The following is a 72,089-nucleotide window of genomic DNA, read 5'->3' as shown; positions in this document are numbered from 1 at the left end:
AAGAAGTAAGACAGCTCGACAAGTGCAGTACAAACGTCTTGACACAAAAATGGACGTATTCCTACGGGTAACAATTGTTGTAGCAGGACATGACAATCATGACTCTTTAACCCATGAACCTTGCCGTCTTTCACATTGACACATCGGGAGATATTACTTACATACCCGTCTGGAAACTTCACTGATTTCAGGAATTGGCAAAATTGTCTTCTCTCATCTAATGTAAGAGTATAACATGCTTGTGGTTTCAAATATCTACCACCATGAGGTTGCAAATGTAACTCTTTGCGTATGTTCATATCAGTCAAATCGAGTTGAGCTTTATCAGTATCTTTTGATTTCCCTTCGATGTTCAATAATGTGACAATGATGTTGTCACATATGTTTTTTTCAATGTGCATCACATCAAGGTTATGTTTGATTTTAAGTTTACACCAGTATTCCGACTCAAAGAATATACTTTTCTTTGTCCAATTTGATGCACCAGGACTATGTTTCCTTTTTCAACCTTTATCAACTGATAATATATTTTTCTCGAAACGCACATCGTTCACATGAGATTGTTGTTCATAAATTTCATCCCCTGAATATAGTTTCGGCGGAGATCTAATTTCTCTATTCCCATCTAATTGCTTGCTTCGCCTCCACCGATGATTTGGAGACAAGAATCGCCGATGTCCCATGTAGCATATTTTACTTCTCAACAATTGGGATGAAGTATTCTCATTACATACAGGACAAGCCTTATAGCGTTTGGTTCTCCATCCAGACAAATTGCCTAAGGCAGGAAAATCATTAATTGACCACATGACAGCAGCATGTAAACGAAAGTGTTCTCCTCGAGCTATATCATAAGTCTGTACACCATCAACCCATAACTCTTTTAATTCTTCAATCAATGGACGCAAATACACATCAATATCTCTTCCAGGTGCTTTAGGTCCTGGAATGAGCAATGACATCATAAAGTAAGGGTCTTTCATACACTTCCATGGAGGCAAATTGTAAGGGACAAGTACCACTGGCCACATGCTATAAGATAGACTCATATTCTGAAAAGGATTAAAACCATTAATTGCAATACCCATTCGGACATTTCGGGCATCTTGTGCAAATGAAGGGTATATCTTGTCAAATTCCTTCCAAGATTCAGAATCAGTAGGATGCCTCAACATATCTGCTGTATTTAATTGTTTTTCCTTATGCCACATCATATCTTCAGCTGTGTGCCTTGACATGAATAGTCGTTGGAGTCTAGGTTTCAATGGGAAGTAACCCAGAACCAATTTTTTTGCCCTTTCCATCATTAATCTTATATCTAGGTTCATCACATACAGGACATTTATCAGCATTCGCATGCTCCTTCCAAAATAATGCACAATCAAACCTACATGCATGTATTGATTCATAACCTAAGCCTAATTGTTGCATAATTTTTCTAGCTTCATAGTAGGATTCGGGGAGATTGGATCCTTTAGGCAACACACTTTTTATCAACTGTATTATCAAGTCACATGATTTATCAGTCATGTGACTGATGGCTTTTATATGCAACAATTTAACTATGAACTCTAGGACTGAGATGTTGGTGCACCCTGGATACAATTCTTGTTGAGCATATGTAAACATGTCATCAAATTTCTCATAGTCTACACTCTTAAGATTATGGGCTGTACTACCACTTACATTTGATGAATTCCCATCCATATGCATGTTTACTGGACCACGAGCATCATTAAGCATTTCCATGATGTCATCATCATCTTCATATTCATTGTCCACTTCATCGCCAGACATGACATCAAATATGGTTCCAACATTCATGTGTTCCCCGTGAAAAGTCCATACATCATAACTTCTTGAAAACCCATGTCTATACAAATGTAGTTGAATGGTGTATATATCATGTGATCTTGTATTCAAACAAGTTCTACATGGGCAGTGGGTCTTACCCTCACTATCCAAATGTTGTTTTGCAATGTCTATGAAAGAGTCAATTCCTTGAATATATTCATCGCAAAACCTATTAGACAACCAAATCCATCTTCTATCCATTGTGACCTTCTAGGTTCGCAAACAAAACATAAATTCGGTATCATAAATATGTTCTATCACAAAGACAATAATCAACCCAATTAAACCACATTCATGCATACAAACAATATAGGACTAGTGATAATGTAAATGAGTATAAACGATCAATAAATTAATTAAATATCAATTTACGTAACTTATACCTTCTTTTTTATTGTTGTAGTAGCAGTGGTGCCCGCACTCTTCTTAGCCTCGGTCTTTAAGTCAACTTTAAGATTCTCAAATACCTTTGTTAAAACAAAAAAAATTAGGTTATAATTTTATAATTTATCAAGAATATGTCATTTTCCTTATATGAAAAGAAATACCACACTCTAAATTTTAAGTCAATTAAGTACATTATGGTTTTGATAGAAACTCAAGGTTTCCCTAAAAGTTCAATCACAGACCATCACGCAATTCACTCTAAACTCCAATGCTTAACAACTCAGAATTACCAATCACACCAGAACAGGCTAAATACTTCACACAATTGAATACAGAAGCAATACTAAATAGCCTTAATTTCGATATTGAATAACACTCAATAACGTCACTGTTCAAAAAAATGCATCATCCACTAAAGTTAAGCATAATGAGACAGTAATATTAAGCCTGAATAATCAAACAGTAATGCCAAAATGTTCACTAAAGTTGGAATGGAAGAAAATGTTGGCAGCTCATCTTGCAGTTAAAACATGAAAAAGAACAACTTTTTGTGCCTAAAATATGGTGCTTTTCTCTTTTCTATCTTAACGTATTTTCTTTTACAAATTTATATTCTTTAAATATTTTAATTTAAGCTGCTTGATGTGTTCTTCAGATTAGTTTCCAAGAGTTTAAAAACAAGCTACTTGAACCTGGTCTGGTGGATAAAATTGTTGTTTCAAACAGATCAATTGCCAAAGTGTATGTGAAAAACACAGAAAAGCAATGCAAATGAAACCGATGATGAGTTTAAACAGGTGCCAGTGAAGTGAACTGGTTTCAAGAATTGATGAGGTTTGCACCAACAACCAAACAAGCTAATGAAACAGCTAGTGATCCCAAGTTCCAACCTTCAATAAAAAGATTAGTCCATAGAAAGGCATGCACAGAAACACACACACACACACACACACATAGAGGGAGAAGAGAATGTAAACTATAACTGAAAAAAAAAGGTATCTTGCCATTGAATATATAGCTCCATTAAGTTTGGCCTATGGTTGAATAATAAAATTTTCAGATTTTTTTTTCACATATTGATTCTGACTTAGCAGGTCTCAAAGTTATTGGTTCTACAAAGCCAGCATATCATTATCATACTTTTCCACAGCCAAGCTACCAAAAATCTATATCACAAGTATTGTATGGTTTGAAAGGCATAAAACAATCTTTAGACAATCAATGGTCTAGAAACTAACCAGAAAACACCTGCAAAAGTTTAACACAAACCCAACAGAACACCAAAGTAATCTAGGGTTCAGACAGGTCAATGGCATTACTGATATCAAATGGTCAATCCAACATAAATAGTCCAACCAAACAATAGATGTGATTGATTTGAGTTGTGGAGCAAAGAGAAGCAACCCATGATTCCTTAAACGCCACCTCAAAATCGGCACTCCTTAAACGCCATCTCACACGCCACCTCAAAATTGGCAATCCTTAAACGCATTCTAACACTTCTACCTTGACACCATAGCAACCCATGATTTTTTTTTTTTTCAACTACCCCCTTAATATAAATAATTGAATAGCAGGGTATTTCATAAATAGATGAACATATAATATTAACATTAAACAATCAAAAATCTGTTTTATGTTTCTGTGAAAATTTAATCGAATATGATTTTTCCTTTTAAGCAATTTTAAAGGCCATAATAAACAAAAGGGAAAATTTTATAAAGGCCAACTTTCTCCAGAACAGACATGAACCCATCATCTCAAAATTACACAATAAACACAAGGGAAGAGAGGTTGAGAACTCAAAGAAGAATGTTTTGCGAATAAACAAAACCTGCCATGAAACCCTTCCCTTCAACAAGAGCTTCAGTTTAAGTAGCCGCTGGTGTCGAAGCTGAAACTGCAAGATCTGTTGCAGATACAGGAGCTTGTCTCGTCCGCTACTCTCTCTCTGATGATTGATGTTGGTTACAATGTGCTTTTTTACATTATATAGGCTCACTCTAGTTCGATATTCTTGTGATTTCGAATGATAGCTGGTGGGGGATTTGCGTGGAGAAGACAAGATCTAGGGAAGGTTATGAGATTGGGAATTTGGGGAAATAGCTAGGGATTTGCGTGGAGAAGAGATTGGGAATTTGGGGAAAGGCTTGCTTTATATAGGTTAGGTTTTTTTGTAAATAATTTTAAAAAGTAAGGCTTTTAATTAGTTGTTTAATTTTTAAATATAATTATACTTTGCAAACAAATCAATTTGTAACTAAATATTTAGTCAGGAAAGCATTAGTCATAGTTGCTTATAATTGAAGTCTGACGAGAACATGCCATTTTTTAAGGGGGGGGGGGGGGGGTGTTGGTGGAACATGAATTTTTCAATTAAAATTGGCAACTAAACCGAATTGTTGTGGATATAAGTTTTTGCAACTATTGTAATATGAACACAAACATTGGTTGCTAAAAATACTTGGGGTCCTTGTAATTATTGTCCAATATGGGATATTTGGTAATTCATTTTTCTGTAACTAATCATAATAGTTATTATAAATTCCTAATTATTCGCAACTAATTTAGCTACTAAAGGATAGTTGCAAAAAAATGTTTTCGTAACCAATAAGTAGATGAAAATATAATATTTAGAGCAAGGGTTTTAGATGCAAATTGTCAAATTATGGAGGGAAAAATCGCCTGCTAAAAATGGCAACTAAATTTATTAGTCACTAAAACAACATGTTCTGCGACTAACAAAATAGTAGCAGAACATTAACTTTAGAAGCCAAAAGTTGGAACATGTGGACCCTGAAATTTTAGTCCTCTTTGCCCGACCAATCTCAATTTAGTTGGTAAATGTAGCCTTTCTGCAACTAATTCTGGTTAGTTGCTAAAAAATTGGTTGTAGAATGTAGTTTTTCTTGTAGTGAAAAGATTCCAGTTCTGGAATAGAAGTAAAAGTACAATATTCTCATTTAACAAAAGTTACGTTTTTTCTTTTTCTTTCTTGTTTCTTGAGTATAGAAAAGGAAAAATAAGATTTCATTTCCAAAATCCAAATATTTAAAATCCAAATATTTGGTTAATATGTAGACTAATTTTGTTTTGTTGGAATTTGGTTGTTAGTTAAAGAAAATTAAAGGAAGTTTCGAGTGTATTCTTTTATATATTTGTTTTGTGTTGAGTGAAATTATTAAAAAATGAGGAAATATTCAGAAAGATAGTGTTTTGAAAAAGTGAAAATAAAAGCACTTTTGATATATTTATCTGAAAACATAAATATATAAATGAAAAGAATAAAACCCACAACCCACAGAATGGTAGACTCATTCAAATGATCAAATCACCACTTTGATTTATTCCTCTCAAAAAGTTATATAAGAGTATTTTGAATGATTTGTCTTTTTTTTAAACATATATACTTATCTAGTAAAGATTTGTATTAGAATCGTAATTAAAGAGAGTGTAAAAAGCTAATATGATTATCTCTTCCCTTGTGGCTAGAAAACATACCCTTTAGCCATTGGGGTCCCCTATACTCAAGAGGTCTTGTGTTCGAGTCGCAGAAGAGGTACTTACCACATTTATGAAATTACCTTGGTCCATTGGGCTTATATGGTGTTCCGTGGCTTTAAGGATTAAATAGACTTCAATGTGGGTTTGGATATCTCAGTTACCTAAAAAAAGAAAAAAAGAAAAAAAAAAGCTAATATGATTTGGTTTGTTAAAGTGGCTAGTCTACTGTATTAGTTTATATATAATGTAAATATGTAACTTTAGTTGAAAGAGTTAGTTTAATGTTTGTTATAACTTGAGTTAGCTGATGAAGTTAGTTGTAATACAAAAACAGTGAATAGTGTTACTCAATGCAATACGAATTTCCCCCCCAAATTTCTCTCTTTACAATGGTTTTCACTCTCTTCAACATGGTATCAGAGCAACAATTCTTCCACAATTTGATCTAAAATTCAATCAATTAAACTCCCAATTTCATTCCAATTAAGCTCGAAACAACTCAAAATTCTCCAGCTTCTTCAATTTTAGCTCAAATTCTCCAAAGTTTTCAGCTTTGTCGATAATGGCAAGTTCAATTGAAGAGTCTGTTGTTCCTTCAATTGATTCCAATTCATCCCTCGGATACACCAAGTTCTGTTTTTGTTTCTGAGCATCTGGTAGGTACTGAAAATTATAGAATATGGAGTAGGGTGACGACTGTTTCTTTGTGTGCAAAGAACAAATTAGGTTTTGTTAATGGAACATGCACAAAGTTGTTTGTTCACTCTAGGTTAGCACCATAGTGGGAAAGATGCAATGCCTTAGTACTTGCTTGGATTTTCAATTCGGTGTTGCAGGAAATCTTCAATGACATTGTCTACTCGATTGATGCTTCACAAGTTTGACAAGACTTGAAAGAGCAATATCATAATGTCAATGGAACTAGAATTTTGGTCTCCATCGAGAAATTGTCAATCTCACGCTAGGAACAAACACAGTGGTTGTCTATTATAACAAGCTTGAGTCTCTTTGGGATGAGTTAAATTCATTGGTAAGCTTACCTACTCTAGACAGCATCTATGCCTAGGCATTTCTCGAGCACCTTAATCAATAGAAGCTGTTACAATTTTTGATAGGCTTAAATGACTCATATTCTATAGTTAAAGTCAAATTTTGTTGATGAATCATTTACCAAGTGTTAAACAAGCATACTCAGTAGTAAATCAGGACGATAGTCAGAAAATTCTAATTGGTATGAATGTTAATTTGGAGGTCTCAACTGCGCTCTATGCTCAGAATAATAGCAAGAGTCAGAATCAAAGCTAGAGGTATAAGGGTAAGAAGCCTTATGTTGAATGTGAGTATTGCCATTTGCCTGGTCATAAACGGGAAAGTTGCTATAAATTGAATGGCTATGCTGCGGACTACTAGTTCACAAAAGGCAAGACATCTAAAGCAAAGGTTTCTACTAATCAAGTGCAAACACAGAATTTAGCTTCAGAGTTATCGAATGTTGGAAATGTTATTGCCTCAATTGGTCCTGTTCTGACATTTGACCAATACAATCAAATTCTTCAGCTTTTGGGAAAGGAAAACACACCTCCAGCTGCTAACTCCTGAGTGTTGTTAATGTTTATTTTTCTTGTTTGAATAATGATGTTTGGATCATAGATACTGGAGCTACAGACCATATGACCTGCGATTATTCTATCTTGCAATCCCCTATTACCATAGAGCCTTCTTCACAATCTCTCGTAATGGAACCTACCTCTTTTTCTTTAGCTTCTTAGGATCCCAATTGGGTAGCTGCAATGCAGAAAGAGATCTAGGCCTTAGAACATAATCAAACCTGGTCTCTAGTCCTTTTACCCCATGGTAAGAGTCCCATAGGTTGTTAATGGGTATATAAGTTGAAGTATAAGGCTGATGGCTCTTTAGAGAGGTACAAGGCTTGATTAGTGGCTAAGGGAATACTCAACAAGTTGGGGTGGATTATGTAGAAACCTTTTCTCCTATCGTCAAAATGGTGACTGTTAGAACCATTTTTCCTTAGCCTCTGTGCATGGTTGGCCTCTTTATCAAATGAATGTAGTTAATGCGTTTCTACAAGGGGATTTACAAGAGGAGATATACATGACTTTGCCTTAGGGTTTTGTTAAGCAAGGGGGCGGGGGTGCGCGCGAAGGGGAAGAATATAGTTGTAGGCTTCACAAATCCCTTTATGGATATAAGCAAACTTCTACAGCTTGGAATTACAAGCTTTACTTGCTGGTGGTTTTTGCCAATCAAAATCAGATTACTCCTTGTTCATTAAGAAGGTTAATTCTCATATTGTGGTGCTATTAGTGTATGTGGATGATATAGTTATCATAGGGAACAATGTAGAGATGATTTGTCAAACTAAACAACTCCTACATTCTAACTTCAAGTTGAAGGACTTGGGTTTGCTAAGGTATTTTTTGGGTTTTGAGGTTGCTAGATCTTCTAAAGGGATAAGCTTGTGTCAAAGGAAATATGCATTAGAGTTAATATCAAAATCTGGTATGTTTGGTTCAAAACCATCTGCAATTCCAATGGACTCTACTTTAAAGCTTACTTCTATTGCCTATGATGACTCTTCCCTATTGAAAATGATCCATTGCTTCCTAATCCAAGTACCTATCAAAGGTTGGTGGGAAAGCTACTTTATTTATGCACGACTCAGCCAAACTTGAGTTTTCCTGTCAATTTGTTAAGCCAATTCATGTATGAACCCAAGTAGTCCCATATGAGTGTAGCTCTTAAAGTGGTTAAATACATAAAGTGAGCTCCAGGTTTGGGTCTATTTTTTCTTGCAGATAATAATATGGACTTATTGACCTTTTGTGATTTTGATTGGGCATCTTATCTCATGGCAAGAAAATCAGTGATTGGATATTGTATTTTCCTTGGAAAGTCCTTAATATCCTAGAAATCTAAGAGGCAGGCAACCATTTATAAATCACCTTCAGAGGCAAAGTATAGGGCAATGGCTTCTACTGTGTGTGAACTTCTTTGGCTGGTGCAACTCCTTATAGAACTTGGTTTTTCAAAGTCAAAGATGCTACCCATTCATCTTCATTGTGACAGCCAAGCTACAAACCATATTGCATCCAATCCCATGTTTCATGAGAGGACAAAACACATTGATATAGATTGTCACATTGTCAGAGAACAACTCAAGCTTGGCCTTATCAAAACTGCTTACATTCCTTCTGCAGAACATCTAGCTGATTTGCTGGCTAAAGCACTTGGAAACAATCTTCACTCCAAGTTATTACACAAGTTGGGGGTTTTAGACCTTTATCACCCTCCAACTGAGAAAGAAGGGGAGGGGGGGGGGGGGGGGGGGGGGGGGGGGTTATTGACGGTGGGCACTTGAGCAGTCTTATCCAACATTTAATGCCCAACCAGGCAAATCAGCATGATGATGTGATTGGCGGGCTTGTGTGGGGTCGTGGTGGTGCGTGGTGGCTTGGGTGGGCTTGTGTGGGGTAGATCGGGTGCGTGGTGGCTCGGGGGGGGGGGGGGGGGGGGGGGGGGGGGGGGGGTGGGGTGGGGGTGGGGTTATATGGGGTGGTGTTAAAGTAGTTAGTCTACTGTATTAGTTTAGTTTAGTTTACTGTATTAGTTTATATTTAATGTAAATATGTAACTTTAGTTAAATTGGTTATGTGGGGTGGTGTTAAAGTAGTTAGTCTACTGTATTAGTTTATATTTAATGTAAATATGTAACTTTAGTTAAAAGAGTTAGTTTAATGTCTGTTATAACTTGAGTTAGCTGATGAAGTTAGTTGTAATATAAAAACAGTGAATAGTGTTACTCAATGCAATACGAATTTTTCCCCCAAATTTCTCTCTTTACACTGGTTTTCACTCTCTTCAACATGGTTCAATTAATTACTAACATGTGGCTTTTAGAAAGAATAACTAAAATACCTAAGTTTTTGCTTTTAAAAATTAATAAATCTCGTAAAAAAATTAAAGAGATTAAAAAAAAAAAATTGTCTTGAAGATGTCATCACGGTGATAGCTAGGCAATCTCAACCAATGAATGGAGACATTGGTGGAGTTATGGACGAGGCATTTTATGATCCCTCGAAAGGAAAAAAAAAAAATTTAATGAATTTATAGATAGTTTATTGAATGAATTTATGAGAAAAGAATTCTAAGATGAAATTCTCATTTGGTAGATTAGTTTCTTCGACTGTTAGTGTTGTCCATTTGATTTGGAAGGCTAGGAATAGGCTCAAGTTTGAAAGCATTGAAGTTATCTTGTGGTGGAGTTCGCCTAGTGAGGGAGTCCAATTTTTTTTTTTGCTTTTATAATAGATGGGGATGGCATAGTGTGACACCATTAAGTACATCTTGGCTTTATATTTACAGTTAACAACTTAAGTTGCATTAAGTGGTATGCAATATAAGTGTGCATACATTGCTAAACCCATGAGTTAAGTATCGCTCTCAGAGGGATTGGAGGATACTTTAACTGATGTGATTAGATATATCTGAGGCATTTCGAGACACTATATTACTTCTTTGAGGGTTGATGTCTCTATGCTGACTCTATTTTAAAGCTCCCACATGCAAGTGTTCTCGGCAGTCGTATGATTGATTGGCTTGTATGAATGGTCTCATTTACGTGAACAGATTTTAGGAAAGAAATTTGATAGTATAGTGCACTGTGTGACTGGGAGATGTTGGATTTTGCTTGCACCCATAAGTGCACAACCCAATTAGCTCATAAAAGGAAGTTATATCAAAAAACTTACAGACAATTATTTAGTAACTGTTTAACAGTTAATTAACTTCGACATTGTTAAATATAATCTTGTGTACTGCCGTGATTTGTGTAAAATATAGTCAATCTTGTTTTAGATTTTCACAGTGAGATTATCAGACTCAAAAGGAAAAAGACATTATGAAGGATTCCAGAAGGTTTATGACTATCTTCCCATCAACTCTCCAACAAAATATAATAGTGAAAATTACAATAATAAAAAATACGCTTTTAGGTATCGTTTTTAGTTAAAGGAAAATGGGTTCATGATCGAAGGGGATGAGATCTTTTAAATTAAAATTTTGACTTAAATGGAGACACAAATCCTTGACCATGCATATTTTGCAATCCAATGGACGTGAGAAAAGACTTGGAGGTATTTATTTTCTTTGGTAACTTAGCAACTTTTACACTATTGGACTGCGTTGAATTCACGGTGAAGTAAAAATTTTAACTATTAAAAGTTCTCACCCCTTTCGTAATATTAGCTTATTTAAAGATTATATTATTCATTTTCCATTTAACAAGGATTTCAATAAAGGAAAGAGAAGTAAAAGGAAAGAATATTACAGTTTAATAATACTACACCAATAATTTTTTTATACAAACTTTATCTCACAAACTTATGTAGCAAAAGATGATTTAGTGAAAATTTATTTTAAATTTAAAATCACTCAATCATCTTTTACCACATAAGTTTGTGAAAGAAAGTTTATATAAAAAGATTGTGCGAGTAGTATTACTCTTATCAGTTATTAGTTATTTTCAAACTTTTATTTTATCTTTGCTAAAGTAATTAAACCTTGAACTTGGTAGTTAATATTTTAGTGCATGATAATTGTCCATTACAAGTCATTTGCTCTCTAGTGAAGTATCAAGTAAACCCATATAAACACATAATGTTGATGAACAAAGAAACTAGGGGTCATGAAATTTGGTTGATATAATTGAAATTGAAGTGTGTCAGAATTTTTACTATCGTCCCTGTTGAGTTAATCTGTAATCCTAACACTTCAAAATCATCCACCAATCTCACACACAACACACACAAACAAAGAATGTAAAGAAATCAAGAACAAAGACACACAAATTTTTACCGTGGTTCGCTTATCCTATATAGGATAAACTACATCCACGTTGAGCTCAAGAAACTCAGGAGCTCGCTGCACTAAAGATTAATACAAACTGATACAAACAGATTCTACACTCAAACCCACTCTCAAATAGCGTATCTCACTCTCACAACAACCTGAAATCTTTCCTATGAGAACTCTAAATCAAATCCTCAAGACTCAAGGGAAACGCAACCCTTACAAGTGATTCAACCAACCACACAAAGATTCCAGCCAAGAAAAGAAATGAAACAGAGCAGATGTTCTTTACACAGAATACACAAAACTGAAAAATAAAACCCAGCCAGCGAAACTGAAAAACGCAGCAGCAAGATAAAGTCATTTTTGCATTCTTTTTTTGGGTAGAATGGATCCTGGCCGTCAGATTTTAATGTCCTTCAATGGTCTGGATTTGTTTGTGATGACAAGAGTAAAACGACAATGTTCCACTAAATGCACAACGGCAGCGTTTTGTGTGCTTCACTCTAACAGTCCCCCACGTGGAGATCTTTTTCCCCATTCATTTACTGCTCTGTGATCTTGAAATTGGTCTACACAAAAGATATATATGAACCAAATATGGCAAGTGTTGTGCAACAAGAAACAGGCCATCGAAATCTTTCTTTCTCTATATTGTATATATAAAATTAATTTAATTGTCGCATTCTATTAACCTTATCTACACATTCACTAAAACTGATCGAGCTTCGAGGTGTTTTCATTAAGAGTAATACTACACTCACAATCTCTTCTCACAAAACTCTCTCACAACCCCGACGTGCCAGCTCATAATTGGTTAACTGTAATTTATCAGGTGTGATCTATTACGAACTGACCAATTACGAGCTGCCACGCCGGGGTTATGAGAGAAATTTTATGAGAAGAGATTGTAGGTGTAGCATTTTCCTTTCATTAAGTGCAAGTGTGTGCGTAAGTACACAACTGGGTGGGTCGATGCAAAAGACAAACTCTCTTCGCTTCTTTAGTCTTGAGCTTTTATATATAGTCTTCCAAGGCTTCTCCTCTTCTCAGCTTTGAATTCGTCACAAGTTACTACAAATATGACAGGCTCCGTTTGTTTCACTTTTCTCACCCCATCGTATTCCACTATCCTATCCTATCCTAAAAAATGAAAAACATGTTTGTTTTAATATTCTTCAAAATCTAATCCTATTCTATTCAACTTAAAATATTTAACAATTACCTTTCTCAATTAAAGTTTATAGATTAACAAAAACACCCCCACTCACCCAACTATTGCCTGTAGTCGGCCGCCACTATCTGACGGTGGCCGAAAATCGCCAAACTGGTGCACGACTGGCTGGATTTGGCTAGTCGTGCACTGATCTAGCCATTTCTGGCAAGATCTACGGTCAAAATATGGCCGTTGATGATGGTCATATCTTAGCCGTCGTTGAAAGCTAAACGATGACCAAGATATGGCCATCGTCAATGGCCAGATCATTGGCTGTAGATTTGGCAGTTTTCGGCCAGATCCATGGTGGATCTAGTCAGAAAAGGCCATATCGACGCACAACCGGCTAAATCTAGTTGGTCGTGTGTCATTCTGGCAATGCCGACCATCATCCGATGGTGGTGGCCGGCTGTTGACAATAGTTGGGTGGGTGGGGGTGTTTTTGTTAATTTATTAACTTTTATTGTGCGGGGTGATTAGTTAAATTAACAAATATAGGGTGTTAAAATAATCTAAATATTTTTAGAAAATATTTTCCAAAAATTACCAAACACATTCTGTAATACCCAAGATGTCAAAAGTATGCTCCTAACTCAAAATAGTCCTTTAGATGTTAATTTTATGTTAAAAAACACAAAATCTAATTAAGGGCAAATAGTCAATTCGTTTGGAACGGTATGAATCAATTATCCATAGAAATGTATTAGGGGAAAAATAGTCATGTTGCCTATGGATAAGTATTGAAAAAAGCAAGGATGAGTAGACTTAATTGCATTTAATGACATTAATTAAGTAATAATTATGTTTAGTGCGAAATGACCAAAATGCCCATATATGAAGAATTAAGGACTTATGAGTTATACAATTAAAATAATTGGGCCAATAGCATAATTTTGGAAAATTAATGAAACATTTTCCTATAAATGAGAGGAAATTCGTTCAAGCCAAGGGTGAGAGCATTTCTTCAACCTTTCTTCCATTTTCTCTCAAATCTTTCATGAAACAAGCTTTCTCTCTCTAAGTTTTAAAGGAGTTTTGCATAATTTTTCAAGGAGAACAAGATAGGATCCTTGGATCTTCAAGTTGAAGGGTTTAAGGTAAGGATTAAAAACCCTAGTTTTGATGTGATTTGAAGATTTGAAGTAGATGTTGAGGTATAATGTTATATATGTAGATTTTAATGAAACCTTAAATTAAGGCTTTAAGGTATAGAATTAGTTGATGGCAAGTGTAGTTGAACTCATTTATTCTATTTATTGCCTTGAATTCATTATACATGAAGTTATTGCTATTTATGTTTTATGAGTTGTTATGTTATTGCTATTTATTGCCTTGAATTCATTATACATGAAGTTATTGCTATTTATGTTTTATGAGTTGTTATGTTTGATTGAAGAAAATGAAGTGTCGATGTTGATTGTGGCAACACTTGTAGTATTGGAGACCACATGATATTGAATGGTTGCTATTAGAAGTGTTGATGTGTTGTTTGCATTAACTTACAATTTTATAACAATAATGGATGATTATGAGAATGAGATTTTACACTTTCTTTAAGATGTTAAAGACTATTAAGGGGAGGTTTATTTGATTCATAAGTTGACCTATTGGTTAATTGTCAATAGGAATTGATGTGGCATAGTTTAATATGAAAATTCGGATTTGGTAAGCTTAGGGGTTATGTTAAACATGCTTCAGTATTTCGACCATAACTTGAGTTATAAAAATCGAAATAAGATGATTCTTGAAGCATTAGAAAGCTAAGACACAGACCTATAACTTTTATGTTTATGCCAAGAGCCAATTCGTTTGAGAAAAGGATGGAAAATGGCCTGAAGCATAAACTGGTTATTAAAGTTTAAGATTTAACATAATCAATTCTTATGATTATGAATTGATTATTAATGTATTATTGTAAGTATAACATGTACTAATGTTTACCCATTAGTTATGCTGATCTTTGAAAAATATACATGGTCATGATGTCAATGCATGATTAATTGTATGAAATGGCATGAAGATGCAAGTAATAAATGTTTTAAGATGATGAATGTGGCAAGAGGTAATGTAAATGGATTGATAATCATAGATGAATTAAAAGTATTAAGCTCACTAAAATATGTATTACATGCCATAAGATGTTAGAGATGCATATAGACACGATGGAAAACGCGTAAACATATCCTGTATACTGATTGAGGAAAGATGAATATATGCTTTAGATGCTAAATAACAAGTAAGCATGCTTCCCGATGATATGAGCTTTGATGAATTGAGGCTAGATGATATGAAGTGCTTAAGATGCTAAGAAAAGTCCAATCAGCTACACGTTAATGCTTCTATGCATTTAGTTGCATTACAAGAGTTATGATGTTATTTTCATCAAGAGAAGATTTATACTCATGTTAGATGATATTTAGATGTATATCATACATGTAATGTGTGTGTACTATATTTACATACTTATTGTATGTGTATGCATTAATGTTTATATAGCCATGGGATAAAATGATGAAAAGCAAATGAATTAGAAAAAAAAAAAAAAAAAAAAAAAAAAAAAAGGGAAAGTATACCAAGATGTAAAAGATAAGGTATTTATTAACAAATATATTTAAATGAAGGTCAAATAACATATTAGAATGAATAGGATCATTCCTTACTGAGCGATTAGCGCTTACCCTTTCATTGTTGATTGCTTTGAGAGAGACCAGAAGCGAAGGATGCTAGAGACAGCGGGGCTACACGTGAGGGGAGATGTTTATGTTAACTTGATGTTTTATTTGATGTTTAAATAATGTAAATGATAAATGTTTGTGAAACATCTTTGGAAGCTTTCACCCTATAAATATGTTTTGATTGTGTAATTTCTGGATAAATTCTTAAAGTTTTTGAAATTATAAGTTTGAATCCTGCGTGATATCTTATATGCATATTTTGGATATTATTATTATTATCCTTACACATATTTTTTTCTAAATAAAACTCGTTCTCTAGACATGTATCCTCGGGATTCTCATTGAGGGATATTTAGAGATACCTGATTGGAGGGAGGTTTTACACATTCTCAAAATCTTATTCTATTTGATTAAATGTTATTTAGAATAGAATACTATTCTAAAAACTTAAACAAACGGAGCCGCAATTACCTGGTCCATATTATTAAATTTTAGGAGCCGCCCACCACTTATGAACCATAGCTGTATGTCATTCATGTAACAAAGGACTCCAGTTGTGAAATAGAAGTAAAATATTCTCATTTAACAAAAAGTTACTTTTTTTCTTTTTCTTTCTTGTTTCTTGAGTATAGAAAAGGAAAAACAAATTGTGATATCATTTCTAAAATCCAAATATTTGGTTAATTTGTACACTAATTTTGTTTTGCCGGAATTTGGTTGCTAGTTAAAGAATATTAAAGGAAATTTTGGGTGTACTCTTTTATAAATTTGTTTTTTGTTGAGTGAAATTATTAAAAGATGACGAAATATTTAGAAACGAAAACACGCTTCACATGTTTGTCAAAAAATAGTGTTTTGAAAAAGTGAAGATAAAACCACTTTCGATATATTTATTTGAAAACATAAATGTATAAATGAAAAGAATAAAACCCACAACCCACATAATGGTAAACTCATTCAAATCACCACTTGATTTATTCCTCTCGAAAGTTATATAAGAGTTTTTTTGAATGATTTGTCTTTTTTTTTTTAAACATATATAGTAAAGATTTGTATTAGAATTGTAATTAAAGAGAGTGTAAAAAGCTAAAATACCTAAGTTAATTTTTGTTTTTAAAAATTAATAAATCTCTTCAAATAATTAAAGAGATTAAAAAAAATGTATCTTGAAGATGTCATCACGGTGATTGCTAGGCAATCTCAACCTAGGAATGGAGACATTGGTGGAGTTATGGACGAGGCATTTAATGATCCCTCGAAAGGAAAAAAAAAATTAATGAATTTATATATAGTTTATTGAATGAATTTATGAGAAAAGAATTCTAAAATGAAATTCTCATTTTGGTAGATTAGTTTCTTCGACTGTTATTTTTGTCCATTTGATTTGGAAGGCTAGGAATTGTTAGGATTAAAGTTCAACGGTGACGTTTTGAGGATATATAACAGTCCAAAGCACTGTCGTTTTGAGCAAGTAAGAAGCTGAGTAATCAGCTTCAAAGTGGTGTCATTTCATGTCTGTAAAATCAGTTATAAAACTGATTCTTGTACTGATTTCAGTTAGTTAGTTCAATACATAAATCAGATAGCCAAATTCGTTTTTGCTTCTTCTTCTTTACTCTCAACCGATTCTCACAAACCTTAGCTCTCACATGGTATCAGAGCAACCTTGATTAACGTCAATGGCAGACAACAATGAAAGCTCGCAATCAGCAAGCAACATAGACAAAATGCTGAACAATTCAATCAATAGTTCAGTCAATCTTGCTCCTTCAACAATTTCCTCCAGCCTCCAAGTTATCAATTCGAAACTCATTAGAGATAACTACAGATTCTGGCAATCTCAAGTGTTGTTTGTAGTAGAAGCTCATGAGTTGGAGGATCACTTAACAGGTTTAGTACCCTGTCCCACTCCTTTGATACTGGAAAAATGTGATAATGCTAAAAATGTTGCTGATAATCAAGCTGATGAATTGGTTACAAGAGAAAAATTTAATCCAGCCTATACCTTGTGGAAACGAACTGATAAATTTCTTGTAAGTTGGCTGTTAGTTTATATCTCCGAAAATATGTTTAGAGTTGTTTCTACGTGTCAATATGCTGTTGATATCTGGTTTGCACTGGAAAAAGAATTCATAACTGATTCTAAAGCTCGTGCACTTCACCTAAAAAAATTGCTTCAAAACACAAGTAAAGATAATCTCAGTATCAGTTATTATATTAGGAAAATGAAAGGGATAGCTGACAGTTTATCAGCCAGTGGCCGAATTGTCTCTGAAGAGGATTTACTTCAATTCGTTTTAGATGGGCTAGGACCTGAGTACGACGCGGTGGTAGTCAATCTTACATCGCGGTTATAATCTAGAACTGATTCAGTGTCGTTGCAAGAAGCACAATATCTTTTACAGAAGTATGAAATAAGGCTGGAAAAATTTAATTCTGTTGGGTTTCACAGCAACTCTACTCATACTGCAGCTATAGTCAATGTTAACTTTACTTCTACCCTTAATAATAATCAGTACATATCTGCTAATCATATCAATACACCTCACAACTTTAGTCCATCATAAAACACATTGGGAAATTATAATTTGCAAGATGTCTATCCTGTTGATGCTGAACAAATAGGACATTCTAGTTTTGGTGCTGAAATGGGTTAGCAAGGTTTCTTAGAGTTTAACAATTTCTTTGGACCCAATTATGGTAATTTTGGTTCTTACAAACTTGCCCAGTTCAATAGTTTTGGCAAAGGTCACGGAAGAAATAATGGCAAAGGTAAATATGTCTGCCAAGTGTGCAATAAAACTGGACATATTGTTGTCCAGTGTTATCATAGGTACAACTTAGCCTATTGTGGTAATATGCCAAGTTCTGGACCACAAGGCTTTTACAATAATGGTAATCTGCAATCCTATAGCAGCATTGTACAAAGTCTTGGATCTCAAGGTTCTTATAATAATGTCATTATGTAACCACTTGGAATCATCAGTTCCTCAAATATGTATAATGGGTCTGGTCAACCTGGTAGAGTATATCCTAGCAACTCGTATAACAGTCCTGGTGGGTTTAATGTTCCCAGTCAACAAGGTCAAAACTACATGCATGCTGTCAGTTCTTCAAATGTTCCACCTCTAGTACAGCAAGGTTTTGGAAATATTCTGATGCCACAATCATATCATAATTCTGGTGCTTCCAACAACTTGAGCATGGCACCTCAGTCATCGGTCCAGGCTTCTTATGCTGGTCAAAATATGAATTCAGTTCACAATTTTGGTCAGCCTTCTAGCTCAACTTCATTTGCATCAAATTTGGCCTTTTTTGATGCTCAAACTAATACGACAAACCAGAATAATGGCTTGTCAGTTTACACAGCTTCAACATCCACTCCACAAGACCCTATATGGTACATAGACTCTGACGCAATAGACCATGTTACCTCTGTTTTGTCTTAGTTAAGCATCAACAAAGATTATGATGGATCCGATCAACTCCAAGTAGGAAGTGGTGAGTTTCTACACATACACATACTGGCTTTACTTCCTTACCTAGTACCTTACAAACTAAATGCTTGCATTTAAAACATGTTCTTTGTGTGCCTTAAATAACCAAAATTTACTCAGTATATCTAAATTTACCAAGGATAACAATGTTGTTGTTGAGTTTAATGCAGACTGCTGTGTTGTTAAGAACAAAGTCACCAGAGCACCCCTGCTGCAAGGAGAGCTTAAAGCAGGCCTCTACCAACTGATTCTTCCATCCAACTCTCCTTCTCACTCACACTTAAAAACATTATCTTTGAATTGCTCATATAATGTTTCTCTTGCTGATGACATTTTTGTTGGTTCTTCGAGTTGTAATATCAATAATCATAGATTGCAAAACACTACTGTATGTGAATTTGATGCGTCTTATACCACTGGTTGTTTGCATGATAATAAAAGACACACTGTATGTAAGTTTGATGTGTCTTGTACCACTGCTTGTGTGCATGATAATAAAAGACACTTTTATTTCTGCTACTAATACTATTGATGGTCATGTCTTACAATCAATTCTGTTAACAAGAATGCATCTGTCAATGTTTTAAATACACATAGAATTGATGCTATAACCTGGCATATGCGTTTAGGCCACCCTCACTTAGCAACATTAGATAAAATTTTAAACAATATGATCAAACATGAATCACTTGTCACTAAACCATCCTTACCTATACCTTTTTGTGATGCCTGTCACTTAGGCAAAATGCATCACAATTCATTTCCCATGTCCAACTCAAGAGCTACTGTTCCTCTTGAGCTTGTGCATAGTGACATATGGGGCCTTGCCCTTCTAGTCTCTACTGAAGGCTTTCGATATTATGTGCATTTCTTGGATGATTTCAATAGGCTCACCTGGTTATTTCCACTCCAAACAAAAGCTAAGGTCAAGTTTGTCTTTTTTACATTTCATCATTTGGCTGAAAGACAGTATAATTGTAAATTGAAATGCCTCCAATCAGATCAAGGAGGTGAATACAAGGGTCTTGTGTCATATATAATTGCTGAAGGTATTCAGTATCGATATTCATGCTCCCATGTGCATCAACAAAATGGTCGTAGTGAACGAAAACATAGGCACATAGTTGAAACCGGTCTAACTTTGTTAGCTCATGCATCCATGCCATTACACTTTTGGTGGCTTGCCTTTGAAACTATTGCATTTCTTATTAATCGTATGCCATCTTCTGTTACAAGTAACATGTCTCCTTATCAATTGTTGTTCAACAAAGTTCATGTCTATTCCATACTCAAAATATTTGGTTGTGCATGTTTCCCTTTTGTTTGAATGTTCAACAAACACAAATTCAGTTTCCATTCCTCTAAATGTGTCTTTGTAGGGTATAGTTTAGTTCACAAAGGTTATAAATGTCTTACCTCTGATGGGAAAATCATTGTTACTCCTAGTGTTAAGTTCAATGAACTTGATTTCCCATTTTCCACTGGTTTTGTTCCCTCTCCACTATTATCATCCTTAACTTTAGCATAGACACATAATTGTCCCACAGATCAGTCCACTACTATCCCCTCTGCTCACCTTCTTTTTGTATCTGTAAGGCCTCCTATCTGTCTTGCAGTAAAGGGCTTTGATACTGACTCCATTTCACCAGCGGCCAAGCAACTTTCTTCAACATAGTTTTTCCCTTCTACAAATGTTCAACCTGTGATAAGAGCTTGAGAATACACATTTACTTAATGGTTTATGGGGATTATTTGTGAGAAATTAGGCTTTAGTTGGTAAAGTTGTTTAGTATTTTCATAATTGTCTTTTATGGGATCACGGGTGTGTTTGAGCGTTTTTCAGCTTATTAGTGCTAAATGTTATGCTCAGATGAAAAATCACATTGGCAAAGGAATGAGTGATGAGTAGAAACAAACAGATCGAGAATCGGAGTTGAATTGAAGAAGCTATGGAGCTTTGAAGTAAAGAGGAGAGAGCATGCCTCAGTGTTTCAACAATAACTTGAGCTGTAGACCTTGAATTAAGACAATTCTTTGACTATTAAAAATCTGATTCAAAGGGCTACATTTAATATGTTTACCATTTCTCCGATTCCATCGTTATCATGCTCAAAAATCACCATCTCTAGAGTGTTGAGGAATGAGGCAAGATTTGAACTAGAGAAGAAGAAGTTATCACTGTGCTACAACACACTTTGTCCAAAATTGACCACACCATATCATAGTGCCAGGGCACAGTCATGACAGTTTGGAAATTTTCTTCTATTTTTGATTAGGAAGATAGGATTAAGAATCCTAAACTAAATAGAATTAAAGAAAATAAAACCCTAGCCCTTGTGGGATATAAATAGAAGTCTTTTAGCATTATTTTAGGGATTCTTTGGGGAGAATAAGAGAAAGAAAGCCTATAGAGAAGAAAAGTGTTAGAATTTCTAGAGCTTTGATTCACAACATAGGGAAGTTCTTCTTGTTTCTTTCTTATAAACTCATGTTGATTATTTTAATAAAGATGATTATTTCTTTCATGTTTATTATGAGCTAACTTTATTTTCTAGGGCTAAGATGTAGCCCAATCTCTTGATTATGTGTTGATTTATTTATGTTGATTTTTATTAAGATTTCTTCCTAAGTTTTATTATTATGCCTAATGCTTTTGATTCTTAAGGGCCCAAGAATTGATGAATTAATGGACTAAGTTGAGATTGAGAGATGATACTTAGTTGGTCTAGGGTAGTAAAACCATAGGTTGAGTGAACGCTAGAGATATGTTACTGCGACTTGTGAGGTTCTGGTAAACTCCATAGAGCGTAATGATCTCCAATTATTTAAATCTGATTAGAGATAATTCAAGTTAGTACTTAGGAGTTAATTCGATAATTGTTTAAGAGAAATTTATTAGAAATTTAGGGAGTTTGACCTTTAGGAAGAGCTTAATAAAATTAGCATAAGTGATCAATATATATGAATAAGATTTGGTATGAAATCTATGCCCTAGGTCTAGTCATTTTGCTTTAAACCCAAAGATTTATTTTAATTGTTTTCTTTTCAGTTTTCTTTTAATTTCAATTGTTTTTTTTTTTTTTTTTATTTAGGTTTTCCTTGATAAAAATTGGGTTATCAAATAGTAATAGGGTAGTTTAAATTGGTAATTGATAATAGTAATTCCCCTAGGTTCGACATTCGTATTCTTACACTTTATTACTTACACGATTTCGTACACTCAACTTGCATCTCCTACCTTACCTACCTTGCCTACATCACATTTACCTACTCCTGTATCACCTTTTACTCAAAACATTACTACACTGCCTCCATCTATCCACTCTACACTTACAACAACATCACCTGCTACCTCAACTTCTATTCATTCACCCCAAACTATTCCCTCCAATCAATCCATCTCAACATGTCCACTTGTAGTTGATCTTTTCCCATCAAAGTCTCCTACTAATGTAGAAAACTTAGCAACAGTACACCTTAATGTACATCCTATGTTGACCAGAGCAAACGCAAGAAACAAAGCCATATGTCCTACTGCCTTTACTACTATTCCAGAACCAGCAACGGTTACTGAAGAACTTAGCAGTCCAAAATGGCAAAAAGCTATGGAAAACCGAGTACAATGCTTTGATAGATAATAATACATAGACTTTTGTCCCTCAGACTTCAAATATGCACATTGTAGGTAATAAGTGGGTATTTCGAACCAAACTTAATGCTAATGGAACTCTTCAAAATTACAAAGCAAGGTTAGTTGCGAAGGGATTTTAGCAAACTGCTGGACTAGATTACTTAGAGACATTTAGTGAGGTTGTAAAACCTTCTACAATAAGAATTATACTTACCTTGGCTGTTACCTATGCTTGGGATATCCAACAAGTGGATGTCAACAACGCTTTCCTAAATGGTGACCTCTATGAAACTGTTTACATGGAACAACCCTCTGAATTCATTGATCAGTATAAAGCCTCTTATGTTCGCAAGTTGAACAAGGCATTATATGGACTTAACTAAGCTCCTCGCGCCTGGTTTGAAAAGTTGAAGGAAGGTTTGGTTAGTAAAGGCTTCCATAATTCCATTTTAGACTCCAGCCTGTTTATCCATAAAGAGCAACATCAAATCACCTACGTTTTGATTTATGTGGATGACATTCTCCTCACTAGTTCTGATTCTACTTTCATTCATTTGCTAGTGCAAGAACTCAATGGCAAATTTGCTTTAAAGACACTTGGGTCAGTTCACTATTTCCTCGGGTGCATACATCTTAAGCAAACTAAGTACACCATAGATTTGCTACGCAAAACCAATATGCTGGAAGCTAATCCTTGCTCCACACCAATGGTGTTTGGTACCAAGTTGTTCCTTGAAGACATTCCACCCCTTACAAATCCAAGTCTATATAGGAGCACCATAGGAGCTTTACAATATCTTATCCTAACCAAACCTGATATTAGTTTTTCAGTCAATAAACTTAACCAATTTCTTTAGAATCCCACTGATCTGCAGTGGTAAGCATCTAAACGCATCTTGCGATATCTTAAAGGAACTATTATACAAGGTCTAAGCTTTAAACTAGCAGTTGCCTTGGATGTTGAGTGCTATTCAGATGCTGATTGGGGCAGTAATATTGTAGATCGCAAGTCCACAAACGGGTATTGCGTATACTTAGGACCAAACCTGATTCAATGGTGTTCAAAGAAATAGAGAGTGGTTGCTTTATCCTCTACTAAAGTTGAGTACAGAGCCTTGGCGCAAATTTCCACTGATGTGGCTTGGCTACAAAGTTTATTTTGTGAGATGATCTTGAAAATTAACAAGCCTCCAGTGATTTGGTGTGATAACATTAGTGCAAGGGCTTTGACTGCTAATCCTGTCTTCCATGCCAGGACCAAACGTATTGAGATTAATACACATTATATCCAGAAGTAGGTCCTTGCTAAGAAACTTGCAGTCCAATATGTTCCATCCAAATTACAAATCGCTAACATGACTAAAGCATCGTTAATCACTCATTTCTTACTCTAAAACAGAAACTGAATGTTATCGCACATGATACCATAAAGGCTGACTAGTTAAGAAAGTTCCTTGGTATATGACTAAGTACAACTCTCTGAAGATTGTGTTGCTTAGCTGCACTAATTTTACAGAATTGTGCTGTTTAGCGACACTAATTTTATAGAATTACAGCTTACTAGCTTACTGAGTTCACTACTGCATTACTGCATAAATGGTATCCAAGAGCAGGGAATATACTATGCAGTGTTATTGCATCGAATGATTGACAAAAGCAGGGCTGTTTCTAGCTAATTTTTAGCTGATGAATGTTGCATTTTGACAGGGGTTGTTGTTTTTAGATTGATGAATGCTACATTTGATAGGGGCAGTCTTCCTAGTTGATGAATGTTGTGTTTGACAGAGACTTGTTTACAATCTCATTTTTTTGTAATTTTATTCTATTGTTGTATTAGTTTGTCACCTTATTCTTCACAAGCAAAACTGTTAACACAGTTTAGCTTCACAGGGGTTGTTAAGATTAAAGTTCAATGGTGATGTTTTGAGGATATAAGATAGTCCAAAGCACTGTCATTTTGAGTAAGTAAGAAGCTGAGTATTCAGCTTCAAAGTGGTGTCGTTTCATGTCTGTAAAATTAGTTATAAAACTGATTCTTGTACTGATTTCAGTTAGTTAGTTTAATGCACAAATCAGATAGCCAAATTCATTTTTGCTTCTTCTTCTTTACTATCAACTGATTCTCACAAACCCTAGCTCTCACAGGAATAGGCTCAAGTTTGAAAGCATTGCAGTTATCTTGTGGTGGAGTTCGCCTAGTCAGGGAGTCCAAAATATTGTTCCTTTTAGAAGGATTGGAGGATACTTGAACTGATGTGATTAAATATATCTAAGACATTTTTGTTAGTAAACGGTCCCGAATACGTAGCGGAAACGAAAAATATAAATAAAATATTTTAGATGCAAATTGTCAAATTATGGAGGGAAAAATGGTCAACCAAAAATTGTAACTAAATTTATTAGTCACTAAAGCAACTTGTTCTGCAACTAACAAAATAGTCGCAGAACATTAACTTTAGATGCCAAAAGTTGGAACATGTGGACCCCAAAATTGAGTTGCTCTTTGTCCGACTAATGGTAATTCAGTTGGTAAATGTAGCCTTTTTGCAACTAATTCTGGTTAGTTGCTAAAAAAATGGTTGCAGAATGTCATTTTTCTTGTAGTGGTTAATAATACTTTCTTGAATGGTGAGCTTAATGAAATTGTATATATGGAACAACCTTGTGGTTTCATTGATTAGCATAGAGTTTCTAGTGTTTGCAAGCTGAATAAGGCTTTGTATGACCTTTAACAAGTTCTTAGAGCTTGGTTTGACAAGTTAAAAGCAGCTCTGATCAGTAAAGGATTTCATAATTCAGTATCTAATTGTAGTCTCTTTGTGCATAAGGAAAACAATCTGGTTACATATGTCTTGATCTATTATGATGATATTCTTCTTACTGCCAACATTGACTTTGTTCATCAATTGGTGAAACAACTGAATGACAAATTTGCCTTGAAAACACTTGGTTCTTTACATTACTTCCTTGGCATTGAGGTCACTAGAAATGCAACTGGGATTCATCTCAAACAAACCAAATATGCAACTGATTTGTTGCTTAAAAACAAAATGCTTGAGGCCAATCCTTGTTCTACTCCCATGGCATTTGGTACTAAATTGTTTCTCGAAGATGGTGCACTGTTTGACAATCCTAATCTGTTTTGAAACACCATAGAAGCCTTGCAATACTTGTTTCTTACTAGACTTGATATTAGTTTTCCTGTTAATAAACTTAGTCAATTCCTTCAAGCTCCCACTGATTTGCAGTGGCAAGCATGTAAGAGAATTTTAAGGTATCTTAAAGGTACTACCAGCCATGGTTTGCTCTTTAGACCAGCAGTTAGTTTAAACATAGAATGTTATGCTGATACAGATTAGGGCAGTAGCATTGCAGATAGGAAATCCACCAGTGGATATTGTGTATTTTTGGGTCCTAATTTGATTCAATGGAGCTCTAAAAAACAGAGAGTAGTTGGCTTATCATCCATTGAGGCAGAATACAAGACATTGGCACAAACATCTACTGAAGTATCTTGGTTACAAAGTTTATTTTCTAAATTGGGTTTAACATTTGACAAATCTCTAGTTGTTTGGCGTGATAATGTTAGTGCGGGGGCCTTGGCAGCAAATCCAGTTTTCCATGCCAGGACAAAGCACATTGAGATTGATGCTCATTATATCCATGAACAAGTTCTGGCCAAGAAACTTGCAGTTCAATATGTTCCCTCCAAGTTACAAATTGCAGATATTTTGACAAAAGCTTTGTCAATTTCTCAATTTCTTAATTTAAAGCAGAAACTGAATGTTATTGATCAAGGTACAAGCAGCATTAGTTGATCAAGTTGCTTTGGATGAGTAAGTTTGGCTTATTAAGACTTGAAGCTATGAAGATAAAGATTGCTTGTGTTGAGTTCTTAAGCTGTGAAAGTTACAGTTGTTAAACTGTGAAGTTGTTTTGTAAGCTGTGAAGTTGCAGTTATAGTTTTACTGTGAAGTCGCAGTTATAGTTTTGCTATGAAGTTTGAAATACAGCTTTGCAGTTGTGAAGTTGCAGTTATAGTTTTGCTGTGAAGTTGTTTTTGTAAGCTGTGAAGTTGCAGTTACAGTTTTACTGTGAAGTTGGAATTACAGCTTTCAAGTTGTGAAGTTGCAGTTTTTTTTTAGTTGACGAAACTGTACAAATGAAGTTGATAGTGTTAGCTGAGATCATTTTGACATTGAAGTTAGAATTGTTAACAGAAGTTACTTCTTTTAAGTTGATTAGCTGAAGTTGCAGTTGTGAAATTGAAAGGTTGCATAAAAGTGCAGATGTGAAGATGTGAAGCTGTGAAATTGTGAAATTGCAATTGTGCAATTATGAAGTCGAAATTTGCAAGTTTGAAGTTGTAAATAGCTGATCAACTTGTTGTGAGGTGTTGGTCTCAATTGGCAAGTTTATTTGACAAGGGCTATTAAGATACATATTACCAAGGTGAAATTGTAAATGCAGTTTAGCTTTACAGGCGCTGTTGGACAAATATTACCAAGCTAAAACTGTAAGTACAGTTTAGCTTGACAGGGGCTGTTAGACAAACGGTGACGTTTTTAGAAAGCTTAAAGTGCTGTCATTTTTGTGTTGTAATAATCAGCTATTGAAGCTGACTTTTGTAAACACTTTATTCATTCATTGTAACACTGTTCACTTTATCGAATACAACCAGAAAGTTTCTTTTTCTCCTTTCTTCTCTGATTTTTGCTCTCAAATCCCTAACCTTCACAATTGTTACCTATGAAAGCGAGCATAACCACTCAAGGTTACCATCACAATTGGCAAACACATAAATTAACCTCAAGGAAAGCTACATCCGATCACTTCAAGTCATTGGTGTTCAATTTATAGGAACCTTATTTATGTTTGGCTTGAATTGCTCCTGTACATATTTTTCAAAGGTTCAAGCATGGGACATACTTGGAGTGGTTTTTTTTTTTTTGGCTTGGAGAGCTGGCTTTTTAAGACTTTTTTTCACAATGTGGCTGTGGGCTTCATTTCTATGTGTTGAACCAAAGAAAATGTGGGATTGGGATTTCAAAGTGTAAGAACTTTTTCATCTTTAAAAGGAAATTAGTGCTTTAAACAAGTTAAGAATTTTTTTGCAATGCATGGAATGATGTGAATGTGTTATTGACAAATTTAGGAAATAAAAATGCTATGCTAATAGGGCTACATCAACTTTTGTTTTTTTTTTTCTTGGAAGATCTTAGCCCCTGGATTCCAAATCCCAGGGCCGAGCCAAACCTGGTAACATTACAAGAGGGACAGTTTTATCAATAGTGGGGTCACTCACACTTTGCAGGTGCGTTTCATTGCTAGAAAGGCAGTGTGTTTTATGTGGAGAAATAATAGTTGATGAATTAGGTGATTTTAACATGTAACTGGGGAAGAACAAATTTGGTCGAAGTTCAACATAATTAAAATTTCATCATAATTAAGATTGTGATATGGAAAACGGGGAAGAAAATGAAGAGGATGGGGAGGGATTGTATCAATGCAATATAGACAACATGACAACTTTGAGAGATAACATAACTAGTGATATATGGGTTCAACATCTATCCATGATGGAATATTTGTGTAAGGATTTTAAGAATTGATTACAAGTAGCTTCCTATTATTAATTTAGATATGTATTAATGCATTATGAACTTACTATAATGTAATTTTTTTTTTTAAATTTAGTGATAAAAAAATTACCAAACAACTATTTAATGTTATTTAAACTGGAAAAAAAAAAAAAAATTCAAGATCAAATAATATTTTTAGAAAATGTACCAAATAACTATTCTGTCTTAAAAACTTTTTTTTTTTTTTTTAAATATACCAAACAATTATTTAACATTTTATTCAACTCTGATATAATTTTTAGATATTTTACCAAACATATTTCAAGTCTGATTCGATTTGATTTAACTCAACTTAAAACACTTTTGTTAGAATAACTTTTATAAAAAAGTGTAACAAACCGGCCAAAAATTTGCAATAATCAAGTAAAAAAAATAAAAATTAATTAATTAATTAAGATGTGTCCTCCCTAAGTTTTTTACCCTAATGTTTCGCAAGAAGGTCAACGTCTTTATCATTAAATTTGACTTTATGACTTCCACAAGTCAAAAAGAAAAAGAACAACTAATTCTTTTTTATTTTCTGTCTGATAGAAATTTCACAATAACTTCCGTTGTAGAATTTATAGTGACCTGTATAAACTATAAAGACCTTGACCTTCTATTCATTTTAAAAATTCATAAAAATGAGTTATTAAAAAATTATTTATGCTTACTGTTTAAAGTTATAAACTGTGCATGCTTTTGAACTTATACAAAAGTAAACAAAGGACTGTAATCCTTCTGATTTTGTGTTTTTATCTTAACAAAATAAAAATGAGTTTTTCCAGCTGCGAGTTTCTATTATCTATTTTGACTTGATTTGATTTCATATTGTTGAAAGGTGGAAGTTTCTATAACGTTTAATATCTGGAATCAATTGAACAGAGCTTTCTTGATAAGGTTATATATGTAACACGGAAGAGCTAACAGATGACAAGTTGAGCTTTAAGCAGCTTTATAAATGGTGCCCAAAGTTATCATGACTGTTGTTTTCTATATTTTCCTCTCTCTACAATTGCGCCTTTCAATAGCGCAAACGAATTGGATCGGGGTTGGTTATTACTTGTATTCATCAGAATATGAAAGCCCCATTTCGGACATAAATTCTGCTCTCTTCACTCACATTATTTGTGCTTATGCTGCTGTGAATTCAACGTCCTACCAGCTCTCTCTATCACCAGCTGAAGAGGAACATTTCTCCAACTTCACACATACTGTGAAACAGAAGAACCCATCAGTCACGACACTGCTATCTGTTGGGGGTAAAGATACAAACTATTCAACCTTTTCTTCAATGGTAAGCAATTCTTCTCACAGAAAAACCTTTATTGATTCCACAATAAAAATAGCCAGACTTTACGGTTTTCTAGGCCTAGACTTTGCTTGGCATTATCCAAGCACAAGCTCAGATATGTTCAATATGGGAGTTCTCTTTCAACAGTGGAGAGCTGCTATTGGTTTAGAGGCGACGGTCTCTCAACAGTCCCAACTGATCTTGACAGCAAGGGCTAAATATTCACCATCGCTGCCCTCAGGTGCACGCTACCCTATAGAGACGATGCAACAACATTTGAATTGGGTCCATGTTGTGTCTCAGGTTTACACTCAACCTATTTTAAATAACCTTACGGGCGCTCATGCAGCTCTGTATGACCCAAGTAATTTTGTTAATACGGATTTCGGTATAAGAGAATGGATCAACGGAGGATTATCAGCTAATAAATTGGTTTTGAGTTTGCCTTTTTTTGGCTTTGCATGGACACTAGAGAACCCTTTGAACAATGGTATTGGTGCTTCAGCAAAGGGACCTGCCATTAAATTACCAGTTGGAGGGGTAACCTATAGGGAAATCAAGAACTACGTTGAGCAATATGGTCCTGCTGTTCATGTTAGGTACAATTCAACTTATGTGGTAAATTACTGGACAAAAGGAACAACTTGGATTGGGTTTGATGATGTTGAGGCTATAAGAGCTAAGGTTTCTTATGCCAAGGAGAAGAAGTTACTTGGCTACCATGTGTGGCAAGTCTCCTATGATGTTAATTGGGTGCTTTCTAAAACTGCAGGTAAGCTATGATCAAACTTAACAAAGTACTCAGTATTTGCAATTTATTTTTTCCGTCCTATCCATTTGAATTAAGAACCTTATCTCACTTGTAGTTAACATAAATTGATTATTTTTCCAGCTGGAGTAGACATAAATAATTCTTCAGTTCAGGAGTATAATAAAATTGGACAAAAAAATAAGAGGCCTTTGTTAGTAATCGTTCTGTCTACAATGGCTGCTTTTGCTCTTCTATTTGGAATATTTGTGATATTTTACGTCTGCTGGAGGAGAAATCTCAAATTTAAAGGTTAGTTTCTCAGAATCTATAGAGTACTTTCGTTTAAAACTGACTAATGACTGCCCAATTTTGTTTACAATTTAATAAGTTAGCAGTTTAATTTTTTTTTCACCATTTTTTTCTTCTCTTGGTGGACTCCACTAAAGAATCCAGAGATAAAGCAAGTAAAGTAGCATCTGCAGGGGATTTTAATAGCAACATTCCTAATCTGATAGAATATACTTTGGCTGATATAGAGGCAGCAACCAATGGATTTTCTTTTGAAAATAAGCTTGGCCAAGGTGGATATGGTCCTGTTTACAAGGTACCTTTTATTATGCTATATATATATCGTTTATTTTGAGAAGTGATACAAAGTCAATAATACAAAGTCTTATTTTTATTTTTCAAGGGAATGCTACCAGATGGACTAGTAATAGCAGCTAAAAGACTTTCAAAAACATCCATGCAAGGATTTGAGGAATTCAAGAATGAGGTTATGCTTACCGCCAAGCTTCAACATGTAAATCTTGTCTGAGTTTTGGGTTTTTGTATTGACCAGGAAGAACAAATACTCATCTACGAGTACATGGAAAATAAAAGCTTAGACTCTTACCTTTTCGGTCAGAATTTCATGTTCAATTTTTATACATCGACTTGTCATATTGTTTATCCTTTTGTATAATATACTTTAGCAGTTGTATGATTGACGGTTAGTTTATGACTGAATTTGATGCAGACCCCGTTAAACGCTTTATTTTGGATTGGGAAAGGCGTGTGCATATTATTGAAGGAATTACTCAAGGGCTTTTATATCTCCAAGAATATTCAAGGTTGACTATCATTCATCGAGATTTAAAAGCTGGCAATGTATTATTAGATAGAGAAATGAAACCTAAGATATCAGATTTTGGAATGGCTAGAATATTTGATAAAGATGATTTTGAAGTAAACACAAGTCACATTGTTGGAACACGGTAAGTATATTATCTTAATTCTTTTATAATTTTTAGGATTTTTCTAATTTAACATATACATTTTTGTTTGTTAGTGACTCTTTGAAACAATTTGATGCAGTGGTTATGTTCCTCCTGAATACATCCAAAACGGCAAATACTCAACTAAATCTGATGTTTATGCTTACGGAGTTCTACTTCTACAAATCATCAGTGGCAAAAAGATTTCATTTTTATATGGTTTGAATGAAAATCTGAGTCTTCTTGACCATGTAAGTTTAATTTTTTTATATAATTCATTCAAATTATATGTGGATGAAAATATTAGCACTGGAATGAGCTTGACAATTCCAAATTATTTGAAAATTTCAGGCATATCAGCTATGGAAAGATGGTAAAGGCATGGAATTAATGGATGAATCACTAGACGATACGTATTCATCCTGCAAATTGATGACATGCTTGCAAATAGCTCTTTTATGCGTCCAGGAAAATTCAATTGATCGACCATCTATGTTGGAAGTTTCTACGATGCTGCTAAAAAATGAAAACAAAAATATAATGATTCCAAAGAAGCCTGCCTTCTCAAATCAAAATGAACAAAATAAATCTATAGGTCAGTTGCAAGGTTATTCAGGAAGTACTTTATCAATCAATGACGTAACAATCTCAGATCTTGGAGGCAGATGATTTGTATGATGTCACTTTCGAAATTGATAATTTGGGTCCTGGAATTCTGGCAAACTAGAAAGTATTAATTCCATTGCTGCAGAGTGGGTTAAATTTATTAGGTGTAGTTTTGTATTACCCTGTTCATATTAATCTTGAGCTAAGTACAGCAAATGATATCACTGAAAACATCATTGTTTCTCTAAATTCTCAATAACATTAAGCAAAAATCAGTGAAACACAAAGCACTGCACTTGGGCAAACGTGTAGAAGCAGATCATAAACCAAAAATGTGCATGTAAAGGTACCTTCTGTACGTACAATCAGATATATAATGCAGACAGAACTGAATAAGTAACTGTGTTTCATCTGAACGTCTAACTAACTGTTTCTTTTAACTTGCTCCCCGCACCGTTTGTCCAGTTTATGGTTAGATTTAACACAAAGAGGGTAAATGGCTAAATGATTAATAATTTTTTAATTAAAAAATGATTTAAGCATGCCATGATGGTGGACTTCCGAGGCCACAGTAGCGGCCTTAAGCAATACAGCAATGGTCCAATATTGAAGCTCCCACTGATGCCTTTAACTTCTGCAGAACTAGCATCTGCAGAAAAAAATGGAATCTCTAGTTAATCTAAAGGTGCCTCCTGAAAGTATAATCAGATTCCTTAACAAATTTGCTAATGCCTGTGAAGATTTAAAAAAAAAAAAAATTGCCCAATTCTATGCCAGGACACATTAAGGAATCAAGAGACTTGCGGGCCGCCCCCTCTGCCCCATGGACCCTTCGAGACAACCATCCTGTTCCAGGATAAACCAGATACAAGATTTTCTTACTAGTTTAAAAAATTGCACGCAGTCAGTATTGAATATATAAATCACACTCAAAATCTTCCAGGCCCAACTATATTACTGGGGGATTTTGAGGAAGGCAATCCAAGGGTTAGTAATAGGGGCCATTATTTTTCTCCAACATCGTAGGCTGCCAAACCCAAATTTTTCTCGGTGAGTGGATTCCTATCATACATCAAAGGGTTTCATAAATTTTGTACCACGACAAAATTTATAGGTCCACCACTAATTAGATCCACTATAAATATCAAGGATGAATCCAGAGATTTCTATTGAGGTAGACCAAAATAAAAACTAATTACATATTCATATTTTTATCTATTAATATTTTTATTAGGGTAAACCAAAATTCAGAAATCGTACATATTAATATTTTTTTTTTTAAATTTGAGGGTGAGTCATGTCTCATGTCTCATCCTCAACTAATACTGCATTTGCCCCTATATATATATATATACACTAAGAACTAGCTGGCTTTTTTTTTTCTTCTCTTAAATGTAAATGTAATTAATTTTGGTAGATTAAAATGTTTAAGGTTTGTTTGTTTATCATATGTAACTTAAAAGCTTAAGATATTAATTAATAATAATTTTCTTAAACTAATTAATCAATATTAAATAAAATTTAATTTTGATAAACTTAAAAGTACGTACATGATCTGGCTAAATTAAACATTGACTTGTGGTTTTGATGATTTTTTTTATTAAAAAAAAAAAAAAAAAACTGTAAAAATTAAAAATCTTTTAAACATTTAAAAATAAAAAAATTGTGTAAAAATTTGGTGAATTGGCTAATTAGAGACGGATTAGGGTATCTAGCTAGTAAATTCGGCCCAAAGAAGAATTCTCTTGTGGATTCCGAAATTTTTGCGTTCTCTTTTGTTTACCGTGTAAACCGGGGAAGGTGATAAAGAATTTGAGGACTAGAAAGGTCAGAGGAGCTTAAAAATTAAACTGTGTGTATATGAGTTTACATAACAAAGAAGAATAAAAGAGTTGGAGACAAAAAGCAAAACAATGACAGTGGTGATGTTGCTTTTATTGGTCGTGTTTGCAGCTACTTTTCAAGAGCGTTTCTCAACGGATCCTCATCAATCTGGCTCCGGTGCTGCCAAGGACAGGATCAAGGTTGGGGATGGTGCCAGGGAATTGTCTGACTATGGGCCTCCTCAAAACACAAGAGATAATGCTCATACTGGCAGTGGCAAGTCCAGGGGAGAAAGGTTAATATAATAAACAATTATTTATTAAGGACATAGACTCCTCAAGGTTTTATGCAAAAATCTCCCTACCATTGGTTTTACGTTGTTAAGCGGTGGAGTAGAACCAGAATCAGTCGCCATTGACATTAGTCACTGCTCTGATACCAAGTCAAAGTTAAGGAAAGAAACGAGAAAAACCAGAAAATGCCAAACTGATTTACGGTGTTTGATTAAGAAGCAAAGTAGTTACAGACTGTTTATATACATAGAGTCTTATACAAAACGACACCGTCTTGTCTATAGCCTATTACAATTGTGACCCTATTGACTTATGGGTCAACAGTGAGAAACTACTTTTACCAAGAGTCATGTGAACTCTGCAATTGGCATGGCACTCGTTAATTCTAGCTGCCATGGTTGTTCACTCTGTTGATGTTTGAATGCAAAAAGTCGGATAAATAATACTAAATGTGTATAATCATTCTCTATCAATGCCCAAAAATGAAACTGCGCAATATAATCATTCTGCAGAAGCCTGCTTTCTCGAAAATTACAATTGACAGTATGTGCCGGCCATTGAAATAGAATCGACCGAGATCAGGTTACAGACTATATATCTTTCTAAGCCCCGCCATAGTCCAAATTCAGACAAATTAAAAGTTAAGCTCAAGGTAAGGCTTTGTCTCAAATTTTGCACTTCTTCTAAAACAGGCGGATAAACAAATTGCTGTCTTTGTAATTGTAAATTGTTTCATAGTGTGACAAAGGAATATTTTTGATCCAGTGTCTAAATAATATCCTGGGAAGAGATTTGGCCGGGACTAAAACAGCCCTTAATAGTTTATAGTTAAATCCGCCCATAATCTTTTACATATTTGAGAGTACGTGGATACATAAGCACAAAAAAGAAAAAAAAATCATATATATAGTTCATCAATTCATCTCTGAAATGAACAGGATAACATTACACAAAGTTACACTTGAAGGTGAGAATGATATCCAAGAGTATCATTCTTGCATTTCACATTTTTTTTTTCTTTACAATTGAGTCCTTCAATGGGGGAGACTTGGATCAGAGCTGGATATCACAAGTATGATTCAAAATATGAGTCTGAGTTTCCCGTTTCTGAAATAAAATCCTCCCTCTTTACTCATATTATTTGTTCCTTTGCTGATGTCAATTCAACCTCCTATCAGCTTTCTTTGTCACCTGAAAAATACTTTTCCACCTTCACAGAAACTGTCAAACAAAAGAACCCGTCAGTCACTACACTCCTGTCCATTGGAGGTGGTGGAGTAAGTAATATTAATTCAACATTTTCTTCGTTGGCAAGCAATCCTTCTTCCAGAAAATCTTTCATCGACTCTTCGATAAAATCAGCTAGGCTCTATCAGTTCCAAGGCCTGGACCTGTCTTTGTATCCTGGACAATTAGGCTCTGATATGTTTAATATGGGAGTTCTCTTTAAAGAGTGGCGACAGGCTATCGCTTTAGAGGCAACAATCTGCAGAAAGTCACAACTGATCTTAACAGCATCTGTTGATTATTCGCCATCGACACCTTCAAGAAGTTACCCGGTAGACTCAATAAAAAAAAATTTGGATTGGGTTCATGTTGTAGCTGCTAGGTACACAAATCCTGAATGGAGTAACTTTACGGGGGCTCATGCCGCTCTGTATGATCCAAGTAGTTCTACTAATACTGATAACGGTATAAGGCAATGGATTGAACAAGGATTACCAGCTAATCAATTGGTTTTGTGTTTGCCTTTCTATGGCTTTGCATGGACGCTAAAGAATCCTGAGGACAATAGTTTTGGTGCAGCAGCAACCGGACCAGCTATTTTTGTTAATTCAACACGTGGATATATGCCCTACAAGGCAATCAAGAATTACATTGCGGAATATGGTTCGAATGTACTTATAATGTACAATGATACTTATGTGATGAATTACTGCACAATGGGGACATATTGGATTGGTTTCGATGCCGTTGAGGCTATCAAAAAAAAGGTTTCTTATGCTAAGGATAAAGGTTTACTTGGTTACTATGTGTGGCTAGTCTCCTATGATTTGAATTGGGAGCTTTCTGAAGCTGCTGCAGGTAATCAGCAAATGCTAGCTTCACTTGTTGTAATCTTCTTAATCATTTCTCCACATAACACTATCGCATAAATTATCTGATATTTATTTAATTCTGTAGAGAGTCATAAGCCTGGAATGAACAAGAGGCGTCGGCTAGTTATCGTTTTGACGACAATAGCGGTTGTTATTCTTCTGCTTGGAATATTGTCGATGATCTATTATTGCTGGAAGAAAAAGCTGATCAAATTACAATGTAAGTTTTGACTTTCAGGTCATATAAGTATTCAGTTATATGTGATAAATCAGTGAGGATTAATTTCCGAATTTTGATACGGTTTATTTTAATTTATCTTGGCTGATAGTTATAGGGAGGATTGTGGACATGGCTAAACGATCCAAGGATAAAGAAAACAGAGCGAAAGCTAATGACGATTTTAGTAGCTGTGTTCCTAATCTAAAAGAGTATACTTGGACTGAGATTGAGGCAGCTACCAATTGCTTTTCAACTGAAAATAAGCTTGGACAAGGTGGCTATGGACCTGTTTACAAGGTGACTGATATATAATAAACAATCTATTCATAAATTTGGAAACGATATTGTTCTGACGCTTTGGACTCTTCATTCTTCCATTAGATATATTTTTGGCAGGTTATATATGGTATTTTTATATTAGGCTATATTAAATAATTAATAATCATTACAACGGGTAAGGCTAAAAATATTTTCTGATTAGGTGTCAATTCTTGCTTTATTTAATAAATTTATCTCGTTTCATTGAGGGATACCCAAAAGAAAAATAAATAAATAAATAAATAAGTAAAAGATACTAACTATATGAGTGTACTTGGCTAGGGTGTATTACCTGATGGGCAAGAAATAGCAGTGAAGAAACTTTCGAAAACATCAACACAAGGATTTTAGGAATTCAAGAATGAAGTTATACTTACGGCAAAACTCCAACATGTAAATCTTGTTGGAATTTTGGGTTATTGCACTGACAAAGAAGAGCATATGTTGATCTATGAATATTTGAAAAATAGAAGCTTGGATTATTATCTTTTTGGTATGGGTTTCTATTGGTAAATTTAGCATTCATTTTAAATTTCTTCCTTTTTTATTTCAACCCAAATAATGGTTGCAATTGTTGATTCTTCATAATTAAATTTGATGCAGACCGATGTAGCCAACTTACTTTGAATTGGAAAAAACGGGTGCACATCATTGAAGGGATTACTCAAGGACTCTTATATCTCCAAGAATATTCAAGATTCACTATTATTCACCGAGACCTTAAAGCTAGTAATGTTTTATTAGACGAAAACATGAAGCCTAAAATATCAGATTTTGGTATGGCTAGAGCTTTCGCAAAAAGTAATCTTGAAGCAAACACAGGAAAAATTGTCGGAACATTGTACGTTGATTTCCTCTTTGTGTTGCTACAAACATAGGTTCTTATTAGCCTTGCATTAAAGGTATATAGATTATTATTAATTGTTTGTGATCATCCAGTGCAACGGCTATGTTCCTCCTGAGTACCTTGAAATGGGCATATACTCTACCAAATCAGATGTTTATAGTTTCGGTGTTCTACTTCTAGAAATCATGAGTGGGAAAAAAGTTTCCATTTTATATGCCACTGAAAATGGAAAATTAAACCTTCTAAAGTATGTAAGTTTCTCCATTGACCCTTACTAGAGTATTTTGTATCAAAATTTAGAGTCTAATTTGAATTACAAGGTAACTGAGATTAGATATATAATTTAATTTCAGGCATATGAGTTGTGGAAGGATGGAAAAAGCACGGAGTTTATGGATCCATCACTTGATGATACAGATTCGTCATGTAAATTAAAGAGGTGCTTGCAAATAGCTTTGCTTTGTGTCCAGAAAAATCCAGATGATAGACCATCTATGTTGGAGGTTTTCTCAATGCTAAAAAATGAAACAATAGATATGATGATTCCAAACAAGCCTGCAGTTTTTTGGAAACCGAATGATGGAAACCAACAAAATGATGCTACTGCACAGTCAGAGAATTTTACAAGAAGCAATTCTATTAACAATGTAACACTTACAGAAGTAGGAGCTAGATGAATTAGTGTAGGTTTAAGAAAAAAAATATATTATTGTGATGTGGCATTGATTTATGCCTACATGGAAGTCAGAATTATAACTTGGGTGGTCAAAGTTATATTATTAAAAGCAAAGGGGCGTTTGAGGAATTTTTGAATTGAGGTTTTATGTAACCTAACCTAAATTGGTTTGGTCGATTGTGGGTGTGCTCCATTCTCAATCTTTCTCTCTTGGTTACAGAGAGAGAAAGGTTGTTACAAATGGTTGAGCTAGAACCTTGAAGATCATTGATGGGATCAAACGGTGTTGGTAGGTTTAGTTTGTTTTTTTTATTCCTCTCTCTTTGTGTATAAAAATGTCCATTAACTTCTGGTTTTTGATATGTATGAGAAGTGAGGAACATCTGGGTTTTTCGAGTGTACTATAAGGGGGTTTTTTCTCAAGATTCTTTGTGTAAATAAGAGAGCTGCAATCTTTGTAAGGTTTCCTTTTTCTCATAGTGAAATTTTCTTTACTGCCCTGAAGAGTCGATGTAGGTAATTGAATTGATTACCGACCACTATAATTCCTTGCGTACAGTTTTGTCTTCTGCTCTTTTTCTTTATATTTTTATTTGTGTATTTGCCACTGATTAGAAACTTAGGGTTGCTTGTTTTGCTTTATTCGGATATCTCATGTTCTACTAGTGGTATCAGAGCTAGGTTCAGTCTAGGTTGTGAGATTATTTTTTCGAATTTGTGGTTGTCTTGGGTTAGATCTGAAATTACAGTTGCGATTTCTTGACTTAGGGTTTCTCTAAGTCTTGAGTTGTTTTTGGGGCTTTCACACTCCTAGTAACTATGAGGTTTCGGAACCTAGATATGTCTAAGTTTGAGGTAGAAAAATTCATAGGGGTAATGATTACGGGTTATGGAAGATGAAGATGAAGGTTGTTTTAGTTAAGGATGGGTTGTCTACTACTTTGGAGGGTGAGGATAGCTTACCAGGGTCTCTATTCGAGAAGGTGAAGAAAGATTTGTTAGATAAAGCTCATAGTACTCTAATTCTAGGTCTGGGGGATAAAGTCCTAAGAGAGGTTAAGAAAATGATCACACCAGTAAGGGTTTAGGAGAAACTAAACTCTCTATACTTGTCAAAGTCTTCTCCTAATATACTAGTTTAAAAACAGAATTTTTTTGGTTTTGAAATGGTTGAAAACAAATCATTAGGAGAAAATATGAATGACTTCATGAAGTTAGTACAGGATTTATAAGGTCTTAGTGTTACAGTTGAAGATGAGGATCAAGCTGTGATACTCATTAATTCATTACCCAAAATGTATTCAAATTTCATTGACACCCTTAAGTATGGTAAACACACTCTCAATCTAGATGAAGTAGTACTAGCCATTACTGCTAAGGATGTTGAATTCAAAAAAGAAGGTAAGCTAGATGGAGAAGTGCTTCATATTAGAGGTAGATTTGAGAAGAAGGTGTTTAAGAAAGATTACTCTAGAGATAGATCTAAGTCCAAATCCAAGTTTTTGAGGAAGTGTTTCCATTGTCATAAGGAAGGGCATTTCAAGAAAGATTGTCCAGATGGAAAGAAGAGGTTAGGAGAAAAAGAGGCTAATGGCAGTGTAGATATAGCCTCTGATGGATATGAAAGTTCTGATGTCTTGATAGCTTCTGATAGAGAATCTGACTCTGAGTGGATTTTAGATTTTGGATGTACCTTTCACATGACTCCAAATAGGAGTTTTCTAATGAATTTTAAGAAGTTAGAATCAGACAAGGTTCTAATGGGAAATAATGCAGTATTTAATGTCTTAGGTATTGGAGATGTCAAGTTAAACCTTCATGATGGCAGTTCCTGAGTTCTTATAGAAGTTAGGTTTATACCTAAGTTGAAAGGAACTTAATCTCCTTAGGCAGCTTAGACTCAAATGGGTTTAGCTATAAGGCTCAAGGTGGAGTCCTTAAGGTCACTAAAGGATCTCTAGTAGTAATGAAAGGAGAGAAAAAGAATGGTTTATATGTTCTAGTGGGTCAACTATTACTGGAACAGCATCAGTGTCTTCACAAAAGCCAAATAAGACTTCTATATGGCACAAAAGATTGGGACACATTAGTGAGAGATGCTTGATAGAGCTAAGTAAGCAAAATGTCTTAGGAGGGGATAAAATAGAGAAATTGTCCTTCTGTGATCATTGCGTTTATGGAAAAATGAGTAGAATTAGATTTAATGTTGGAAAACATTGTTCTAAATCTATTCTTGATTATATTCACTCTAATGTGCGAGGGCCTACAAAGTATCCTTCTTTGGGAGGCTATAGATTCTTTATTAGTATAATTGATGACTTTTCTAGGAAAGTCTAGATCTATTTCTTGAAGAATAAATTAGAGGCCTTTAGGAAATTTAAAGAATGGAAGGTTATGATAGAAAATCAAACTAGGAAGAAAATTAGGAAACTTAGAATAGATAATGGGTTAGAATTTATCAATGAAGAGTTTGATAGTTTATGCAGGGAAAGTGGAATTCTGAGGCATAGAACAGTAAGGCACACACCCCAACAAAATGGCCTAGTAGAAAGATGAATAGGACCATTTTAGAGAAAGTCAAAAGCATATTATCTTTTGCTAAACTACCCACTAGATTCTGGGCAGAGGCTGCCCACACTGCTATTTATCTAATAAATAGAATACCTTCATCAACCATTGATTTCAAAACACCCATAGAGAAATGGTCTGGACATCCTGCCAATTATAGTAACCTAAGAGTTTTTGGTTGTACTGTGTTTGTGCATGAAAAATCTGATAAGTTATAACCAGGGTCTATTAGGTGCATTTTTCTAGGTTATCCTAATGGAATAAAGGGTACAAATGTTGGGATATTGTAGGAAAAAAGTGCATTGTCAATAGAGATGTTAAATTTAATGAGGATGAATTGGGTGGTTTGAGTCAGAAAGAGAGTGATTGTACAGGTAGGATAGAGGTGATTAACCTAGATCTAGGTGGAGAAGTTTCAAATCTTAATAATCCTCATTCAGATTATCAACAAGAAAACTCTCATACTCAGGTGGATGAACCTAGCTTAGATGATAATGATGGTGATGAAAATGATTTACAAAATTATCAATTAGCTAGAGATAGAGAAAGAAGGCAAATCAGACTACCTAGTAGATACTCACATGCTGATATGGTTGCCTTTGCCCTTTAAGTCGCTGAAGAGATTGATGAGGAACCTAGAACAATTAAGAAAGCCATGAATAGTAGAGATTCTAGGCAGTGGAAACTGGCCATGCAAGAAAAGTATGATTCCTTAATAAAAAATTAGACCTTGGTTCTTATTAACAAACCTAAAGGTAGTAGGGTAGTTAAATGTAAATGGGTTTTCAAAAGGAATGAGGGTATACCAGGGGTAGAAGCACCTAGGTTTAAAGCTAGGTTACTGGCAAAAGGCTTCACACAGGTTAAAGGAGTTGACTAAAATGAGATTTTCTCACCAGTTGTGAGACATACAACTATTAGAATCCTTTTATCCTAGGTAGCTCAATTTGGTTTGGAACTAAAGCAATTAGATGTCAAAACAACGTTCTTAAATGGTGATTTAGAAGAGAAAATTTTGATGGAGCAGTCTGAGATGTTTGAAAGAGGGTCTAAAAACCAAGTCTGTCTTCTGAAAAAATCCTTGTATGGGTTAAAACAATCACCTAGGCAGTGGTATAGAAAGTTTGACAGTTTTATGGTGAGTGCTGTTTTGTTAGAAGTAGCTTTGATGGTTGTTTCTATTGCAAATGTTTGTATGGTGAATGTTATATCTATCTAGCATTGTATGTGGATGATATGCTTCTAGCTTGTCAAAATCCTTTTGAAATTGTTAGATTTAAAGGAGAGATGAGTAGGCAGTTTGAAATGAAAGATTTGGAGCAAGCTAGAAAGTTCCTAGGTATGAATATTGAAAGGGATAAGAGAACTGGAAGACTTATGTTATCTCAGAAAGAATATGCTGAAAAAATCATAAAGAAGTTTAACATGTGTGACTGTAAACCTGTTAAAACACCTTTAGGTTAGCATTTTAAACTAAGTGCAATCCAGTGTCCAGAAACAGAAGAAGAAAGGAGGGAAATGGCCTGCATTCCTTATGCAAATGCAATAAGGAGCTTGATGTATCTGATGGTCTGTACAAGACCAAATTTGGCCTTTGTAGTCAGTTTTATAAGTAGATTTATGAGTAACCCTAGAAAGAGTCATCGGGAAGTTGTTAAATGGATTCTCATATATGTCAGGGGTACACTATCCATTGGTATTGTTTATAGTAGAGGGCAAAATCAGGTGAATCTCATTGTAGGGTGTGTTAATGCTGATTATGCTGGAAATGTAGATAATAGAAAATCCATGACTGGTTTATGTTTTTCTATATGGGATAATTTGGTTTGCTAGAAGGCTAACTTGTAGGCAATAGTTACTCTGTCAACTACAGAGGCAGAATATGTTGCAATTACAAAGGCATCAAAAGAATCAATTTGGCTCAAGAGAATGCTTGATGAGATAGGACTGAATCAACAGCAAGTTCCAATCAAGAGTGGCAGCCAAAGTGCAATTTTCTTGTGCAAAAATCAAGTCTTTCATGAGAGGTCAAAACACATCGATGTCAGACTCCATGTTATTAGGAATTTAATTGAAGACAAAGTCATCAAGGTGGAGAAGATTCCTGGTAAAGAAAACCCAACAGATATGTTCACTAAGGCTGTTTCTTTGGACAAGTTAAGACTCTTTAAGAGCCTACTGCATATTGAAGAAAGTTAGAGACAGATTTCCAAGGCAATGAGGAATGGCAAAAATCAAATGCCAAGGTGGAGATTTATTGTGGTGTGGTATTGATTTATGCCTACGTGGAAGTCAGAATTATAACTTGGGTTGTCAAAGTTACATTATTAAAAGCAAATGGGCGTTTGAGGAATTTCCCAATTGGGATTTTGTGTAACCTAACCTAAATTGGTTTGGTCAATTGCAGGTGTGCTCCATTCTCGATATTTCTCTCTTGGTTACAGAGAGAGAAAGGTTGTTACAAATGGTTGAGCTAGAACCTTGAAGATCGTTAATGGGATCAAATGGTGTTGGTAGGTTTAGTTTGTTTTTCTGATTCCTTTCTCTTTGTGTATAAAAATGTCCATTAACTTCTGGTTTTTTATATGTATGAGAGGTGAGCAACATCTAGGTTTTTCGGGTGTATTACAGGGGGTTTTTTCTCTCGGGATCCTTTGTGTAAAGAAGAGAGCTGCAATCTCTATAAGGTTTCCTTTTTCTCATAGTGAAATTTTCTTTACTACCCTAAAGAGTGGATGTAGGTAATCGAATTGATTACCGAACCACTATAATTCCTTGTGTATAGTTTTGTCTTCTGCTCTTTTTCTTTATATTTTTACTTGTGTATTAGCTACTGATTAGAAACTTAGGGTTGCTTGTTTTGCTTTATTCGGATATCTCATGTTCTACATATATATAACCTTTTCTTCAATGGTAGCAACTCTTTTACAGAAAATCTTTCATTGACTCAACAAAATTTGCTAGGATTATGCCTTTCAAGGCCTCGACTTTTCTTGGGTTTCTGCGAACACAAGCTCAGATCGATATTATACTAGCAATACAACGTCCTAAGGAGCCCAAATTAATTGGTCTGAAAATTAAGCTGGTGGTCATCTAGCTACCACTTCTAAAAGTGTAACTTCATTAACTAAGCAAATTGCTGGTGGTATAATAAAATTATTTTGATCGTCTTCATCATCATTTTGTTTCAAGAAAGCAAGCGCTTTGGGATTTAGTGTACTAGTGGTTTCATTTTTGAACAACGAAGAAACTTCCAACGTAGATGGTCTATCATTTCGGTTTTCTTGGACACATAACAAAGTTATTTGCAAGCATCTCATTAACTTACACGAAGATTGTGTATCATCCAGTGACGGATCCATAAATTCTGTGCCTTTTCCACTTTTCCAAAGTTGATAAGCCTGGAAAATTATTGATGGTTAAATATCCTATAATTCAAATGCTTGCCAAAGTTTGATCCAAATTACTCAATAAGTCTTTGGGGAACACTTACATGCTCTAGAAGGCTTAAATTTTCATTCACTCCATATAAACTGGCAATCACTCTCTTGCCACTTATAATTTGTAGAAGTAAAACGCCAAAACTGTAAACATATGATTTAGTAGAGTATGTGCCTCTTCTAACATATTTAGGAGAAATATAGCCCCTGAATTGGAATAATTATTACCAACATGAGACTAAATATATGCATCTATGAAAACTAAAGCTTGAACAGTACTCACATTGTTCCAACAATCCTTTCTGTGTTTGCTTCAACATCATCTTTTACAAATATTCTAGCCATGCCAAAATTTGAAATTTTTGGCTTTATATTTTTATCCAATAAAACATTACTAACTTTTAAATCTTGATGAATGATAGTCCATCTTGAATATTCTTGTAGATATAAGAGTCCTTGAATAATCCCTTCAATGATATCCACACGTTTTTTCCAATCCAAGTTGAAAGTGTCTAATGGGATCTGCGCATGAAATTTAATAGTGAAAACTCAGCAAAAGTATGTACTATGTTTGTTTATTTACTGTGATTGAAAGCAATAGAAAATTGTTGACAGTAAAGATAGTAATCCAAACTTTTATTTGGCATTTACTCATAAATCAGCATCTGTGCTTCTCTGTCAATGCAAAAACCCAAAACTCTGACAAGATTTACATGTTGGAGCTTCACAGTTAGAGAAACCTCATTCTTGAATTCCTCAAATCCTTGTGTTGATGTTTTTGCAAGATTCTTGACTGCTATTATCTGTCCATCTAGTCGAGTGGCCTGGCAAAAGTTACAGTAATGGCTTGTAAATTTCAGTAGTACTATAACAGAACATTGATAAACTAACAGAGAAACAATTAGCATAGCAATCGTATGTTACCTTGTAAACAGGGCCATATCCACGCTCCCCGAGCTTATTTTCAATTGAAAAATTATTTGTAGCTCCCTCAATCTCAGCTGAAGTATATTCTTTCAGATTAGGAACATTGTGATGAAAATCTCCAACAGCTGCAGCTTAATTTATGTTGTTTTTTAATTGATTAACTGAGCCCATTGTCCCAGCTGTTAGCAAAAAAGATGGTTTTAATTGAATTGGCAACATCTTCCACTCATTGTTACTAAAATATATGGGACATTAATGCTGGTGGTAATGCAGTGCATGTCTAGCTTCGAACAAGAGTTACCTTTTAATTTGAGCTTTCTTATCCAGTAACAGTATAGCACAATGGCTAGAAGAAGAATAACAGATGCAGTTGTAGTCCAAATTATCACTAACAACTGCAACTTAGTATGTCCATTTATATTGTCTTCCTCATCAGCTGCTCAAAAACAATAGTTAGAAGATAAAAAAAATAAATAAATAACCAAAAGCTTGAGGTGCCATGAAAATAATTGTATTATGCAAAAGAAAGAATCAAACAGGTTACAATACTTCAGTGTTGCTTACCTGCAGCTTGTCATAAGAAACCTGCCACATAAAGTATCATCAAAAGCAATCCACTCTGTCCCGATTGTGAAGCAGTTCACCACATAGGTTTCATTGTACATAATTCCAGCTCAATATTTCTGAATGAGATTCAATATCTCTTCATAGTTCTGAAATCCATATTTATTAAGGGCAGGTCCTGTGGCTGGTGCACCAACACCATTATCCTCAAGGTTCAAAAGTGTCCATGCAAATCCATAACAAGGCAAACACAAATCCAACCTTCTAGATGATAACCCTCCATATTCCTCTATCCCATGATCAGTACTTGCAGAACTATTTGGGTCAAAAAGAGCTGCATGAGGGCCTGTAACATTCATCCGCATAGGCGTGTAGCAGTCAGTAGCCATAACATGAACCCAGTTCAAGTGTCGTTGCAGCGAATCTATGGGGTAAGTTCTTGGATAATTCCCTGGTGAATGTCCAACCATTGCTGTCAAGAGCAGTTGTGACTGTCCAGAGTTTCTAGCCTCTAATTCGATTGCATCTTGCCATTCTCCAGAGAGAGTACCCATGTTAAACACATCAGATCCTGTCCTTGGGTACATCCAGCAAAGGTCTAGGCCTTGAAAGTCATAAAATCGAGCCATTTTAATTGAAGAATCAATGAAAGATTTTCTATAAGAATAGTTGCTTACCATTGAAGAAAAATTTGTATAATTAGCACGTTGGCCCCCGATGGATAGAAGTGCAGTGACCGATGGATTTTTTTGTTTCAAAGCGACTGTGAACTTGGCGAATTGCTCTTCCTCGGAAGGTGTTAAAGAGAGCTGGTAGGAAGTGGAATCGAGATTGGCGAAACCGCAAAGAAGGTGAGTGAAAATAGAAGGATTTATGTGTGAAATGGGAAACTCGCTGCTCGAGTCCCAGTAACCAGCCTTGATCCACGTTTGTGCTTTTGCAGGATGCAATTTCAAAGAGATCAAGAAGATGTGGAAGACGAAAATGATTTTTTTGGTTAATACCATTTATCAAAAGTTCTTGAAGCAAAACTTTGATGAATTTGGAGATGAAAAAGTAACAATGTACATAAATATATGCACGGCATGGCTCTTTGATGCTTATGTTCTCTAAAATTATGCAAAATGTATGGACAGTCATGGACGGACTTATCTAAGATATATCCTGAGAGTGAAACTTAATTATTCCAAGTTTAGTTAAGTAGAGTTGACCTGGTCACTTAGTGATGTAAAGATAAAGCTCTCCATATTTTGTAGTTTTCCTTTTTACAGAAAGCCGGCAGCTTTGAGCTTTCCCATGGCCGTGTTTAGTATACGACTCGAGTATGTCACAGAACAATATTAGACTTTTAAAAATGTTTAAATTGTATTAAATATTACACATTTTTATTGAAAAAATAAAGATAGAAACTAATAATGTAATAGCCCGTATTTTTATGGAATTTTAGTAAATTTTATTTTGTGAATTTTGTTTGGGGGTAAAGTGCAAGGGGGTAAAGTGCGAGAATTCGAAAGCTTTGTGCAACGTAAAGGTAATAGCCGAAACAAGTAAGGACTAAAGTGAAATTTACCGGATATTTTGTTGAACAGTATTCGATCAAAGAGAAGAAAAAACCGAGAAGAAGAAGAAAAGAGAGGAAAGAAAGAAGAGAAGAAAGAAAAGAGAAAAAAGGGGAAGAAGAGAAAGAGAGAAAGAAAGGAAAGAAGGGAAAGAAAGATGAAACCGAGAAGAGAGAGAGAGAAGAGTAGAAAGGGATGGAAGTGGCTGCCGGCGAGAAAACTCCGGTGATGGGAAAGAGTAGAGGAAGATTTAGCAAATGGGTGATGGGTAAGCTTATTATTTCCCCTTTTTGGTGATTATTGGTTTCTTTGATTTGTGCTGTTTATGATTGAGTACAATGATATGAGATTAAACTAAAATAGGAAGATTGATTTCAATAATGTTACGTGGGTAGAACATATATGTTCCTAAACAAAAATTAGTTAAAGATATGATTTTTTATATAAGGGTCTACTGTGCAAAAATCTGACCATCTGAAATTCCGAGAATTTTATACATGCTTTGAGTTTTCGTTTGAAGCTTAAATTCGGATATGTTGTTGTAGACTTCTTGAGGAGAGTTTTAAAATTTATTTTACTCAAAAACTCGAAAGTATTGGATTTTCTATGGCTTTTTGAAGTCTGCCCTGTGAATTCTGGAATTTTCGTTTTCTACAGGACATGTATTTTAGTAAATGATTATACTTCTATTCTTATCCAAATTGAATGATTTGAAATTCTGGTGAATCATGTATGTGTCTTGTTTGATTCTGGAGAGTTTCGTGAGGTTTCGATTAAGGGTTAAATTGATATGAATTTTTCAATTCAGTAACCTCAATGCTGGAAACAGTTGGCAGTTTTGAAAAGACTGAAAGAAAATCATGTTTTAAATAGTTTTTGGTTCTGGAATGGCTTAAGAAAATTATAGGAACAACATATGTGTGTCTTGAATGCCCCATTAAAATTTTAGCTTGATTGAGTGAATGGAGTTTATATGAAAAATCCGAAAGTGATCAATGTTCTGTCATTAAGCAGTTTTTGGTTTAATAGAGAATTAAGTTAATCCGTTGGTGGATGTTGATGTGTTACTATAGGGAGACTTTTGCATGAAGAGACCATTGGACTTCGAATTAAAGAGGATTCCGATCCTTCTTCGGATCAAGAAAAGGTGACATGATTAGTAATTGAATTAACAAATTCATGCATCTTCAATTTATATTTAGTTGGATTAATGTTTGTTTATGCTGTCTGCCTTGTTGGTTTTATAATATATTTGAGTTTTGGAAATAGTATGTCTTACTAGCTTGGAATAAATTGTTAGCATGCATTTTGTATACTTATGGAGTATGAGCTTCGGCAAAGTGATGAACTATGGGAGGTTTGCATGTGTAGACTTTGAATATTTAATTGTCTATGACCCTTTCCTGTTGATGGAAATTGGATATTAATTTGGAATCTGCAGGTCTGATTATTTTGGGCTGTGTGGGTGTAGTGTGCATGGGATGTTTTACTAAAATATGGGACGTTGGAAATGGGTGGTGTGGAGTAGTTGCATGCACTAGGTTGTCTTATAAAAATGAACTTTGTTGGAACTATATTTCATGCATGGCCTGCCTTTGAACTGAATTTTGGTTGGGTAAAACTGCCCTGTTTGATGGAGATGTTGTTGGAGCTATATATATAGGTGAATTAGAAAGAAGTCCAGTATATATAGGTGAATTGGAAAGAAGTCCAGTAAATAGGTGGCTTGGTTGGTTAAATTAATTAGATTTATTAAAGGATTAGTGAGCTTGATGGTGTTGATGGGTTTAATTGGCTAAGTGGGCCGGCCTATTATTAATGAGGCCTAAACTGTATTGAATGGATTTTTGGGTTTTATTGTTGTAGTGGGCTGGTCTATAAATAATATAGCTCAATTATGTGTTAGAGGTATTGGATCTTATAATTAAGTTGGTGGGCTTGATTGCTTTGGTCGGCATAAGGCCTAGATTTCTTTGCTTTGGGCTGGTATTTGATTGTAATTGGTGGAAGGATTCCCAGGGGGCAGATTGTAAATTTGTGAATATTGAAGCACCGGTAGGGGGCTAATTGTAAGGTTTGTAACCTTTGAGACTATATCATGGGGGACAAACGTGAGGTGTAAATTGATATTTTGTAAGTTGGTATACTTCAGAATATTACACTCGTTTTACATGCTGGCGTTATTAAGAACCATATGGTACCCATATTCAAATATTGCATGAAAGCATGCAATATCATTAAAGGTTGGGAAATTCGAAGGTGTGATTGTGGAAGTTTTAATCATATAGTAGCCACCTTTCTAGCACTCGTCTCCCTTCAAACATCAGCTAATACTTATATCTGACCTCATGTGCACAATGAAAACATGTCATCCTGAGGATAGACTATGGATGATACCACCCCGAGGATAGACTGTGGGTGGGATATTATTACTTGATACCCTGAGGATAAACCTTGGGTGGGAATTGACGGACTATACCAGGTGGATGTTAGCCTAGGTAGATTATGATGCCCCGGGGACAGAACTTGGGTGGGATTTGATGAATTATATCAAGCAGATATTGGCCTGGGTGGATTATGATACCTCGAGGATAGACCTTGAGTGGGATTTGATGGATTATACCAAGCGGATATTGGCCTGAGTGGATTATGATACCTCGAGGATAGACCTTGGGTGAGATTTGATGAATTACACAAAGCGAATATTGGTCTGGGTGGATTATGATAATCAATGATAGACCTTGGGTGGGATTTGACGAGATGACACCAAGCGGGTATTGGCTTGAGTGGGATCTGATTAGCCTCATGCACGTATTGAGATGACTTGTACTACAAACAATGTCGATCTATACCATCCTACCAGGACATGACGGCTGCTTGACAAGCTCCAGGCGAGATTACACCCTGAGGATAGATCGTGGGTAGGATATTGATACTTGATGCCCCGATGATAGACTGTGGGTTGAGTATTGTTATCCTGTGATGATTTGGTCATCCCGAGGATAGACTGTGGATGATGCCACCCTAAAGATAAACTGTGGGTGGCTTAGTTGGTTGTCTGTATTAGGGGACCCTGGGTGCTAGTGTGATGGTGGTGGTGGTGGTGGTGGTTGTATTAACCAAATGAAAGGAAATTTTGGATATCCAACGGGTATAAGTTGGGATGAAAATTATGGATCCAACGGGATAGGGACCACCTGGGAGGGGACGTAACAAATACATTTAAAAAAATAAATTAAAAAATAAAAAATAAAAAAGTGAAACTGAAATTTTTTTGAAAAAGTGAATCTAAAAAATTTTAAAAAATTCTGGGGGGAAAAAAAAAAACAAAATCTGTAAAAATAAAAAATAAGATAATCTAAAAATTCATACCAAATAGGAGATAGTCTTTGATAAAAGTATTCACAACAGAAAATACGAGTTTACACTGAAATTTTTCTGTGTCTGCAATGTGTAAATGGAAAATGATATTTGTTGAGTGTAAAAGCTATTGCTATTCAATGAAGAAAACTTATATGGGAACAAGATATTTGTTAAACTATAGTCTGAGAAAATTTCAACTTTTTGAAGTCTTTATTTTAGCTAATGTATTACAGCATTATTTGGCATCGTCCATTTTCAATCATCAATATGTAGCTCCAAATATTATTTCCTCGTACAGCATTCACCTAATATAGTTTAAAGCTTCCCACGCCGCATCCCCCCCCCCCCCCCCAAACAATTCCTTTGTAAGTTGGTAATATTGAAAGTCAACCAAGTCCATGACTTGGGATAATTTTTCAAAAGTGACATAAACAAATATCAAAGATTACATATTCACCACAGATAAACTTGCTTTACGCACCTTTCCATTAATGGCATCCAAAATTATTATCAAGTGTTGCCTTTGGTATTTTCCTCTCTTCAGCAATATTACAACCTGCAAGAGCATAAGCTTGGATCAGTGACGGTTATTAGTATAAAGTTAGCAGTTTCGCCATTTCCTACCATCACGGTACACTGACCATGCAGCCAAGGCGTGTACTACCGGACGGCGGCTGTTTCTCAGATTCTGTCAGTTGGGAAACAAAAGAAAACCAATAGCCATCTAAAATTGGTTTATTTCAATTTAGTCTATTTCATGATTTATTTTAATTTGATATTCTATTTTATTAATTTTTATTTAATTAAATCTGACATGTCTCCAATTATGAGTGGTTAGAGGTACCAACTTAGATTTCTGAGTTAGTGCTTCTGTTGTAGTGTAGATTTTCTCTTGGTAATATTGTTGACGTGGTACCATAAGCTAGTGCATGTATGTCAGGTAGTTATTTTATATGTGTCACAAAGTCACTAGTTGATGGTATGGATGATATAAGGTCACCGTGGTATTCTAAATTCTTTCTCAAGGTTAATGGTGAAATAGTATCTCTCTACAAAAAGGCATGAGGAGCTCCCATGTCAATCACTTCCATTCCTCTGGTTAGACCATATGTACCACTCATGGCTACAGTTCGAACTCGATTATTTCTTAATAATTGCTGTGAGAAAGAAAATTCTAAGGTGACATAAAAAAATTCACCAGATCATAGTATTAAAACATGATCAATTCAAAGTTGCTTCTGTTCCCTAATTCTTACTCGGGTGAACATGGAATTAAAATGGTGTATTCCAGGGCATATTACCAAATGGAGAGGATAAAAGAGCAGTAAACTTTCAGCAACACATGGATATAAAGAATTCAGAATAACGTTGGTTCTTGGAAGCTTCATGTCAAGCCTGTCCAAGTTTTGGGGTTACCCAACCGCTTCCTTCTCTCCATGAATTAATATTTAAAACTGATTATCATTCACCAAGAGTTGAAACCTAGCAATAGTTTATAATTAGAGAGTTGAAACCTGGCAATAGTTTATAATTGGAGAGTTGAAAGTTGCAACCAAGCAATAGTTTATAATAAGGTAGACAATTATTATAATATGACAATGTTTACTTGATCGATTCTTATGTCGATGTAATCAAAATAAATTTCACATCATAAAATATTTATTTTATAAATCACCAATACATAGTCGTTATGTGGGGTCAAAAAGAAAAAAGGGAAATATGCATATATATTTCCATCAATCATTCTAAGATAGGAGTAAATCTCCGGTACAATGGATCCGTATAATTTTGACTAATTTTCCCGTACTTTTATATATTTCAACATTTATTCTAAAATTTTTGTATACGTCATTGACTGGTGAGTTATTAAATTTTTGGACAGCTAGGTGCAGACACCGTCATTTGAACATATTATTAAATTAGATAAGTTATTAAATTAATAGATTTTTGCTTCGACATCGGATCAATTTAGATCATCAGATACCAATTCGTCAGCAAAAATAAAGTCAAAAATAGCTCGTCCTATTTAATCATGCCCCTCGTTTTTATTTTTTTATAAGAGAAAGTAGAAGATTAAGGATGTAGTTTAGAATTCTTTCTCCACCAACTCAATAACTTGTAGAGAAATTAAACTCTTTTATTCGTTTTTTGATAATTCGTTTTCTGTTTCAATATGCTGATAAATACATTTATCATCTTCAATCTTCAGCCCATTGATATATGAATATAAATTCAAGAGATAAATACAGATAGAGTGCTGGCATTTTAAGCCTCTAGCTTTCCCAATGGTGTCCAATATTATCATTGTTTTGTTCCATATTTTCATCTCCTTTCAAATATGCACTTCAATGGCGCAAACTAATAACGTCAGGGTTGGTTATTACTCGTATTCAAGACATGACTTTCCTGTTGCGAACATAAATTTTTCCCTCTTCACTCACATTATTTGTGCTTTTGCTCGTATAAATTCCACCTCCTACCAACTCTCTTTATCGCCCGATGAAGAAAAACTCTTCTCCAACTTGACAGAAACTGTGAAACAAAAGCACCCTTCTGTCACTTCACTCTTATCCCTTGGAGGTTCAAAAGTAAATGTTTCAATCTTTTCTTCCATGGCAAGTAATCCTTCTCATAGAAAATCTTTCATCGACTCCTCCATAGAAATAGCTAGGCTTTACGTTTTTCAAGGTCTTGACCTAGCGTGGATATTTCCGATCAATAGCTCTGATATGTCCAACATGGGTGTTCTCCTTCAAGAGTGGAAATCCGCCGTCGCTTTAGAGGCAAGAAACTCTAGCCAGTCAGAACTAATCTTGACAGCAATGGTTGAATATTCACCATTCATGTCTTCAAGAAGTTACCCTATAGAGGCAATACAAAAATACTTAAACTGGGTCAATCTTGGAGCTGCTGGCTACCACAACCCTCAAAAGGAGAATGTTACAGGCGCTAACGCAGCTCTTTACGACCCGAATAGTGATGTTTATACAGATCAGGGTTTAAGGGAGTGGATGGATGGAGGATTATCTGCAAATAAGTTGGTTTTGCGTTTGCCTTTATACGGCTATGCATGGAAGCTTGTGAACCCTGAAGACAATGGCATCGGTGCACCGGCAACAGGACCGGGAATTACAAAAAATGGATATCTGAGCTATAAGGATATCAAGAATCACATTAAAGGATCTGGTCATAAAATTGATGTCAAATACAACTCAATTTATGTGGTGAATTACTACACAATTGAATCATTTTGGATTGGCTTTGATGATGTTGAGGCTATCAGAGGTAAGGTTTCTTATGCCAAGGAGAAGAAGCTACTGGGTTACTACGTGTGGCGATTGGGATTTGATGATAATTGGGTGCTTTCTCAAGCAGCAGGTAATAATCTTGATTGTTTCACTCGATAGTACTAATTTTAATTAAGATCTTTATGCCATTTATAGTTAATATGATGATTATTTTTTCAGCTGAGGCGGATATTAACAACTCTTTCGATCAAGAGGATAGTAAGAGACCTTTGTTAGCCATTATTTTGTCTTCAACAGCAGCTGTTATTCTTCTACTAGGATTGTTTGTGATATATTATTGGCGGAGGAGAAAGCTCGAATCAAGAGGTAAATTTTTCTAGCTATATTATGGGGTTCTTCAATCAACTAAGGTGGATATAAATGTTTATGATCTAAAAAGTAAATTTCCGACACTGAATTATCTTAATATTTTTAGTATCTGGAAATTAGTTACCAATTTTGAAGTAAAAAACTAAAGAAAATAGAAAGAAAAAAAAATGATTTGTTTTTTATCTTATGATATTACATGATGTTTAAAATTTGTTTTTAAAAACTATTTTTAAAAACATTTAACATCATATATTACCAAATGTGTTTTCTTAGATCTTTTTCTGTTCGTTAATAGAGATGCCAGACTGGGTGAAACGATCCAAGTATACAGTTAATAAAGCAGCCGTAGATTTTAGCAGCAGTGTTCCTAATCTGGTGGAGTACACAATGAATGATATTGAGGCAGCTACAAATAGATTTTCAATTGAAAATAAGCTTGGGCAGGGTGGATATGGTCCTGTTTACAAGGTAGTATATATATATATATTCAATTTTCATGCTGTAGAATTTGGCTCCGACTATTTTGGCTTGAGGAAGAAAAATAATTAACTGCAAATTAGTTTTTCTACCAACCATATATGGGTGTATTTTGCTAGGGAGTACTATCGGATGGACAGGAAATTGCAGTGAAGAAACTTTCAAAAACATCCAAACAAGGATATGAGGAATTCAGGAATGAAGTTATGCTTACTGCAAAGCTCCAACATATAAATCTTGTTAGAGTTTTGGGTTATTGCATTGACAGAGAAGAACACATGCTAGTCTATGAATACATGAAAAACAAAAGCTTAGACTATTTCCTATTTGGTATGAATTTTCTCGGTGTGGTTTTTTTGGATTTAATATTTCCTCCTTTATGAGTGGTACTCCAGATGGTAAATATAGCATTGATTATTACTTCATAAATAAATTTGATGCAGACCCCAATAGACATTATGCTTTCGATTGGAAAAAGCGTGTGCAAATTATTGAAGGGGTTACTCAAGGGCTTCTATATCTCCAAGAATTCTCAAGATTCACCATTATTCATCGAGATTTGAAAGCTAGTAATGTTTTGTTGGACAGAAATATGAAACCTAAAATATCAGATTTTGGTATGGCTAGAATTTTTGTAAAAGAAGATGTTGAAGCAAACACAGAAATGATTGTCGGAACAAGGTAAGTATATTTTAATATTTTCTTTCAATACTATTACATACTCAATTTAATATGGTTTAGTAACTGTTTATAATTCCTAACACTGGGGCTATGTTCCTCCTGAGTTCTTGAGAAGGGGTATATACTCTACAAAGTCTGATGTTTATAGTTTTGGTGTCTTACTTCTTGAAATCATGAGTGCAAAAAGAGTTAATGGGCGCTTAAATTTCCTAGATTATGTAAGTTTCTCTTGGAACCCTTAGTATTTGGTATATGTAGTCATCTCTAATATGAACGTGTTGAAGTTTTTAAATTATGGATTAAAGGCCAATTGCTAGTCGTTGGCCTCTTAATAAGAAATAGTCCAAAGTTAGTGACTAATCACTAACAAGATAAGGTATCAAAAGTACTTATATTTTATCATCTTTAGGCATATGAGTTGTGGAAAGATGGCAAAGGGATGGAGTTTATGGATCCATCGCTAGATGATGCAACTTCCTCTTATAAACTCAAAAGATGCTTACAAATAGTTTTACTATATATCCAAGAAAACCCAAATGATAGATCGTCCATGCTTGAGATTTTCAAGATGCTAAAAAATGAGTCAAAAGATATCGGTATTCCAAATTGGAAACAAAAAGATGGAAATGAACAAAATGAAGATAAACAGAAGGCAGAAATTTGTGGAGAGAGCAGCTCATTTAATGATGTGACAATGTCAGATATTGTAGCTAGATGAGTTACTATAGACTTTATGAGATGCATTTATCTATATGTTACCTTTTTCGGATTTATCTTTAATTTTCTTATATTTTATAAAATATCATTAATATTTTAGGATTTGGTTTTATATTATACTTTTTCTTAGTATTACTTTCATCATAGTTTAAAGTTTATCCTTACACTTATTATTATGCAATTGCAGAATCGGGAAAAAAAGTTTGAAGGGGCTAAACATGTTTAACGAATGAGGGAAATCAAAGTATAGAAGTTTATTTAGAAAAAAAAAAAAAAAAATTGCATTTAATGGGAATAAATGATTGAGTTTAGGAAATAAAGCCAAAGTTAGAAATAATTAGAAAAATATGAAATAAACATTTTTACATTCAAAAACTGTTGTAAACCCAGCCCCGGCTAAAAGCTTAAAGGGGCAGTCTGACACTTTTATTATATCCAAATAGTAACTCACGTTAAGTTGCCACTTTACATAACCTTAAAAGCTTAAGTTAGTCAACTAGGAATATTAATTAATACTTAAGTCTAATGTTAGAAAATTCACAATCGTAGACTAACATTAATTATGATTTGGTTTGATAAAACTAGATAAATATATAGTCCAATGAGATATCATAATTGGCTTGTATGATCATTCCAGAATTTATCTAATATACTTTATTTTATATAATTTAGGTTGATGACAAGTGTGAGCTTGAGTCTTTAATAAGCTTTAAAGTTGATTGGACCTTCAATGGGAGGGCCCAATAATTGATATATATTGGCTAGACCATCTTTCCAAAATGCAATTATATAATGAACCTCATTTTGAAGTCAATATTCTAAAGCAAATTCAAGAAATTTAGAAACTATAATAGAATCAGGTTTTCCTAATATTTAATCTTTAAATTTAGTATTATATAATCAATATGTAGATCTTGGGATTAATTGTTAGAATTGAGTGAAATTCATGTTAGAATTCCTACAAATTAAACCTAAAAATAACTTATATTAGAGGTTGGTACAATACTTAAAAATGAAAAAAAAAATCGTATGATTCAAAAATAACGAAAATGAACGAAATGAAGCTAGCCATAAAGAAGCTGGAAATTTGTCCAAGGAGCACTTCAATTATTTACGTAACAATTTCAGGAATTGTAGCTAGATGAAATTGAAGAGGTTTTTGGCACAATAATGTGCTCCTCGGAGAGTGGCTTTGAAATAAAGTAATAAAACTATGGACAGCTAGGTATGAATGACGTTATGTGAACACATTACTAAATTAAATAACTCANCTTGTCTATAATGATAAGGGTGCTTTAATTCAAGTATTGAGGTCTTATCGTTGTTAAACGCATATATATTGTCAATTATATGTTTATGATTATTAAGAAGAAAGTATGCTGGGTTATTTTGCAAAGATTAAAAGTCAAATGGCTTGAATTTCAATTAAGCAAAATGTAATACACTGTCATTTTATACAGTGTAACAAACTATAAATATGTTTGTTTTCTGTTAAAGACTTAGTTATTAAAAAATCAATGAATTTCAGAATATTCATCTTTCTTCTCAGCTCTGTTTTTTGTTTTTCTTGGTTTCTTTAACTTTCTTGATTCTTCATCTCAATACTGAATTTCTACATGGTATCAGAGCCCTAGACAAGCGTCTATGGTTAATAGCTTTGAATCTTCAAGTTTGAATTCATAATCAACTGATATGGATAATGTTAACACCAACTTTACTACCTCAAACACTACACCCTCTTTACCAACGATTTCGGTGAAATTGCTGGAGAAAAACTACTCATTTTGGCGTTCGCAGATCCTACCAGCTCTGGTCTCCCATGGAATCGATGATTTTGTTACCGGAGAAAGAATCTGTCCTCCTTCATTTGTGTTCGATAAAGCTGATGAATCTGGGCAAACTATCAAGAAGTCAAACCCTAACTATTCCTCTTGGAAAAAGATCGATCAATTCCTGGTGAGTTGGTTGTATTCTACACTTTCAGAATCAATGTTTCGTCATGTTGCTAAATGTAGCACTGCTTATGAGATTTGGAGTACTTTAGAGCTTCATTTTCAATCTGTTTCTAGAGCTAGGACTCTGCATCTTAGAAATTTGTTGCAATGCACTAAGAAAGAAAATTGTACTGTTAGTGAATATGTGTTGAAAATGAAGGATTTGGGAGATGAACTGATAGCTAGTGGTGTGAATATAACTAATGAGGAGTTGTTACTCTATATACTGGATGGCTTAGGGCTGGAACATGACGCAGTAGTGGCCAATTTGACCTCCACTAGTAGTCAAACGACACCACAAGAGGCTCAATTTTTATTGCATAAACATGAAATTAGGCTTGAAAGGCAACATAATGTGTTCTCTAACTTTCATGAAGCTTTTCTGGTGTCCAAACAGCAGAGTCAAACTGATTCTTTTTCAGGTCCTCATCATGTCAATCCTACCTTAACCCCAAACTCTCAGCCTCAAATACACTCCCAGCCTCAACCATCCCTCTCACAATTCAATCCTAATACTTGTCAGTTTACTGGAAACAATATGAGTCAAGGCTTTTCTAGATCAGGCTTTGGTCTGCCACATCAACAATCACTCTTTCAGTTTCCAGTGACGAGTGAAGGTTTTAATCCTTTTAATCAGTACCAGGTTTATAACTCACAATTAGTGCGTAGTAGGGGATGAGGAAGGGGTTATTTTAGACCCAAACTGATCTGTCAAGTCTGTGGTAAAGGTGGACATTCTGCCCTGCAGTGTTACCACAAATTTGATCATACTTACCAATACCAAAGTTTTGGAGTTGCTAGAGTTGGTTCATCTAATAATTCTCTTGGCTATAATGTTGAATCTAGTTCTCAAGGATCTTCCCACTTCAATGCCTCCCAAAGCCCAGCTCAAATTCCTCAGTCAAACAACTCAGCACAAGCACTTCTGATGACAAAGACTACTATGGTAGATCAGTTATACAACAAGTCAGCCTCTACTTCTTACAATGGTTCTGGATTTTCTGGAGTTTATCAGCAGAATAATAATTACCCTCCTCCACAAAATCTGACCTCTCAAGTGTTTTCACCCACAGTTGGATCCTCTAGTGTTACTTCTTTACTTGAAGGAAGTCAGTCTTATTTGTCCTCTGCACATGATTCTCATAGTATACCCATTGCCAATCCTCATACAGTTATGGATCAGACCTGGTATGTTGATTCTGGAGCAACTAACCACATGACAGCAAATATGAGTAACCTGGTTATCAAGGACAATTATCAAGGTGGCTCCACAGTTCAAGTGGGCAATGGACAAACAATTCCAGTCTCCCAAACAGGTGTGTCCTTTCTCAACTCACAAAATTCTCCTAGGATCTTGCATCTCAAGAATGTGTTGTGTGTACCACATATAGCAAAAAATTTGTTAAGTATATCACAAATTACTAAAGACAATGGAGTTATTGTTGAATTTCACTCTGACCATTGTCTTGTAAAGGATAAGTGCACTCAAGAGGTACTGTTGCAAGGCTTCTTGAAGGATGGTCTGTATCAGCTGAAAGGTTCTTGCTCATCTGTGGCTTCTTCTATTGGAGGTGCTTCTAGTTCTAAAGCTTTCTGTCATGTTGCTGTTGTCACCAATACAAGTACTAGTATTAGTAGTAGTGATGATAAGACATGTCATGTCCCTGATTGTTTCAGTCTTACACCAACTGTTAGTAACTCAAATAAAGAGAGTGTATCTCAAATAAGCAAGTCTGATGTACTATTGACAGCATTGTGGCATGCTCGGTTGTGGCATCCACAAGTTAAAACTCTCAAGGATATTATGAATAAAATTCATGTTCATGGTTGTTTTGATAATAAAATGTTTTGTGAAGCATGTCAATTTGGCAAAATGTCACAGACTTCTTTTCCCATTTCTGCATCCAAATCCACAAGACCTCTTGAGTTGGTGTATTCGGATTTATGGGGCCCTGCTCCAATTTGCTCTTCCGAAGGTTTTAAATATTATATATTATTTGTGGATGACTATAGTAGATACATGTGGATATATCCACTTAAGCTTAAATCTGAGGCATTTAAAGTTTTTACACATTTTCATAAGTTTGTTGAGAATCAGCTGGATGTTAAACTCAAGACTCTGCAAACTGACTGGGGAGGTGAATTCAGGTCTTTTACTGAATATTTAAAAGAGCATGGCATTGGTTTTAGACATCCATACCCTTATCTACATCAGCAAAATGGTAGAGTTGAAAGGCGGCATAGAACAATCACCGAATTTGGATTAACACTGCCAGCACATGCTAGTATGCCTTTGTGTTTCTGGTGGCAGGCCTTCTGTACAGCCGTTTACATTTTTAACAAACTTCCTTCATCTGTTCTTCAGGATCTCTCTCCTTACCAACAATTGTTTCAGCAAGAACCAAACTATGGTGAGCTAAAGGTATTTGGCTGTTCATGTTACCCTTACATCAGACCATATCAGAAGCAGAAATTCTCCTATCACAATGAAAAGTGTCTTTATAGGTTATAGTCTTGCACATAAAGGGTATAAGTGCCTTTCCTCCACAGGAAAGGTTTACATAGTGAAACAGGCAAAGTTTGATGAGACTATTTTTCCATTTAAGCTTGGTTTCAAATGTTATCTTATTAAGGATGAAACTGCAGGAGGGCTCAATTCTCATACTAATACAGATAGTTTTTTGTCCTCATGGAATCTTGGTAATTGCTTGAACAAAAGTAATGTTTCTTCTGTTACTATGGTAGCATCGTCTGACATACTGCTGCAGTCCAAACTGCTCCTCCTTTTAGTTCTACAGCAGATGTTCATACTATTGATACAGTTCAGCCTACTCCTCTTTTTAATTCTACATCAGATGTTCATGCTACTGATGCAGTTCAGCCTATTCATACTACTGATGCAGTTCAGCCTATTCCTCTTTTTAATTCTACAGCAGATGTTCATGCTACTGATGCAGTTCAGCCTATTTCTCCTGTTAGTTCTACAGCAGATGTTTATGGTAATTCATCACTGTTTTTCAGCTCATCTAATGATACAGCTGCTGATACAATTCAAACAAATGTATATGAAGCTACTGATGCAGCTCAGATTACTCTAGGGTCAGTAATCCTGGATTCTACTACTATCTCTCCGTCAGAAGAACCATCTGTTTTCATTGATCAACTGGAACCTTCTTTCAATCAACATTATAATGCACATCCAATGCTTACTAGATCAAAAACCCAGACCTTTTTGAAGCCTACTAAGTCACAATCTCAAGGCTGTTCTGGATATGCATATCTCTCTACTCTGTGTGTTCTAGCTTAACCAAAAACTGTCTTAGAAGCTCTGCGAATTCTAGAATGGAAGGTAGCAATGAATGATGAGTTTTCAGCTCTGGTGCAAAACCAAACCTGGGAATTAGTTCCTTTCTCTTCCAATATGCATGTTGTAGGATTCAAATGGGTATTTAAAACCAAGCTGAAATCTGATGGCACTCTTCAAAAATACAAGGCACGATTAGTGGCTAAAGGCTTTCAACAAACTCCAGGTTTGGATTATTTCGATACATTTTCTCTAGTTATTAAACCTGCCACTATAAGGATCATATTCTCACTTACTGTTCATAATGGTTGGGATATCCAACAAATTGACATTAACAATGCATTTCTGAATGGAGATCTCACAGAGACTGTGTTCATGTTTCAACCTGAAGGTTTTACTGATCTTCAACACCCCAAACATGTTTGTAAACTCAACAAGGCCCTCTATGGCCTAAAATAGGTGCCAAGAGCCTGGTTTGACAAGTTAAAGGCGGCTCTTACTGATTGGGGTTTTCTTGGTTCAGTTTTTGACACCAGCCTATTTTTCTTTAAAAAGGAGTCTCACATAGTGTATTTACTAGTGTATGTGGACGATATTCTCATTACTGGGAACGATTCTGCATTGATTACTCAAATAGTTACAGATTTAAACAAGAAGTTTGCTTTGAAGACTTTAGGGTCTGTTAACTATTTTCTTGGCTTTGAAGTGCAAAGAGACAAGTCAGATTTGTTGCTTTCTCAATCAAAATATGCTCTTGATCTATTGAACAAAGCTGGAATGGCAGAATGTAAGCCTTGCAATACACCTATGGCCACTGGTACAAAACTGATGAAAGAAGACAGTGAAGTTTTTGATCAGCCCTCTCTTTATCGGAGTCTTGTGGGAGGTCTTCAATACTTGACTTTGTCTAGACCTGATCTGTCTTTTGCAGTGAATAGATTGAGTCAATTTTTACAGTCTCCTACTACAAATCATTGGGCTACGTGCAAGCGAGTACTTCGATACATTAAAGGCACCCTACAACATGGTTAACTCTTCCAAAAACATCAGAATTTTGCTCTGGAAGGCTATGTTGATGTTGACTGGGCAGGTGATGTTGGTGATAGGCGATCCACAACAGGATATAACATATTTCTTGGTGGCAACTTAGTACAATGGGTGTGTAGAAAACAGAAAGTGGTGTCTCTCTCTTCAACAGAGGTTGAATATCGGGCTCTTAGTCAAGCAGCCACTGAACTTGTTTGGATCCAAAATCTGTTTCAAGAACTTGGCATCCCAATCAAGAGTATTCCAATTTTGTGGTGTGATAATATGAGTGCAGGAGCACTATCTTCTAACCCTGTTTTTCATGCTAGGACAAAACATATTGAGATTGATGTCCATTATGTGAGAGAACTAGTTATTGATAAGAAACTTGTTGTTCAATATGTTTCCTCTGAGTTTCAAACTGCGAATGTGTTAACAAAGGCACTTCCTGCTCACAGGTTTCAAGTTCTTAAAGAAAAGCTTACTGTTATGTCTTCTTTGCCAGCGTTAGTTGCTACAATCAAAGACTAATTAAGTCTTATATAAACTGAAGTCAATATGTTACAGAAAGTTGTGTTTTCATATGCAAACTGAAGTTGCAGAAAGTTGCTTGACTGAAATGTTGAGTAGTGTAGCAAACTGAAGTTGCAGAAAGTTGTGTTTTCAGATGCAAACTGAAGTTGCAGAAAGTTGTGTTTTCAGATGCAAACTGAAGTTGCAGAAAGTTGTTTGACTGAAATGTTGAGTAGTGTAGCAAACTGAAGTTGCAGAATGTTGTTTGACTAAAATGTTGAGTAGTGTAGCAAACTGAAGTTGCAGAAAGTTGTGTTTTCAGAGGAAGATAGTGTAATTTACGGGGGAATGTTGAGTAGGTAGAATGTTGAAGCACGGTAAAAGCGAAGATAAGTTTAAAGAGGAAGATAGTGTAGTTTACGGGGAAATATTGTGAAGGAAGAATGATAAAGAATAGAAGGAGTGTTCTATTTATGGGGGAATATTAAGAAGAAAGTATGCTGGGTTATTTTGCAAAGATTAGAAGTCAGATGGCTTGAATTTCAATTAAGCAAAATGTAATACACTGTCGTTTTATACAGTGTAACAAACTATAAATATGTTTGTTTTCTGTTAAAGACTTAGTTAATAAAAAATCAATGAATTCCAGAATATTCATCTTTCTTCTCAGCTCTGTTTTTTGTTTTTCTTGGTTTCTTTAACTTTCTTGATTCTTCATCTCAATACTGAATTTCTACAATGATCAACTAATTTTGTTGTGTTTATGATTAATTAGCTGATGATAATGTATGATTTTCTTGTTCAATTTAGCTCTTGTAATCAAAACAATGAGTGAATATGAAAATACTCTTGTACTTGATGTGCCATTTTCATAAAATTTCTTGTCTTGTGTTAGTAAATAAAATATTTGGCATCATTTACACCAATAAGAGATACTCAAGCCATGAAAATTACCAAGCGTATTCACTTTGCCTCCTCACCAACCAATATGAAGCCCAAATGAGTTCATAGAAATTGGACGTAATGAGAAATCCACATATTTAGGTCAAAACTTGGGATATTTTAGTGAGAAGATAAATGGTGTTCAGTGTTGTATTCTAATGAAAACTGGTTCATAGCAACTCTAGTCCAAATGAGCCCTTTTTACTTATTTGAAAAGCCCACTTTGAAATTTGAACAAATAGCATTCACCCCATGAACTTCCTGTCTCTGTCAACCAATCATTTAGTAAAGCCCTAGCCCTGAGGAATTTTTTTTGGTTAATGTGTGCAATAATCTGCATTCTTTGCAATCCTCTTAATGAAATTTGTTTTTATTCACTTGTAAACATTATAGACATGATATTTGACAATTTGAGAGATTAAAACACAATAGCAAGGTGGATGTGGGACTTCGGCTCAACCCAACCCCTCGGGAGGCATGGCTTGGGAGTGGCCTAGGCCCTCCTTCTAACGTCAATTATTGATATATATCGACCCAGACATATGGTATGTGAGTTTCAAAGGTATTGTCCGTTTTGGACCTGGGGCCTATGCTTTTTTATCCTAAAAAGGCCGTTTTGGCCCTCAAGACCTACACATTTTTGTCCTGAAAATGCGCCTATCGTGGTGGATATCTTTGTGCTATATAAACGACCAAAACCCTTGTCTCTTAACGCTGTGATGTGGGTATCCTTATGTATATAAGGACTAAGACCCTCGTCTCCTAACTGATATGGGACTTTGATACCAACACTTAGAAATTATTTTTTGGAGGGTTCAGTATACATAAAATATTAGGATTATTTGCATAGAGAAAATCCATAAGTAAAAGAAGTACCAATCGATATAATATATTTTATAGTTTAAAATATATTTTTATTTATAAAATGGAGAAAAATAGAGATACCCAGATTAGAGTTGGGCATTTGGGACAGGGTCCAAAAACCTGACCCAAAAACCGGTCCTAGTAGGCCTGGTCCCAAACTAGGCCTAAGGAGGAGGGCTCGGTCCCTTCGTTGGGCCCTCCTCCAAGGCCTGGGCTTAGATCGGTCCCAAGCCCAGCCCAAACCCTTTTGGTTTATTTTTTTTAACCTCCTAGACAATTACATAATCCCCTATAAATTTTGAAATGATAGAAATTGTAGAGGTTAAAATAAAGTTTACAAAATTTAAAAATTTACATTTAAAACCGTTGGTTGCTGCCCCTGAAATTACATAAACTCTTACAGAATTTTATTTCGCCCCTAAATTAAAAAAAGATAGGGAGAAAATGAAATTTTGCAAACACATAGGACTGGTCCAGGCCCATAAGCGTTGGTCCCAAATGGAGCCATCCCAATGGGACCAGCCCCAAACGGGCCTAGGCCCGTGCTTGACCAGCTCTACCCGATGTATATATAATCCTCAATGTTCTCTTTTGAATATGAAGAGTTATTTACGTACAAAAGTCAAAGAGCCAATTAACTGTGGGCCATAATAATACAGCATATCTATTTTTGACAAGAACCACATTTGTGAAAGTATATGTATAGAATTTCTTTATAATAAGATAACGCATGCACTTGGATAAGACAAACTTAATTGATATAATACTCATTTGAAACTGGAAGTTTATAACGCATGTTATATAATCATAATTATGCACAATTAATTTCTTAACCTAATCCTTAATCATTAATTCGAGATGACGAATTCCAAAATCCAATCAATTTGATTCAAAATAGTGACCGCGCGTACCTTTAATTGCCTTGTCATCCCATGTCACTAGGGTTGTGGAGAATATATACATAGGAGGAGAAATGGAATTGGGCCATATTAACTAAGACTTTAATCATTTGTTAAGTAGTTATAACATTATGGAAACCTTGATTAAAAATAGCACTTTGTGCTTGGAAAGTTGTGTTAAAATTTTAATAATTGAAAAGTGGGAACACTAGAGCTTTAATAAAGGTTGGTGATAATGCTTTAGCTCCGGAAATTAATTTTGCTTTTTGGTTTTGGTTAATATAAAATATGCAAGATGTTTTACAATTTGGCTTTTGTTATTATCGAATTTGCAAGGTGCTATAATTTAAGTGTTTGTTAAAGATTGTTTGTAGTTTATTGTTGACAAAGAGTGACATCCATAAACCGCAAAATACGGGGCTGATAGTGATTATTTTTCAACAATCTTCTCATCCTCTTTTGGTCTCCTCTCCCACCAACATCACACCAAAAATTCCCAGAACTTTTTTATTTCAATCCTTAATCCAATTTTTTTCGAGTATCACATCTTTTACAAAAGTTAATTACACATAATGAAGATTAGAGCCTGGTTACAAATTTTAATGCCCCTAAAAAGAGTAACTTTCGTGTTTGATTATTACATGTTTTGGAATGTCTCTAAAAATATTTTTATAAAAAAGTTGGAATAATTTGATGTTCCTAAGTGAATATCTCTATGTTTGCAAGCTAAATAAATAATACACCATTGGTTAATTGAAAAGTGATTAAATTATTCTAATACCTATTAATTTCTAAGATATGTTGTATCATCTCCAATGTAAAAGTTGAGATAGATATTCAAAAGTTATTATAAACTATAATAAGTAACCTATTATTTCTAAGAACAATACTTCACATATTTTCTCGCACAAATCCAATAACACTCCCACCACACCCCAGGCAACGTCAGCGGAGAAAATTCATTAGAAATAAAAATCATTGCAATGTTAGACTTATGAAAAAAGTTTATTAATATGTGAGATTTGTTTCTCAACATATTTTTATTGGAATTTTACGGAAGAATTTTACAATAGACTTTCACATACTCCAAGGGTCGAAGCGAGTGAATGTTGCAAGGTCACCATCCTTGTGAAATATGACTATGTTGTCGTTGACTTTACAAGTTAAATATACGTGGATTTCATTGTGATGGCAATGAAAGGGATAACCAATAACATATATCTCGTCTTCATATATATATTATAACCCTATGCTATTTTGAGGAAAAGTTATAACTTGGACTCTATTGTATTTAAACAAAACTCCATCCTTTAATCTATACATTACCATATACAGCGAGCTACAACACCGAAATTGCACCGAAACACGTGACCCCTGATTCAGACTCGCCACGTAAGACACGATAAGACTTTTGTAAATGGACGGTCGTCCAACATTTTCGAACGGCCGTCCACCTCAATGGACCACCGTCCATAATAGATGGACTGGCGTTGATAAGCAATACAATTTTGGGTGTGTTTGGTTTAGTATTTTGGATAGATTTTAGGGATAGTATTGGGTTATTGGATATGGGTATTACGAGGTAAATTTTAAAATTTATAAAAAAGCCCTTAGGTTTACTAATTTACATAAAGACCCTAGCATGAAAATGACAAAACACCCCCACCATCTGCAGTGTCAGATTCCGGCCACCACCGCCGGAATCTGGCCGAAAATTTCGTTACGGCACAGACTTGTCGGATCTGTGCCGTAACACGTCGTTATGGCCTTTTCCGGCTAGATCCATGTGGATCTGGCCGGAAAAGGCCAATCTACCGTTTGTTTTGGCCGTCGACGGCCGGAAAATGCCAACGACGGCCATCTTTGGCCGTCACGACGGCCAAAGATGTGGCCGTCGTTTTCGGTCAACGACGGCCAAGATTTGGCCGTCGTTGACCGTCAACGACGGCCATTTCTTTGGCCGTCGCTGACGGCCAGATCTGGCCTTTTCCGGCCAGATCCGTGGTGGATCTGGCCGGAAAAGGCCACAGCGGTGAACTTCCGGCCATTTCTGGTCGGAAGTTTGGCCGTTGTACAGATTCCGGCTATCACCGACGGTGGTGGCCGGAATCTGACAAGTTGGGTTGATGGGGGTGTTTTTGTTAATTTTTAAACTTTTTTTTAGGGGGTATTTAGTGAAATTAATAACTTTATGGGGTTAAAATGTAATTTAAAAAAATAGGGTAATATTTTGAGAATATTGTACCAAACGCTATTTGAAAAATAGGATCCAGAATAGGGATAAAAATATTACACCAAACGCAGCCTTTTTTTTTTTTTAACTAAAAACAAAAAAGAAGATGGACGCCAGTCCATCTTATGTGGATGAAATGGAGGCCATCCACATAAGATGGACTGGCGTCCATATGGTTGTAAACATTTTTAAATTTCAACTTCAACTACATCTTTGTCACAACTTCTTTTATCAAGCTCTCGTTCTCTATCTCGTCTCTCTCCTTATCAACTATGTGGGTTTGATACCAAAACACTTGTCTCATGTCCCAGTAACTACAACAACGTTAATGTCAAGAGAAGACAACGTTACTGGTTCCATTCCTCCGACTCTTAGTAACTGTTCACAGCTTGTTTCACTCCACTTAAGCTTCAATTTTCTCTCTGGAACTATCCCTTCAAGCTTGGGGGCTCTGTCTAAGCTTCAGGATTTGAAGCTGTGGTTGAATAATCTCCATGGGGAGATCCCACAGGAGCTTGGTAACATTTAAACATTGCAGACATTGATTCTTGACTTCAACCAGTTGTCGGGACCAGTGCCTTCTGGTTTAAGCAACTGCACCAATTTGACCTGGATCTCATTGTCGAATAACCAGCTGAGTGGTGAGATTCCTCGGTGGCTTGGCAAGCTTTCGAACCTCGCGATTCTCAAGCTCAGTAACAACTCCTTTTATGGTAGCATCCTGCCGGAGCTGGGTGATTGTAGGAGCTCACTATTGTGCTTTCAAGCATCTCTACAGCTTGTAAGCAAATAGCTTCTTTGGTTTAGAGAGCCAGCATTTCCAACTTGACTAGCGTTCAAAGTGCTGTCAACGTTCAGGGGGAGGACCAGAAGAAGCTTGATGTTGTTTCAAATGAGGTGGTGTTCAAGGTGCTGTCAACGTTCAAGGGGAGGACCAGAAGAAGCTTAATGTTGTTTCAAATGAGGTTGGTAGGGCTTGCATTGGGAGTTAATCATCTTGGCTCAATATAATGAGTCAGACTCTACCCAAAGGTTCCGAATGCCCATTCGCAAAGCCATCTCCACCGTATGGTAGATTGCATAAAGTTTCACTTTCCAAATCTCTTTCCACTCAACCGTTTTCCAGAAAGCCCAAAGAAGATGGCCGAAAAAGTCCCATGCTATCGCAGCCGCAACAACCTCTATTGCTACTGAACTGTCTGTGTTCACTTTTGTTTCCGGAGGGTTCGAAGAAGAGTAAGATTCAGCCATTTATGGCTTAGCAGGGTGACCGTGCACTACCCAAAACGGAGTGCAAAAAGAGTCCATAACTCTCAGTTTAATTTGAGAGGAAACCGAATGCAGTCTCAGTTTGACTTCCTTTATAGGGACGGTCGTTCGCATAAGATGGACTGCCGTCCATCGTTTGTAATTTTTTTTTTTTTTAAAAAATTACTTTTTATAGACCCTCGTTCATTCCATTATGAACGGTCGTCCAGGAGTATGAACGACAGTCCAAAACCGTTGGACGACCGTCTATTTAAGTCAGTGTTCTATCGTCTAACGTGACGACATCCACGTATTTTGGTGTAATTGTTCGGTACCAATCTACCGGTGGATATAACATTTTTGTTCATTATATCCCCATATCCATCCATTAATTAATATTCACCTTATTTCCATACTGTTCCAACATCTTTCATTTTATCCAGCCTCCTCCATAATTTCACTTTAAATCATATACTATATGTTTGTCCTTATGTTCACATAATCATTTAATTTAATAACTTGTGAATCTCCTAAATAAATGGGATAGAATTTTATCTATAATAATAATTAAAAAAAAAAAAAGAATTTGTCCCACTATTTACACAAAAATTCCGGGGGCCCCCCACATGTCCATTCTTTAACATCACCCCCATGCCTTTCACCCTTCCTCCTTGGTCTTGGTGTAGTTGTCTCAATCTCCTCCGTGATTCCTCTCTGTCCTCTCACTCTTCATTTCCACAAAATTAAAAAAACTAATCACTCTCACTCTTCTTCGTTTTCAACATCGATCAATCATGAAGAGCAACACGAACACGAAGCTGATTCTCCTCCACCCTTCCATCCATAAACCCTCCTCCGCTCACCACCACCGCTTTTACCTTCTCTTCTTCATCGCTTTCTTCACCTTAGTCTTCACTCTCACTTTCTTCACCACCGCCCTCAACCCCGCCGCCTCCACCAATATATTGACGTCTGCCACGAGCTCCGGCAGCCTTCCGTCAACCATCACCACCGCCCTCCTCCACTACACCTCCACCTCTAACTCCACCATGTCTCCAGCCGAGCTTACCTCCATTGCCAACACGCTCTCAACCTGTTCTCCCTCTTGTAACTTCCTCATTTTCGGTCTCACCCACGAGTCCCTCCTCTGGAAGTCTCTAAACTTCCAAGGCCACACGATCTTTCTCGACGAAAGCGAGTTCTTAGTCCAATCTTTTGAGAAAAACCATCCGGATGTCGAGATTTACGATGTTCAATATGTCACCAAGGTCAAGGAAATGAGACAACTTTTGTCGTTTGCGAGAGGTCATGTGAGAGACGAGTGCAGGCCAGTTCAAAATCTTCTATTTTCTGACTGCAAATTGGGAATCAACGACATGCCGAATCATCTATATGACATCGATTGGGATGTAATTTTAGTGGATGGTCCACGTGGCTACAACTCGGCCGCTCCAGGGAGGATGGCTCCGATATATTCGGCGGCTGTAATGGCGAGAAGCAGGAGGGGAAAGGAGAAGAGGACGCATGTGTTTGTGCATGACTTTGATAGGGAAGTTGAGAAAGTTTACAGTGAAGAGTTCTTGTGTACAGAGAACTTGGTGGAGACTGTGGATTTATTGGGGCATTTTGTACTCGAGAAAATGGAGGAGAACAAGTTTGAGTTTTGCAGAAATTCAACATCGTCGTCATTACCATCATCATCAGAAGATGGCGATGATGATGATGAATGATTTAGATGAGAACTGAGATTATAATTGTATAATTACATACTTAATTTACCTTTTCTTTTTGCTTTTTTAATATAAGAGGTTAATTCAAGTGTAACTGTACATGTCTAAATTTTCATGTTTTGAAATTTAAAATTTGAATCTTTAAGAGACCCAAGTAAATATTTGAACAAAATCCCAAAAAAATCCAGAATCAAAGATTAAAAAATTCCTCATTTACTTTGGATCTTCTCAGCTACCAAACACGGTTTCGGTGACGGTAACGCTAGATGAGGATGGTTGTTAGAGAAGCATGAACTGAAATGAACATGCGGTAACTTGTGCATATCTTTCAAATTTTCTAAGATTTCGAATCTGGGGAACTGTTTATGGGTTTTCTGTACGCGCTTCAAAGCGTATGTAAAAAGACGCGTTCTGTTATTGGAATTGAAGCGCGTTTGTAGATGAAGAAGATTCTTAGAAGTAGTGGGATTGGTGAGTGGAGAGAAGATCATGCGAGGCAGGGTCGGGAAGGATTTTGTTTGGACATATTTAAATCCGGCTTTAATTTATGTTCACGTGATCCACGTGAGTAAAAAGCGTACGTTTCGCCGTTTCGGCCAGGGAGGGGAAAAGCTCTGTTTCACCTGTCGGTGCCTTTCATTTTCAAGTGTTGATGCAACAGTCTCTTTTGAGAAATATCACATTTAATTTAACCCCCCTTTATTTATTATTATTATTTTTTTTTTAAAGATAAAGAAGTTCTGTTCTGACGGAGTGCCTCTTGCCACTTGGAGCTTTTGGTTGGAGGATCGTTATCGTATTCTACGTATGTTCAATGTTGAATAACAATTTATGTAGAAGTCTTGGGGTCTTTTCGGAGTTTTTTTTTTTTTTTTTTTTCACCGGTTTTAATGGATTTTTAATTAAACTATTTTTGAGGTATTTAAAAAATATTATTTGTTTGATTTTTATGTACTAGTTTTAACGGGTTCAAAAACCTATCCACT

General features: G+C 35.2%; 6 protein-coding genes across 6 annotated transcripts; 4 read left to right on the top strand and 2 right to left on the bottom strand.

Moving 5' to 3' along the window:
- The first annotated feature begins 29,214 nt into the window (after window positions 1-29,214).
- Window positions 29,215-34,289, top strand: LOC116146710. Its single transcript, XM_031432134.1, is given in 8 exon segments — window positions 29,215-30,319; window positions 30,440-30,607; window positions 30,745-30,902; window positions 30,990-31,200; window positions 31,317-31,554; window positions 31,655-31,805; window positions 31,906-32,149; window positions 34,114-34,289. Coding segments are annotated over 8 exon segments (2,451 nt in total).
- A 1,025-nt stretch (window positions 34,290-35,314) lies between these two features.
- LOC116146700 (putative cysteine-rich receptor-like protein kinase 20) lies at window positions 35,315-38,438 on the top strand. The gene is made up of 7 exons (XM_031432122.1): window positions 35,315-36,362; window positions 36,462-36,596; window positions 36,706-36,893; window positions 37,266-37,413; window positions 37,518-37,754; window positions 37,858-38,012; window positions 38,115-38,438. Exons 1-7 carry the CDS (start codon window positions 35,315-35,317, stop codon window positions 38,436-38,438), a joined length of 2,235 nt encoding a protein of 744 aa, XP_031287982.1.
- A 5,656-nt stretch (window positions 38,439-44,094) lies between these two features.
- Window positions 44,095-46,037, bottom strand: LOC116146690 (receptor-like serine/threonine-protein kinase SD1-6). The gene is made up of 7 exons (XM_031432117.1): window positions 45,962-46,037; window positions 45,674-45,808; window positions 45,370-45,497; window positions 45,159-45,269; window positions 44,729-44,967; window positions 44,499-44,652; window positions 44,095-44,406 (listed from the first exon to the last, which is right to left on the bottom strand). Exons 1-7 carry the CDS (start codon window positions 46,035-46,037, stop codon window positions 44,095-44,097), a joined length of 1,155 nt encoding a protein of 384 aa, XP_031287977.1.
- A 9-nt stretch (window positions 46,038-46,046) lies between these two features.
- LOC116146682 (class V chitinase-like) lies at window positions 46,047-46,943 on the bottom strand. The gene has a single exon (XM_031432106.1). It carries the CDS (start codon window positions 46,941-46,943, stop codon window positions 46,047-46,049), a length of 897 nt encoding a protein of 298 aa, XP_031287966.1.
- Window positions 46,944-53,206: 6,263 nt separating this feature from the next.
- On the top strand, window positions 53,207-56,351 carry LOC116146673 (receptor-like serine/threonine-protein kinase SD1-6). Its single transcript, XM_031432094.1, has 7 exons — window positions 53,207-54,236; window positions 54,326-54,472; window positions 54,771-54,946; window positions 55,141-55,297; window positions 55,396-55,630; window positions 55,716-55,851; window positions 56,043-56,351. Exons 1-7 carry the CDS (start codon window positions 53,207-53,209, stop codon window positions 56,349-56,351), a joined length of 2,190 nt encoding a protein of 729 aa, XP_031287954.1.
- Window positions 56,352-70,081: 13,730 nt separating this feature from the next.
- Window positions 70,082-71,206, top strand: LOC116146719 (protein IRX15-LIKE-like). Its single transcript, XM_031432144.1, has one exon. It carries the CDS (start codon window positions 70,168-70,170, stop codon window positions 71,101-71,103), a length of 936 nt encoding a protein of 311 aa, XP_031288004.1. The 5' UTR covers window positions 70,082-70,167; the 3' UTR covers window positions 71,104-71,206.
- The last annotated feature ends 883 nt before the right edge of the window (window positions 71,207-72,089 follow it).

Source organism: Pistacia vera, unplaced genomic scaffold (genome assembly GCF_008641045.1).
Source record: "Pistacia vera cultivar Batoury unplaced genomic scaffold, PisVer_v2 Contig1150, whole genome shotgun sequence".
Classification (NCBI taxonomy): domain Eukaryota; kingdom Viridiplantae; phylum Streptophyta; class Magnoliopsida; order Sapindales; family Anacardiaceae; genus Pistacia; species Pistacia vera.
This window is presented reverse-complemented; position numbering and strand designations above follow the sequence as displayed.

Coding starts and splice junctions, on each gene's coding strand:
- LOC116146700 (XM_031432122.1), top strand. CDS start 35,315: ATGGGGGAGACTTGGATCAGAGCTGGATATCACAAGTATGATTCAAAA. Junction 36,894..37,265: donor GCTATGGACCTGTTTACAAG/GTGACTGATATA, acceptor CAAGGATTTTAG/GAATTCAAGAATGAAGTTAT. Junction 38,013..38,114: donor AATTAAACCTTCTAAAGTAT/GTAAGTTTCTCC, acceptor ATTTAATTTCAG/GCATATGAGTTGTGGAAGGA.
- LOC116146690 (XM_031432117.1), bottom strand. CDS start 46,037: ATGTACAATGAAACCTATGTGGTGAACTGCTTCACAATCGGGACAGAG. Junction 44,968..45,158: donor TAACTGTGAAGCTCCAACAT/GTAAATCTTGTC, acceptor TTTCATGCGCAG/ATCCCATTAGACACTTTCAA. Junction 44,407..44,498: donor ATTTAAGCCTTCTAGAGCAT/GTAAGTGTTCCC, acceptor ATAATTTTCCAG/GCTTATCAACTTTGGAAAAG.
- LOC116146682 (XM_031432106.1), bottom strand. CDS start 46,943: ATGGTATTAACCAAAAAAATCATTTTCGTCTTCCACATCTTCTTGATC.
- LOC116146673 (XM_031432094.1), top strand. CDS start 53,207: ATGGCGCAAACTAATAACGTCAGGGTTGGTTATTACTCGTATTCAAGA. Junction 54,947..55,140: donor ATGGTCCTGTTTACAAGGTA/GTATATATATAT, acceptor CAAGGATATGAG/GAATTCAGGAATGAAGTTAT. Junction 55,852..56,042: donor GCTTAAATTTCCTAGATTAT/GTAAGTTTCTCT, acceptor TATCATCTTTAG/GCATATGAGTTGTGGAAAGA.
- LOC116146719 (XM_031432144.1), top strand. CDS start 70,168: ATGAAGAGCAACACGAACACGAAGCTGATTCTCCTCCACCCTTCCATC.